The 71,072-nt window shown below is 44.9% G+C and overlaps 2 protein-coding genes across 3 annotated transcripts; both read left to right on the top strand.

The window, feature by feature from the left end:
* Window positions 1-13,278: 13,278 nt before the first annotated feature.
* On the top strand, window positions 13,279-38,819 carry LMAN1 (lectin, mannose binding 1). 2 transcript variants are annotated; one of them, XM_059409761.1, is made up of 14 exons: window positions 13,279-13,566; window positions 17,057-17,211; window positions 17,335-17,442; window positions 18,454-18,515; window positions 19,533-19,632; window positions 21,780-21,903; window positions 23,439-23,497; window positions 23,940-24,072; window positions 25,453-25,646; window positions 25,770-25,840; window positions 30,795-30,948; window positions 35,055-35,176; window positions 35,462-35,526; window positions 37,123-38,819. In XM_059409761.1, exons 1-13 carry the CDS (start codon window positions 13,329-13,331, stop codon window positions 35,496-35,498), a joined length of 1,557 nt encoding a protein of 518 aa, XP_059265744.1. In that variant the 5' UTR covers window positions 13,279-13,328; the 3' UTR covers window positions 35,499-35,526; window positions 37,123-38,819. The 2 variants fall into 2 exon arrangements, with proteins under 2 accessions (XP_059265744.1, XP_059265743.1); XM_059409760.1 differs by having other exon boundaries at window positions 13,280-13,566; window positions 35,462-38,819.
* Window positions 38,820-41,756: 2,937 nt separating this feature from the next.
* Window positions 41,757-63,505, top strand: CPLX4 (complexin 4). The gene is made up of 3 exons (XM_059410069.1): window positions 41,757-42,069; window positions 48,265-48,352; window positions 62,907-63,505. The coding sequence occupies exons 1-3, from the start codon at window positions 41,903-41,905 to the stop codon at window positions 63,132-63,134; spliced, it is 483 nt and encodes a 160-aa protein (XP_059266052.1). The 5' UTR covers window positions 41,757-41,902; the 3' UTR covers window positions 63,135-63,505.
* Window positions 63,506-71,072: the final 7,567 nt, after the last annotated feature.

Below are 71,072 nucleotides of genomic sequence, written 5' to 3'. Positions count from 1 at the left end.
ATCTCCATCAGATTGACGCATTCGGTCGCTCACGAAGCCAACAAGTCCTGGGATGCCGGCCAAGGGCCACCTGAGCTGAGTGTGGGGGACATGAAGGTGAGCAAAATCCCACATAACCTGCCCTCACGGAACTTCTTGTCCAGGGCGGGAGTCAGGTGTCACACAAAGATTTACACAAGAGATGCTCTGATTCCTGATGCTGTCATAAATGCTATGGGGGAAAAGCAGTGTGTGAGGCCAGAGTGTGGGCGTTGAGGACACGTTCACCGAGGCTTCCGGGTGACATCGAGGCAGGTGCTTTGAGCTCCAACCAGCAGACAGCAAAGCCTCCCCTCAGGTGCTATTAAAGCAGCTTCTAATGAGTTAAGGAGCAGCCTGAGGATAGAAAATGACGAGGTGGGGGAGGGGGTGCAGAGGGAGGTGGAAAGGGAGAGGGAGGAAGTACACACCAGGGTCTGCAGATCCTCAGCAGGTGCTTTAGCAGGAGGCCGGGGAAGCTGTTGGCCAGCTGACAGGCAGCTTCTGAAAGAGCAAGCAGCGGGGTCCATCAATGTGGCCTCTATCGGTTCAGTGGCTGTGTTTTTTAATATTAAAAAATAAAAAAGAACAAGTCATCTGACAATGTTTTTGTTTTACAGATTAATTTGATAAAATAATTTGCACAGATAGAAAGTGAACTGAACTTAGTTAGACAATGATTCAATTGACATCTATAGGAAAATACCTTTATATGAACTGAGACACATGAGAGCCAGAAATTAAGATCTCCACATTTTTTAAAAGATTTTCTTTTTTTTAATTAGGGAGAGAGAGAGAGCACTAGCAGGGGGAGCAGCAAGCAGAGGGAGAGGGGGACACAGGCTCCCCACTGAGCAGGGAGTCCAACTCTGGGCTTGATCCCAGACCCTGGGATCATGGCCTGAGCTGAAGGCAGAAGCCTAACTGACTGAGCCACCCAGGCGCCCCCAAGATCTCAGCATTTTAGTGTGAGAGGGGAATTTGAAGATCGCAGAGACACGTCTCCCAATTGGACAAGGAAGAGTGGAAGATCGGGAAAGGTAAGTGACTTCCTCGCAGATCATGCCAATGGCAAGATTAGAGAATGGGGCTCCTGGATCATAAATGCAATGGATTAAAATGCATCAAATACATCAAAAACCATGAGTTCAAAGTGATACCACCAAACAGAAAAACAATGAAAGCAAGCAACAGAAACAGAGAGGTCACTTCCGGATGATGCCTGGAAACTAACTCTTTGGTTTGGAACCGTTTAACTGTATTGTCCCTGCTTTTCAAGCCTCTTTGGAGTGTGGGCTGTGCTCTCTGACGTCAGAGGAGGAGAAAGATGTGATCTGACCAGCTCGTGTTCAGCAGGTTCTGAAGGGGGTTGGGGGGGGTACACGTTTGAAGGGCAAAGTCTGGTAGATGGCAGGTGACAGGTATCGGAGAGGTAATGACAGCCTGGAGGTAACACAGCAGCGGGAATGGAAGGGAGGAAGGAGCACGAGGCCTCCCATCTGGAATGGCTGGGAGGGCGCTTTCCGCCAAAAGGATTCTAGTGCTCAACGGGAATTTAGCCGAAGGAAGAGGACCTCAATGCCCAAGGCTCCACAGGGTGGTCTGTGGGCAGCAGTAGAAGGGACTAAAGCTGTTCTGGAGAAGAGAAGCTTTAAGGGCAGAGGGCAGAATTCGGGAGTTCAGAAGTGATCCTGGTGCACACTGGGAGTAATGGGGACCGCTTCCTGGAGAAGACAGAACTTGACTGAGTTCTAAAGGTTAATCTGTAAGTTCAGATTCATTGGTAAGTTCAGATAGACAGAGGGTCCTCCGTGACATGACCCTCTTACCTAGACATGGTTTTGTTGTTCTTTCTTTTAGTTTGTCATATTTTATTTTGCTTCTAGATCATTTTGGTAGCATTTACTTACCATATATTTGGTTTTTACCTTAGTTTAATTTTGATCCGAATATTTATTAAACATATTTCATTTGCCAAAAAAAAAAAAGAATGTCATCATCTTATCAAACCCAGTGAAATAATGGATGGAGGAAAGAATCATCAGTGGCTGCTTCAAACCAGACATGACGTGTCTCTTCATAGACATACACTTTCCTCACTGCCTATGAACTATTCTTGTCAAAAATCCTAACAAGTTTGGTGGTGCTTCTGATGGCTCCACGTTCTCCAAGATAACCTCTGTCCAGGGCTCAGAGGTGCTCACTGTTTTGCAATAACCATATCCCTAACTGGTCCTCTAGCATCTTGTGGTCCTCCAGACGCCTCATCTCAAAGCCCCAGAACAATCCAGGTAAAATATGTATTTATGTGCGTCTCTCCCCTGGTGTAATGGACCAGGCTGTGGGTTGGAAGCACAATTTGAGAATGTGTCTGGATGACGTTGCATATGGCACAGCAAAGGGAACCCGGTGGTTTCTGCGTGATCTGCGGTTCATCCATACATGAACCCAGTTGTGGAAATTGACTTTCTGTCCACAGAGCTCCCTCTGGCCATGGCCTCTAACTCCTTGATTTCTTTTCTCTCTCGTACCTATTGTGGCTATCCCACCCTCATCGACTCTACCTTCCCTTGCTTGACCTTGCTGAACCGCATGTGACTTGGTTCATATCTCAGTTAGCCAAGCACATTCTCATTTTAGCTTTCAACGAGGTACTACAGAGGTCCATGAGCTTGTTTTCTCAAAACAATGTAGGTGCATTTCAAGGTTTTACTATGCTGCTCATCAATGAAATGCTACAAAATGAAAACACCACTTAGCAACCAGAGACCACACCCACAAGTGGCCTAGAAGAAGTACCATCTGATGTGTTTTCCACTCTTGTTCTTTTTTTAAAATTTTATTTATTTGAAACAGTGGAGGGGGGAGCAAGCACAAGCAAGGGGAGCAGCAGGCAGAGGCATGTGCAGGCTCCCTGTTGAGCAGAGAGCCCGATGTGGGGCTCAATCCCAAGACCCCGGGATCACAACCCAAGCCAAAAAGGCGGTTGCTTAACCCATTGAGCCACGAGGTGCCCCCCACTTTTGTTCTTTACAGTCCATTTTTAAAATGACAGTACAATACACATAACATAAAATTTACCGTTAGTAACAGTTAGTACACTTACAGAGTTGTCCAAGCACCACCACTGTCTAGCTCCTGAACATTTCCATCACCCTTAGCGGGAATGCTATGCTCTGGAAGCAGACCCTCTCCATCCTCCTTCCCCCGTGCCCCCGGGAACCACCAGGCTGCTTTTTGTCCTCATAGATTTGCCTATTTTGAATACTTCTTATAAACGGAACCATGGAGTAAGTGACCTATGGTGTCTGGCTTCTTTCACTTAGCATACATGTTTTCAAGGGTCGTGTGTATTGTAACACACATGCGCTCTGTGTGCCATTTAGGGCTGAATTATACACCGTTAGCCGAATACTTGACCATTTGTTTACCTGCAGCCGCTAATGGACCTTTGAGCGGTCTCCAACTTTCAGCTATTGCAAATAGTGCTGTTATGAACGTGCACTGACAAGTTTCTCTTTGAACACCTGTTTGCAACTTTTTTGGAGACGTAACCTCGGGAGTGGGATTGCGGGGTCACGAGATAACTTACGTTGGCCCCGTTGAGCAATAGGCAGGCTGGTTCCCAAAACGCCACACTGTTTCACATTCTTATCAGCAATGCATGAGCGTTCCGGCTTCTCCACAACCTTACCAATACCTTCCTTCTTTTCTTTTCTTTTCTTTTTTTTTTTTTTAATTGTAGCCATCTTACTAGGTGTGCTTAGAGTCCTTTTAAAGCATGAATATGTTGATAGCAGTGGTTCTCCACGTTTTATGCACATGCGCAGACCTGCTGATCTTGTTACAATACAGATTCTGATTCCCTTGGTCTGGGGTGGGATCTGAGATCTACATTTCTTTCTTTTTAGAGATTTTATTTATTTATTTTTGCACCCATGCATGTATAAGAGAGGAAGAGGGAAAGAGAATACGAGCACATGAGTGTGTGGGGGGCCGTGCAGAGGGAGAAGCAGACGCCCCGCTGAGCAGGGAGCCCAAAGGGGGACTCGATTCGGGGACCCTGGGATCATTACCTGAGCCAAAGGCAGACATCTAACCAACTGAGCCACCCAGGCGCCTTGAGATCGGCATTTCTCTCTTTTCTTTTTAAAGATTCTATTTATTTATTCGACAAAGAGAGATCACAAGTAGGCAGAGAGGCAGGCAGAGAGAAAGAGGAGGAAGCAGGCTCCCTGCTGAGCAGAGAGGCCCATGCAGGGCTTAATCCCAGGACCCTGAGATCATGACCTGAGCTGAAGGCAAAGGCCTAACCCACTGAGCCACCCAGGCGCCCTGAGAACTGCATTTCTAACAAACTTCTGGATGAGGCTGGGACCACTGGTTCATGAGATTCATTTAATGCAGCACAGATCACAGAGGAAGATTATAGTAGTCACTTGCTGAAAACACTCCAACACTCTTCATCTGTAATTCGAATAAGATTCAAACTCCTCACCATGTTTAGAATGAACCAGCCATCTCCCAGCATCGTCTCCAACCCCTTTCCAACTTTGGACCACACTCCAGTCATTCTGCGTTTCTGTTTTGCCACAAGCCACAGCTTTCCTGCCCCAGGGACTTTGCACTTTCTGTCCCTTCTGCCTGGGACACTCTGTCCCCTGATCCTCACTTGGCTGCCTGTATATGCTTCAGTCCTCAGATCAAATGTCTCCCCATTGTGAGGCCTTCCCAGAGCCCTCCAGCTGCCCACCCAGCCCCACCAGTCACTCTCAATCCCATTTCTGTTGGCTTTTGGTATTGTTGTTGGGTTTTACAGCATTTATCGATACCACAGTTTGAAATTTTCTTTAAAAAAAAATCTGTTGATAGTTTTACTGTCTGTTTCCTGTTTGGAGCATGTAACACACCATGAGAACAAGGTCTCCTCTGTCTGGCTCATTGCTATACCCCTAAGGCTTGGAGCAGCACACGACACACAGAGGAATATAATAAATGGTAATCAGCTGAGTTAATCAGTTGATTGCAGTTTTAGGCCCTGGTTATGGTTTTTAGATGTGGTGACGCATATCTGAAATTTAACCCAGAGAAGGTTATAAATCATGACCATAATTATAGGCGCAGAGCACCTTCCTGCATACTTCCAGACCATTTAAATAGTCATTGGTCAAAAGGCTTCCGTTTACTTCTACCTCCCAACTGGCTTGTGTGTTGTATCTGCTCCCAGATCTACTCCCCTCCCCTCCCTACCCCAGTGCTTTTTGCAGCTGTTTACAAATACGGAAGGGAAAGTGAGAAGCCCCCTTACCTCCATGTCCCATTTCTCTTTACAGTGCACATGGGTGGGTGGAGTGAGCATCTCACCCTGGTGTCCTCGACCCCTACTAAAAGCCTTCCCCAGCCCCATCTGACACAGCAGCAGGTTTTCCCCCATTTGAGTATCTTCACTATACCACGAAATGTTTTCAGTTTCCCTCCGTGGAGCTGGTATCTCTTTCTTCTCCTTTGCCTTTAGGCTAAAGACTGAATTTCTTTGGCCCTTCCTTGGGGCCCTGCTTCTCTCTGGAGCAATCTTATCTGGGTCTCAACTCCCCAGAGCCTTGTAAGTTTTGCTGTATCAGGTTTCCTTTTGTCTTTCTCGGTTGTTTGCCACCCCCCCCCCACCCCGCTGCCCCCAAACACTGGGCATTCATTCCTTTATCATGAAAACAGCTTCCTAGAGAAACACACAACGTTCATAAATCCCATCAGCTTGTATATCTCTGTTTTGTGGAATCATAAGACTTGTTCCCCCAAACCGTGAAATCTGTCCATTTCCAATTTGGTGTCACCTTAAAGTGAACTGTCTCTTTCCAGTTCCTGTCATCTAAACCTGGTAAGTTTCAGATCATTTTTGGATCATTTTCATCTCTCACATACTCAAATCTGTCCTGAAATGCTCAAAAATGTGGTAGTCTACCTCGGTGGATGGGGAAAACACAGCATACTAGGCTGATTTTCCTGGGAAGGAGGTTGTAGTAAATCTTTGCTAAAATATCTTCCTTGCTCTTTACTCTTTTCTGCCTTAACCCAGAAGTTCATCACCCTCTGCTTCTCGTCTGTCTCTTCATTTAGTGATCACGAGCTGAAATTTTTGATGCCAAGGTTTCCCTGAGCGCTGTGTTTTATTCTACCATGCCATTGGCCTTCGCGATAAACCATCTTAAATGCTACTAGCTTTCTTTCTTATTACTAAATATCCAAGAACGTTCGGCATCCCCTGTAAAAGCAACATCCGGCAGCTTTTCCCTCTTCGGGGTTTATGGTGTATTCCTGCTTGCTCAGCGGTCTTCTTCACCAGTCTGGGGATTCCCGCTGTCAGAGACCATATCTCATTTATCTTGCTACCTCCAGCATAGAACACAGTGCACACCTCGCGACTGATTCTTTGTAACTGTTCATAGAATATGGATAAAATATGCATGATCACAAGCAAAGAGTCCCAAAACCAAGGGCAGGCAAGACAGAGCATACGGTTGAGTGTGAAATGCATTTCAGTAAGCTTCTAAAAGAGCGAAGTGAACAGGGTTCACGGAGTTGTAGAAAGCTTTGTGAAATGAACACAAGACCCAAGCTCGGCCGCTGGGGAAAATGAGGCTCCGTAAGGAGTCCGCGAGGTGCCGTAGGTCTCCAATCTGTCCCGCTTATGTTTCCTCCTGGGGCTGCCTCTTCGTCCCCACCTTCCCAAAGCACTTCCTCATTAGGTCCTCGGCACCCTTCCCTTCCACCTTTACCAACCTGGTCAGAAATCCTCTTACAGTGCTTATCTGTGCAACCTTATCTTATTTTTTTAGCTCAGCAAGAGATTTGAAAGCCTCTGATGCACAATGCTACCTTTGTCTCCTCTTCCAAAGGTCCCTTGGGCCAATCTCACAGCCTGGTATAGTTACTGAGGCTGCCCCTCTGGAGAAACTAGGCTGTGGGGTAATTAGGTCATAGGAAGCCCTGGACCCAGAGGATTCAGCTGGAGACAAGTCTAAAATTCATAAATAAAGATTGGCGTAGCCTGGATTCAAGAGAAGCTAATTTTACATCTGTAGACTGGATCTAGCAGAATAGTGGCAATTACATCCTTTCTCTAAAGGTGTAGCCTGCTATGGCTTTTGAAGCATTTATTTTCTATCACCGAATCATTCAGTAGCAAATAATTGTTATTTCTATTTCCCCGGGCTCTAACGGGTCTGGGAGCCAGTTACCATTCCCAGTTCATTAACCGACTGGTCTTTGCATTAGCAGCCTCTCCACCGGGGGTTGCCTTGGAGACAAAGCTTCCTGTGGGTAATCCAAGATTATCTAGCTCTTTATCCTGCATGTGACCCTTAATTACTTGCTAAATTAGAACGGTTTTCTGAAAATCACAAGCGGAGGTTAATATGTTCTTCCAGAGCTGGTCGAGCTAAGATGACACTGAATTCACAGGGAATTCAAGTTACGTGATCCCTGAAGGCGTCTCTTTGAGTAAGAAGATGAACTCTCCCCCTGGGAGGCATCGCCCCCCCATAAAGCCCCTGTCACTCACGGTTCCTCCGCCTGCTTTTCTAGTTGCGGTTTAATCTCCTCGGGACAATTCACTATGTCAATATTGAGCAGACTCATTCTGGTGCAGGATCCTGCCTCCATTTATCTTTGGTAACTAACTGCTTTAAATTTAAGTACGTATTTTTACCATAATTGCAGGGTTTTACTCTATGCATTTCATCTATGCAATCATCAAGCTTCATGTACCAATTTGGGACGAGCAAGGGAACGGGAGAAACTATTTTTAAAAACAGAAGTGAACACTTTGGGGAAAAAAGTTGGGGCACTAGCGTGTCCTCCCTTATATTATGCAGGCCTCAAAGGGAGATTAGTGGAAGGAGGGACCTTCAGAACGCACCTAATAAGATGCCTCTTCAGATGGGTTTTGGAAGTAAAATATGAGTAAATGCAGGTATTGAATGAGAATATCATGACAGCATGCCGTTCAGCATTACTGGTGGTTTATTCTTCTAGACTATACCGAAACCATCGAGTGTAGTTCTCAAAGTTAAAAAAAGAAACTGTCTTAACATTTAAAATATTATAAGTAGTTCTCAACATAAAAGTAACAAACTAGAAATAGTGGAGACCCTAGAATCTCATAGGCATTCATTCTGGAAGTGTTTAGGAAACAACTGAATTGAATGTGTTAGAAATAAACACATTAAGAAAGAAAGAAGGAAGGAAAGAAAGAAAGAAAGACCATTGGTGAATGAACACTTCATATTATTCATGCAGATTTTGAAGTTGTCAAATTGCTAAAGTCCTATTCAACCAGAATGTTCCCTGATGACATATAAGGCTTTGTGTGTTCATGATTACATTCCTCAGCGGTATGACACCTTTAAAAATATTTAAGTATCTGTTATGTATAAGGCATCAGAAGCCCTCATTTAGTCTGTATGTAGTGGTCAAAGGAGGAATTGGCAGCGAAGTCCTATGAAAATCATTTTATTAGATTTGATCATAGCTTAATCATGGCATGGGTGAAATGCCCAGAATTGATGATGGTACATTCAGATTAGGTATCAATGAATTTGTTTTTAGAGAGAAGTTTGGCAAATCTTGGAGTGGTTCCTAATGGGAAGAGAATTTCTTTGATAACGTTTTTAAGTAGTTTCGTTCACCATTTCCAAAAGTGTATTCCACAAGACAGGAGTCCTGCCGTATGTGAACAGCAAAAGGCTCCTGTGACCAAATAGCTTTGGGAAATGTATTAAAACAAAATCATTTGGGCTTCACCACTAGGGAATTTCTATGAGCTTTTAACATTTCAATGTGCATAGGCAAGCTCAAGTCTCCTACACTCATTTGTTTATAAAACTTCTATCCTCTTAGTATCTCATAGCATCTCCTGGCGCTGGGGAGTTTTAAGCAGCACACTCTGGGAAACACTTGTTTCTCTTACTGTGATTGGACGAATGGGGGCAGATACAAATGATACAAAGATTGACCAATCAATCTTTTTTACACCTTCACCTATAAAAGGTACCCTAGTTAAAAACCATCCTGACAAGGATTTAAGCAAATTGCTTATGGCTCTGCCCTAGCAGTTACACACCAGGCTTGCAGAGACAATAAGACTCCAAAAGCCAGGAGAGGCCATCCAGAGAGGGAACATGACTGTTCTGTCTAGAGACTCAGTCCAATTCCGTGCTTGCCTTCCTTAGACATTTTACATCTGGCATCCCTGTTGATTAAAAAGATCTGATCATTTGAACTATGGTGTAATCTTGAACGGAAAATTCTTTGTCCTTATAATCATGTTATCATGTCCTCCTAATTTAGATCACTCTTTGATTTTGCATCCTTAATAGCGTATAAAATCTATGACATTATCATGTTCTTGCTTAAATAAGTGTAGGAGATGCTGTTCGTTGTCTTCTGATCTTCCATTTCAACCCTCTTCTTTCTAAACTGGACCTCAACTTTGGTCAGATACTCACATAGCCCATGTGGCTCAAGGGAGCCAACTCCATCCCCAGTTCCTGAGTTAGATCATGATTTGCCTAAACCAATGATTCTCAAAGTGTGATCTCCAAGCAAGTAGCATTAGCATCACTGGAACTTGCCAGCAAGGCAAATCCGTAAGCCCCATCCTCAACCTACTCAATTAGGAACGTTGCAGGTGGAGTTCCACAGATAATTCTGAACCACGCTAAGATATGAGGACCACCGTTCTTAACCAAATCTAGTAATCCCATGCTCTTATTGGTAATTGATTCAGTGTGTGGTCTTCCCTTGGCTGCTGTTAATGTTCCAAAGATGGGCATATAACCTAAGCTGAATAAAGAACAGAAGCTTTGGGGCACCTGGGTGGCTCAGTTGTTTAAGTGCCTGACTCTTGATTTCAGCTCAGGTCATGGTCCTGGGATCAGCCCAGCATCACGCTCCACATTCAGTGCAATATCTGCTTGGGATTCTCTCCCTCTCCCTCCCGCTCTGCCCCTTCCCCTGCTGTGCAAGCTCTCTCTCTCTCTTTCTCTCTCTCTCTCGCAAATAAATAAATAAAATCTTTACCCCCCCCCCAAAAGAATAGAAGAACAAATTCCAAGGCTGGAAGAGATTTTTTTTCTCTCTCCCATGGAATATGAAGAGGGAACTCCCATCTTAGAGGTTGGAGAGAAGACTGAGGACAAAGTGAATACAAGTTAGAGCCAAGGAAATTTCAAAGACGTCCAGCAGAGCCTTGTACCCAGTCCTATCTGTAATTTACAGTTCTGGGGAAAGCTTACAGTTTATGTTCTTGTTTCAGATACTTTAAATTGAGTTGGTGTTTTTTGTTGTTGTTTTGTTTTTGTAGCCCCAAGCATCCCATTTATTTATACCAATTTTCTCATTGTTTAAGATTAAATGTGAATTCTCTATACAGGTTGTATTCTTACTGCCTTGCCTCTAGTAAATGGCAAGTGCAGTATTCAATTGTGCTTAATGAGTGATACAAGCGGACACACGCATGAATGAATGATCAGGCGCTGAAGGATCAAGCAGATAACATCATCATTGTTATTTCTCTTATTAAATATGATTGATTTAGAGTCATGAGGAGGTCCCTGAAATAGTTAATCCATTAATGCAAATAATGAACATTCATGTAGCCTTAGTTTTATTTATTTTTTTAAAAAGATTTTGTGTATTCATTTGACAGAGAGAGGGAACACAAGCAGGGGGAGTGAGAAGCAGGTTTCTCCCTGAGCAGGGAGTCCAACCTGGGGCTGGATCCCAGGATCCTGGGATCATGACCCGAGTTGGAGGCAGATGTTTAACGACTGAGCCACCCAGGTGCCCCTGTTGCCTTAGTTTTAATGCAATATTTGCTGCAACTAAGTGAAAATTTTTCCAGCCAATTCAAATGAAAATGAGGGTCTATTATAAGGTTACTGAAGTGTCTCATGGACCACAGAGTTTTATCCCTGACTCTAGCCAACAAGAATGAGTAACACTGGTAAGGGTAATGTAGATAGGTTTAAAAAAAATTTTTTTTTAATTGATCAGCAATTATGGAAAAACAAGACATTGATCCACAGAAAAGATGCCTCACACTCTGCTCCTGGTCTTTTTACTCATTTAAGAGCAAAGCAACATCATAGATTTGTTGAGTGGGACAGTCCAGTCAGTCTTCTGGCATCTAAGACACTAAAACCAGGAGAGGCACACAATGAGTCACTGCTCTTACCAAGAAGGACTCACAAGGAATCAGTTACCAAAGTGAGCTACGGTGCTGCTACTTCATGTCTTATCTCTGTGCTGGGCTCAGTAGGATGGGGAGAGACTTCCATAATTTATTTGGAATTTCTGGCTTAAAATTTGGAGCTTAATTTTTTGGAAAATTGACTCAGTCACTAGAGGGTGGTAGAAAATCCCTTCTTGCTGTATTTTACAAAACTTAGATATTAAAGACAAAAGACAAACAAACAAAAATACCAACCTTATGGTATTGACCCAAAGGTAAAACGTCATCCTGTTGTAAAGAAGTGAAGGGAAGCCATTCATGACTGGTTTATAATTGGGAAAAACTTGGAGAAGGGCTTTTAAGATGTTCAATGTGTTATTTTAGGGAAGATAGACATATAGTTTGAGAAAGAGGACTGTTTCTTATAAATGAAATAGCTAGGGCAAAGCCTTGATGTCAAATGAAAATACTGGGTTAATTTCCTCCTAAATGAGTAAATGTATGTGAATCACCCTGAATGGGGCCTGATATATAGTAGCTCTCAATACATGGGAGCTATGATATCGGTTAGGATTGCAGGGTAACAAAACCTGGAAATAATAGCTTAAATGAGTGAGAGTCTTATCTCAGAAAACAGAAGTCTGGAGATAGGCAGACTTGGCCTGCCAGAGAGCTCAAGGGAATCATTAAAGATCGGGGCTCCTCTGGCTTCTTGGTCACAAGATGGCTGCTGTTCTCTAGGCATTGCATACACTTTCAGGCAGGAAGCCCTACAAAGAGGGAAAAGGAAAAGTCTTCACCCAGTGCGGTTTTACCTATTTGGTATCTGACTCTCTCCTCAGGCATTTCTGCTGACCTCTCATTAATTGTCCTGCAGCCTTGAGAAACGAGCATTTCGGCTGTACACCTTGCTACCCTGAACAAAATGGTGTTCTGAACAGAACGAAAGGAGGAATGGATAGTGTGTGGGTGTTTAGTAATATCCACCTAGGCAATCATGACTTCAACTGAAAGGCAAACCTAAGGAAATACAAAGTGGCCGGTGTGATGACGTGGGATTAGGAGAGAAATAGGTAAAGCATTCTGTTTTGAATTTATTTACTGTGGCAAGTTCTCTTGTGTCTTTTGTTTCGATTGCCCTACTCTGGTCTCAGACACTAGTCATCTCTCCTCTAGGGGTTCTCTCTCAACAAGAACCTGCCCCTGTTTTTCTGCTCCTTTAAGACCACTACAGATACTTCCCATTTTCAAGGGGGAATAGGCAAACTCCCTAGCTTGATATTCCTGGCTCTCTGAAATGCCTGAACACAGGTTGATGGAACTAAGTAGGGTGGGATCATCCTATCACCAAACTATGCCTTGTTTCTGGAAAGACTTGTTTCGAAAAGAAAACCAGCTACTGAACAATCGTTATCACATCAGACTTTTTTCTAATACTGGAATGGTTTATTATAGCCAGACAGGACAGATGTGGCGAATAGGTCCACAGATGTTAGGGCTCAGGGATTCCATCTCTCTCTCTTTCTCTCTCTCTTTTTTTTTTTTTTTTTTTTTTTTTTTTTTAATTCATGAGCGACAGAGAGAGAGAAGCAGGCACCGCAGGGACCAAGGGAGTCCTATGAGGGACTCTATGGCAGGACCCTGAACGCAGATGCTTAACCCACTGAGCCATCCAGGCACTCTCCAGAATTCCATCTCTAAGGCATGTCATGAGGCAGGAAAAAAGATTGTTACTTTTTTTTTTTTTTAAGGAAAAAGATTCTTGCAGGTAGGAACGTGGTCCACTCCTCCTACACTCCCAATCACGTGGGAAGGGAATGTTGCAATATTGGAGACCCTTTCCCGCCCCAAAGAGGACGGGAGGAGCTCGCGGACAGCACCGCCTCCATGCCCCGCCCCCTCCCTTGGGGCTCCGCCCACTGATGCCCCGAGTCCGCCGTGGGCTAGCCGAGTCCGGGGGCGGGGCTCACCCTTGCCCCCGGGGTCTCTCGAGCTCCGCCAATCAGCGAGCGCCCTGTTGGCCGTCCGCGGCTCCCGCGCCCCTCCTCCTCCCGCCGGCCTCCGCTTCCTCGAATCCAAGATGGCGGGATCCAGGCAAAGGGGTCCCCAGGCCAGAGTTCGGCCTCTTTTCTGCGCCCTACTGCTGTCGCTCAGTCGCTTCGCCGGGAGCGACGGCATGGGAGGCGACCCTGCGGCTCCTGGTGCCGCGGGCATCGCAGCCGGGTCGCCACACCGGCGTTTCGAGTACAAATACAGCTTCAAGGGACCGCACCTGGTGCAGAGCGACGGGACAGTGCCCTTCTGGGCCCACGCGGGGAGTAAGCCGGGAAGGAGGGCGGGGGGCCAGGGTCCCTTCCCCGCCTTGGGTCTCCTCTTCTCTACCCTCTCCCTGCTGCACGGCCCTGGCGCGGCGGACCCTTCTCAGCAGCCCCTCCTGCAGGTCGGCTCTGGTCCGCAGGGCTCTCCGCCTGCGCCCGGCTCTTCCCCCCGTTCTGCCCACCCCTCGTCCTCCTGTCCTCCTTTCTTGGATCTCGCCCCTTCTTTCCGTTCGGTCACGAGGTGTTTTGTTACTTTCCTCTACTTCAGGCATTCAGACTCTCTTCTAAGCATCACGTTTCACCCTAAACGCCACGTCTCAACGCGAGCACCCCGCAGCCCCACCTCCGGCCATCCCCACCGGAGACCTGTTCGCGGAGCTTCCCTACCTCCTTTCCCGCTCGGTCCTCCGCTGCTGTCTCGTCTCCGGTGCTAGCAATGGCTAATGCGCCAGGGTGTACCCCCGATGACTCTAGAGGTGGCATATGTTGGTTTTAAAGTAGTTTTTAAGTCTTCTTATGTCCGAGGACATTGCTACACTGCTGGAACTACTACACCTTGAATTTGCCTCTTTCAGGGGCTTGGTGTGGTCTTTGATCTTTTCAGTTGTATTAACACGTTATGGAACATGAGTCGCACTCATCCGTTTATTTACAAGAAGGGATATATTTTTTGGTATTGTTTCTGCACTTAATACATGAAAATAACATTACATATACAGCCTCTTCAGAGTTATAGTTGTTGTTTTTTTTTTATTGAAAGTAATCTGTGCTCCTTGTTTTATTCCCTTTGTGTATTTGTCCCTGTTAGTAGATAAGAGAGCCTTGCTAGCCATTTACATACGTGAAAGAAAACGTATCTGTACTTTCTAGTGCTGATGTGTCACTGCTGACTAAGGAATCAGCCCTCACACTTGGCATGCTGTAAGCTCTGTTCAGTGACCATCAGATGCATCCTTTGAAACAAGTGGCAAATGCCTTTTTATGGGGTGAGAAGTTCTCATTTTGAGTTCCATTCATTATGTGTAATTAACAGTCATTTATAAAAGGTTTGTATACCTCCTTTTAGAATGTCAGGGGCTTGAAACAAAATATTCCATTAAGTATTTACTGAGTAGTAATTACTGAGTAGGAAACACACTCTAAGGAAGGACCATTTCACTGAAATTAATATATAATTTGAAGGTAAAAATTTCAATTTGACTTAATGACCAAGTCATTAAGTATTCGAAGTAGAGTACAATTATTTTGTTTCTCAGCAGGCATTTTCTGTGTGTCTGCTCATTAAGGATATATTGCTGGGCTTTTGTTATCAAGGTAACAAAGATGCTGCAGGTGTACCAAACACAAGTTTTGGGGGTTTTTGGTTTTTTTTCTGGAATGATGCTGAAGTTTTCAATAGTGGTGATGAATTTGCTCACACTTTTTTTCACTTCTGCATCTCTCCCTTACCTGCTTTTTCTTCTTTCACACTTATGCCATGTACATCAGCCAATTAATAATGCTAACTACTCAAATTAGCTAACTTGACTTTCTCTACAGAGCCTATACCCAACTAAGCTTGTCTGCTGCAAAAATGTCAGGTAGTATCCCTGGGTGAATTAAAGTTGTATGGCTAGACGGAACTTGAAATAAAGGGATTCGTGTTTTAGTCCTGACTTTTCTGGATACTGACTCTGGAAATCTCTGCTGTGAATACCCCTTGCTTTCATTATCGCTGTAACTTTTACAGTCTCACTGTTTTCTTAACTCCATTGATCATTTTTTCCCTTCTCATTTACCCTGAGATCCAGTATTTACAGCAGTTTTTATAAATAGAGAAATTTGAGATTCAGTTTAAACATGGCCCATTACATTCATCCCTAAATGAAGACCAAATCGATGGTGTTTCATTTCTTAACTAATGGCCTTTTGTACTGTTAGTACACATCCTGGGTTCATAAGGGCACAAAACTGATCACAGCAGTTTGTAACCCTTGGTAGCTCTCAGAGCTCTTTCACCTTCATTTTCTGATTTGATCATTTATAGGCAAGGCAAGTGTTCTCTGTCTTAGAGATGAAAAAACTGCTGCTCAGAAAAGTAAGGTTCTTGGAAGGTACATAACTGGTGTCAGTAGACTAGAACCCCTATCCAGTTCTTCTGAATCTGTGTCTGCTACTCTTCCCATGAGGCTTGCCCCAGTGTTTAAGTGCTTGAAAGTGTTAGTGACAGTGGCTGATCTTAATAAAGTACCTCAGCTTGTCTTTTGTTAGTTTTTCCTAGGTATAAAGACATAATACAGTTATTTCCCAGAATGGATGTCAGAGCTCGTTAATATAATAATATAATAATCTGAGAGGATGTGTTAGAATTGTTCAAACTTAGGCCTAATAGGTGCTGTAATAGTATATAGTTCTGTAACAGGACTAGCTAACATTTTCTGAAATATTTCTGTACATTATATGCCTGTGAGGTTATTAGAGAAACGGAATCCCTTGCCTGTAATCAAACAGCTAGTAAGTGGTAGAGCTGGGATTTGAACCTAGCTTGGAGATGCAAACCACCATTTTGGGGATCACAGTTCTCTTTGAGAATCTGCTAACACTGAAGAACTGTTTATTGACTTGAAATTCAGTTGACCCTCTCCCTAGAAGAATGCATATATGCACAACATTTTGCATATAACTTTTGGGATTTTCATGGAAGTGATTGAGCCCAGCCCCTTCATTTTACAGGTGAACATATGGTGAACCCAAGACAGTAAGAATTATTTGCTCAGAGTCACACAGCTGAACTGAGACTAGGAATAAGTCTCTTGATTCCTAGTGGTATGTTCTTTTCACACTGTTTGAGCTTTCTGACATTTGTAAACTGCTAAAATAGTTCACAGTTAAAAAAAAAATAATATGCAAGTTTTTGAGATACTTGAAAAAGAATATAATGGGAATCAAATAGTTGATTTGCTTTTTAAGTCATAATTTCCTTCCTCCTGCTCCTTGAATTTTTAATGTATTGCAGTATTAATTTTTTCCCCCAGAAGTATTTCACTATTCAAAAGATGGTGGGAAGGCTGTTAGAAAGCTCTAAATTTTTATTTTATTTTATTATTATTTTTAAAATTTTTTTTATTCCTTAAAATTTTTATTTATTTATTTATTTATTTATTTGAGAGAGAGAGAGAGAGAGAGCAAGCACAGCTGGGTAAGGGACAGAGGGAGAAGCAGTCTCTCTGCTGATAAGGGACCCGGCCACAAGGCCGAGACTCTCCTAAGACTCTGGGATCATGACCCGAGCTGAAGGCAGACACTTAACCAACTGAGCCATCCAGGTGCCCCCAAAGCTCTAAAGTTTTAAAGTTGAAACTACCAATGTGTAATTTTTTCCTACCAAAATTATTGTACAGGTTACCAAGTTAAAATTAGATCTCTCTAGGCATATGGAACAGTTTGGTGATGGTTCGTTGAGTTTTACCTAATTATAACTTAAAGCTCTTCTTCCTGATTTTTGTTCCAGATGCTATTCCAAGTTCAGATCAAATTCGAATAGCACCATCTTTAAAAAGCCAAAGAGGATCAGTGTGGACAAAGACGAAAGCAGCCTTTGAGAACTGGGAAGTTGAGGTGACATTTCGAGTGACTGGAAGAGGTCGAATTGGAGCTGATGGCCTGGTACGATCATTTCTTTACCTGTGTATCAGTGCATACATATATCGATGCATATGTGTATCAGTGCATATGTGCATCAGTGCATATACCACTAGCCTCTGAAAGTCCCTTGTTATATATTTACAGGCAATTTGGTATACAGAAAATCAAGGCTTGGAGGGTCCTGTGTTTGGATCAGCTGATATGTGGAATGGTGTTGGAATATTTTTTGATTCTTTCGACAATGATGGGAAGGTATATTTGTTGTCAGAACTATTACCTACTTGAATACATCTGTTAACAAAGTTAGGCTGCGAGAAATACAGCTTATTTAACACTTTTGTCTGGTTAGTAGTTTGAGAAATCTCCAAACTCTGTTTTAAGTATGATGATTAGTCTTGTATATAACCAGGACTTTGGAAATTTTAAAGCTCTTTGTTCCTGATTTGTCATGCACCAATTGAGGTCAGAATGGAGTTCTAACTCTGAGAACTTTGCAGTGACCTCCCTCCGCAGCACCTGTATGTGTGTAGTAATTTTGATGCACAAGCCTGAGTCATTTAGAGGGAGGCAGTGAAACCAGCAGTGTTCAGGATTATAGTCTGTTTTCATGAAAATACCCTGTGCATTACTATTACTAGTTCACATATTAATACCTTTTTATATGTTAATCACTCTTTTGATCCACCAGTTTCTCTGATGATGTCTTTAGGAGAGCCTAAAACAGTTCCGAACAAAATGTACTTGCGATTTAGTGACATTAACTTGTGCTGTGTTAGCCTTAGGATTGATGATCTTTGTTTCAGCTGGTAGTTTCTCTGTTGATTGTCATGGGTTATTATTAGCAATTTAAAAGAGAACTTTAGGGACACCTGGGTGGCTCAGTTGGTTAAAAGAGAGCTTTAATAACTTCTTAAATGCTGACGCATACTAGTGCTCCTGTTACTAAGTTCCCTTGGGTCTCACACTTGTCTCACATAGTCCTCAAATATATGTTGTAGTTGATCATTCTCCTCTCTCTCTCTCTCTCTCTCTCTCTCACACACACACACACGTCTTTATTGAGGTGTTTAAAGACTGTTTTTGAATAATTATAATAGGGTTTACTAAATTTTTTCTAAATAAATAGAATCTTTTCTATTAATTACTTAAAAATTTTTAGTCCTAGAATTTTAGAGAAATAAGAGACTTTACAGCATTTCTAGAATGATCTAGAATTCTTTGACCTAAGGACTTTAAAACGAAATACATTCTTTTTATTTTTAGAAAAATAATCCTGCTATAGTAATTATAGGCAACAATGGACAAATCCATTATGACCATCAAAAGTAAGTGTGTGCTTTTTATATTACTTGCTTGCAACAACTTTTTAGAACCCTTGTAAAAAGAGATTATTTCAAATCTGAATATTTTTCAGATGAAATAAGATTATTCTTTTTCTTGAGATGTATTTTGTAACTTGGTAGAAAGGTCTTTTTTAAATTTGGTCCTGGATGAAAGTTCATTCTATGGACCACCTCAGATTTCAAACATAAAAAAGACTTGTTTTGTTGAACCGAAAACTATGTAATATTTTGAAAGATTTATAAGATGTTCCTGGTTCTTAGTGATGCCCTTAGTCATGTTTCTTTCATCTTTCAAAAATAAAGTTGAAACCCTTGACCAAACTGACGGCTGAGCAGTTTATACCACCTCATACTTCCTACATGTTGATTTATTTAAAGATTCCCAGTAGGCTACAAAATTTCTAAGTGTTTGGTATATTTATACTGTATATGAATTAGGTATGTATGTTTTTAATTTTTACATGTTTGTTGTGGCAGGAATTACCTTTGAGCCAGTCAGGAGCTGTAAGAAAAGTTACTCATCTGCGTTTCCATGTACTGTTTCCTCCTAGTTGATCAGGACCCACTGTGGAGCTATTTAGACCAGAGGTGCCAGGGCCACCTCCTCCTGAGTCTCCTTCCCTTGACTTGGGGTAGAATCTAGGCATCCGCATTTTGAAAGCTCTAATGTAAAATAAATAAAAAATAAAAGCTCCAGTGTATTTCGATTCTGCCCTGACATAAAGGAGGATTTTGCCCTCATCTCAGAAGAGTAAAACATTCTTCTTGCTGTCAGCACATTGGCTTCTGATACTATCCATAGTTCTGACAGGAATCAACAGGGAAAAACTTGTGCATTAACTTTGTGTCTTCTGAGTAAGTAACTTCAAATGTCCTAAGACTGTCCTAACTTAATAATATATTATCTTTCTGGACGCTGATCATTTTAAGTAGTGAATTTTTAAGTACTGGGAAGCTTTCTGACGTTTCTTGTTTGTTTTTCCTTTCTTCATACTCTAGCGATGGTGCTAGTCAAGCTTTAGCAAGTTGCCAGAGGGACTTTCGTAATAAACCCTATCCTGTCCGGGCAAAGATTACGTATTACCAGAAAACACTGATGGTAAGTAAGACGCACTTAAGAGATGCTCAAATGAACATTCTAGTAGGACTTTTCATTCTGAATCTTTGATGAAAATTAAAGGCATGTAAATTTGGGTATCAGTTTATGTACTCGGTGTTTCTGTGAGAGAACAGAAGTGTCTTCAGAGCTTGGCCTAAGTAGTCATGTGGTGTTAAAACTAGCCCATAGGCTTGCATTCATCAGTACATGTTTAAGCATCGAACTTGCTAGATGCCACACATTACATACACATCCGAGCCATCCAAATACGGATCTGACTAAGAGAAAGGTCATTCTCTCCAAAGAGCTTGTAGTCTAGTGGAGGGAAGACACTTGTGTAACATCACTGTGCTAGATGGGAGGTGTGTCACAGCACACTTACCATTCAGGAATCAAGGGGTTAGCATCTTGTAACTGCAGCTGGGAGCGGAGAAGGTCAGGAACAGTTTCTCAGCGTTGAGCTGCACTGGGAAGGGGAAGGGGAAATTTCTGAGTTGGGGTGCGTGTTCCAGGCAGAGAAAACAGGCACAGGGACTGGTGAAAGATTGGGGAAAGGCACGTGATTTGGAACAGCGGGGGATGGAGGAGACTCTGGGGAGGGGTTGAAAGGTCCTTGGTGGCAAGTCACGCAGGCCTTGGGTAGTTTATCCTGTAAGGAAGTGCTGAAAGTTTTAAGCAGGAAAGTGAAATGATCCAATTTGTGACTTGGGCAGCAGTGTTCTTAAAATGGCATCTGTGAAAGGAGGCGCTACACTTAGTGGGCCACACCCCGTGCTCTGTCCTTTTAAGTGCAGTGTCTAACTTATTTTTTCCGACATCCCTATGGGGCAGGCATCCCCATCTTATACACAGGGAAATGGGATGTGGAACATTTTTAAGTAACTTATTGTTACTTAACATACCATATTAAGTAACGTACCATGTAAGTAACACAACTGTGGTTTGAACCGAGTGCCTTCTTCCCCGCGAGACTCCACTTGCTGTCTTTGCCAGGGGAAAGGGAAGAAGAGAGGAGAGTGACAGGAGGGAGAGACTGTGCTGGGGGTGGGCGGGGGTGTGCGGTGGGGGCTCGGAGATCGTTCCTGGGTTTCTGACCAGGTGTGCAACTAAGCCAGGAAGCGGCACTTCGGAGTTTGAGTGAGGAGTGGGAGGGCAGAGGGTTGGTAATGAGTTTAGTTGTAGACAGATTGAATTCAGGGCAATATTTATGTAAAGTGGGTATATCCTGCGGCACCTGGGTGGCTCAGTCAGTTAAGCGGCTGTCTTTGTCTCAGGTCCTGATCCCAGGGTCCTAGAATTGAGCCCCTCAGCGGGGAGTCTGCCTCTCCTCCTCCTTTTGCTGCTTCCCCTACTTTTGCTCTCTCACTCTGTCTCAAATTAAATAAATAAATTAATTAATTAAATCTCTTTAAAAATAAATAAAGTGGGTTTATCCAGCTAGCAGTTCTATTATCATGGGAACTTTACTTGTTAAAGGTACCATCAGTGCCATCATTACTAATAAATAAGAAACATCTTGTTTAAATTTTTCTTTCTCTTATCTCAATTTTTTGGAAGACTTTATATTGGCTCAGTCTTTTTTTTTTTTTTTTTTTTTTAAGATTTTACTTATTTATTTGACAGAGAGACACGACGAGAGAGGGAACACAAGTAGTCACACCCCCTCCCCAACTGAACGAAGAGAAGCTCACTCCTTGCATGGCAGTCTATTTAATCTAATATAATTATATTTAATTCCCAACTAGCTGTGGTAAAAATTATAAATTCATCCTATTTGAGCTCTGACACTGGGGTTTTTGATCAAATCTGGTCCTTCTTCTGTATGAACCATTCAAAGGAAGTCATCATGGTTCCCTGAGTCTTCTACTTTAGAAAGATTTTCATGGAACATTATCAAATATTTCTCTTTAAGCCTTTGACACATTGTAGGATTAAAAACTTCGAAGTGAAATATCTCATATGATGATGCTAAATAAGTGAGATTATTCATGGACAGGGGATTATCCTTTATAATAGAGAAAACTGATCCCTTTTTGACAGTTGGTTAGGAGACCAAATATAAAGATCAGTTAGTCATAAATTGACTATTTGAAATTCATTTGATAATGCCTGTTGTAAAAGCTATAGCTGTAGTATGTCTTTTTTAGGTAATGATCAATAATGGCTTCACACCAGATAAAAATGACTATGAATTTTGCGCCAGAGCGGACAATCTGGCTCTCCCTTCTCAAGGGCATTTTGGAGTATCCGCTGCAACTGGAGGTCTTGCAGGTAAATCTTGACATCTTTTAATGTTACAAGGTCGTGAATTGGGTTTCCGTGGGAACAGTCTACTGGGAGATTTCTAGACTTGTCTCCTCTCAGCCTTTCAAGACGAGCCGTACTGCAGAGCCAGTCTTTTGGTATCTTGAATCTGCTCGTTTTCTGCTGATAATCTGTAGGTATACAGTTGGCTGGGGCTGTAGACAACTGATGGTTGATATTTAAAGTCAAGGCTGAAATAGGTTAATTGCCAAGTGGTTTAGGATCCTGAAAGTTGTCACAGCACATTTAAGTGAATTTGGTAGCCTAAGGAAATATTACTGGGACTGAAGCTTAAACAAGACATATTTACCATTTTTGCCCCACATTTGGTAATAAATGAACTTCTCACATCAGTACCATCTTGTGTTTAAAAAGTATATATATCATGTATTATTATTTTCAAATATGTAATTGTTCTTACAACATCACAAGGAGGGAGAGAGAGGATAGATGGTATTTATCCTATTTTTAGTTAAGTTTGCCAAATCTTACATTAAAGTACGTTATAAATATTACATAGCCAGTAATGGTCAGACCAAGGCAGGACTTAGTTTGAATTTCTGACTCCTGAGTCCAGTGCTCTATCACACTGAACATCTTCTCCTGAGGTTAGGTAGCTTACACACCTAGAGTGTTAGGGTTTTCTCTTTCATCTGGTTGCATATGTCAGTCTTCATAACAGTGGCAGAAAGCATAGAGATCGCCGGTTGGAATTAATTGCGCTTGCTTTGCAGATGGGACTCACCAGGATTGGTATTTTAGGTCAGCATTATGAGGTTTGATCTGCTAAGTGTGTTTCCAGCTTAAGCAGCCTGAAATTAATTTGATTTTAGATTAAGTAAAATTGTTAATATCTGCTATGTGAGGGAAACAGAGATGAATGTTGTATAGAGAGAATCATCGTATTATCTAATTGGAATGCTTGGAGAATAAAAGAGGATGCTGTTAGGAATGCCAGGGCAGCATGGATAAATCAGGACTGTCCCAGTAAGCCAGGACAAAGCAATGTCACGTTTATAACAAGAAAGTAAGGCAAGTAGTGGTAAGTACTGTAAGAAAGGTTGAGAGGTCCAGAAATACATGAAGAACAGGATTTTGTCTCATTTGTCTGGGACACTGCCTATAAAGGAGATTTGTGGGACGATATGGGAAGATCTTGGTGTCAGGTTTAGGGATTTAGGCTTTCTTTTGATTCCTAATTTGTTTCTTTATTCCTTTATCCCTTATTTATTATTAACCTTTTACCCTTACTTATTAATCACTATTAATATTCTGGTTTAAGATAAAATAAAGTGAATTTTAGTTTATTTCTGATGTAAACCTTTCTGGTGAATTTTCATCTCTAAGCTCACAGAGCTCCATTGCCTTTACCGGATGAGAGCTGATTTTTGTTATTTTTCACAGATTATTTTTAAAGCTCTGGATCTCTCTAAAGTAACTTCACAACCATAAAAATAATCTATTGTGTAACTTTTTCAGATTTTTTTTTTTTTAATTTGTAGATGACCATGATGTCCTTTCTTTTCTGACCTTCCAGCTGACCGAGCCTGGGAAAGAGCTGGTAAGTATACACATCTTTTTTTTTTTCCCCAAAAAAGTTTATTTCCAGTTTATTGGTATCTCCCTGTAGCTGAAAACTTGGGAGGCCCAACTTAGATTTGGTTCTTGTTTCTGCCTGTTATTGCTGTTTAATCTCGTAAAAGTGGCTTAACCTCTGTACCGCTCTGTTCCTTCACTGGTAAAACTGAGACATTGGTACCGGCCACCTCTCGGTGTCATGGGCATTAAATAAGACCGCGAACTCAGTAAGTGATCATGGCTAGTGCTACTGTTTTGTTGTAATTATTAGTAGCAAGAGTGAAATGGTTAATATTTTTATGTTAACCTTTCAACTAGTGGTTGAGTAGTTAAAATGAAGGAGGAAAAAAAAGTATACTGAGGTTTAATATTTTCTTACCTTTTAAATTTTTTTTTAATGATCTATCCCTAAATTCCAAAAAAAGCCTACACCAGATAAAGAAATCTCAGAAAAAGAAAAAGAAAAGTATCAGGAGGAATTTGAGCACTTTCAACAAGAATTGGATAAAAAAAAGGAGGAATTCCAGAAGGGCCACCCTGACCTTCAGGGGCATCCTGGTGAGTTGGAGGAAGTTGTGCTCAGAGCCACATGGGGGTCACGGCACGCACATTCATCCCATTCTTGAGCTCTTGTCTGGCACATCCAGGCAGTTTCCAGAAGCAATCTATAAGCAAATCTTCTGTCATAAGGCTTGGAGATTGATGTTTCTATCAGTAAGGGTGTGGCTTAGGAAAGCCTTTGGGGGGCAATACTGGGTAAAATGGATGAACAGTGTAGGCTCTGTGAGAACAGGGATTTTGTTTTTCTGTTGACTACCCTGACTGCCCCCCCCAAAAAAATGTGACCTCGTAGTTGAGACTCTAAATATTTGTGGAATGAAATCATGTAAAGTTTATGTCTTTCCTTTGAGTGGCACGTTAGCTTATTAATATAGAGATAATACTGGGAAAATAACAAAAATCTTGTGAAAGTAGTATGAAATGATCTCTAGTTCTCCTTCCCTTACTGCTCAGCAGAACTCGATTTGAAGATTTTGCAAATTTTAAAATAATTAGTCTAAGCCATTGTTGAACTTAAAAGTGTGCTGTGTGGGTCAAAAATAAAACATGAGAGATCCAAGTAGAGTGGCTTTATATTACCTGCTAAGTTTTATCTGGATTGTTCCACCAGCACAGATGATCGAAGCTGTATTTAATAAAGCCATAGCTAGCTTTTGTAGTCCCTATAGTATGTGGTTCTCTGAATGATCAGTAATATAAATCAGACTTAATGATGATAAAAATGAAAAATGAATTTAATTCTCTTCTTGGATTTGTTTTAAATATCACACATGATTCGTGAGTATATCCTGAAGCTTATTGTAGTAAATGTTTGAATGAAATGATTTTCAGCACAGTCAGTTTTACAAGGGAAATCCGCTGTTCTCAACTCCATTATTAAATTTATTACCTAAGTGAAAGGCACAGATTTTAAAAGTATAGTTTGATGAGTTATGACATACTTGTATACCCACTTAATTGTCATTCAGTCAACACACAGAATATTTTTACCACCCCAGGGTGTTCACTCATGCGTCTTCAAAGTCAGTCCCGCTCCACAGGGACAACCACTATTCCTGATTCTAGTGGCTTAGATTAGTTTTTGCCTTTTCATATAAATAAAATCATAGATTTGAAAGAAAATTATTTTTAGGTGAAAACGTTTTTTAATTTATAATAGGTGTTCAGCCACCAGACGTGGCAAAAAGCTTATAGTAATTTTGTCATGACTGAATTGACTACCTGCATGTTTACTACTGAGGAGTTCATACCACTGGAGTAGGTCATATTGGTGATGCCCTAATTTTAGTATATACTGATACTTCAGTCACTTACGGTATTGCAAAAGCTACACATGTCGGTGATTTTGATCATTTTAATTTGCAATTTCCATTTCAGCGGATGAAATATTTGAGAGTGTAGGAGACCGCGAGCTGAGACAGATCTTCGAAGGACAGAATCGTATCCATCTTGAGATCAAGCAGCTGAACCGACAGTTAGATATGATTCTTGATGAACAGAGAAGATACGTCTCTTCGTTGACAGAGGAGATCGCTAAAAGAGGAGCAGGAATCCCAGCCCAGCAGGGACAGGTGAGCTTTCCAGACAGGCGTGTGTGCCTTAGGTAGCCTCTGATGGAGGAGGAGGCACAGAGGAAAGAAAGGGTACTCTGCCTTGTGCTCCTACGGAACTGGGTTCTTCTGTTTTCCCTCTAGATCACCCAGCAAGAGCTGGATACCATTGTGAACACTCAGCACGAGATCCTGAGACAAGTAAACGAAATGAAGTAAGTGTGCAGAAATCATGTCTGAGTGTTAGGTGATACATTTATCCAAAATTCATGACTTCTGTCTTCCTCTGTACAAGCACATTATTATTGTAAGAATTCCACAAAAGGGTAAGAATCACATTCTAGATTCAGTTTATAAATCAGGGAGTGGAAAGTATGGGAACTTTTGAAGTTCAGAAACTGCCAGTAGGCCTAAATGTTTGAGTTGTTCTAGATCAGAAGAGAAAAAATGCTTTAGCATCTTTAAAAAAAAGACATTTGTCATAGCTACTTGAGACGAGTATTCATGCATTTCTAAAATAAAAAGAGTATGTGTAGGGGCACCTGGGTGGCTCAGTGGGTTAAGCCTCTGCCTTCGGCTCAGGTCATGATCTCGGGGTCCTGGGATCCAGCCCTGCGTTGGGCTCTCTGCTCAGCGGGGATCCTGCATCCCCCCTCTTTCTGCCTGCCTCTCTGCCTACTTGTGATCTCTTTTTGTCTGTCAAAAAAAAAAAAGAAAGAAAAAAGATTATGCGTAGTAGTATCTGTGAAAAATTCTAGAAGGGTAATCATGCATAGCATTGTAGAACTGTGATACAAGCACAGGAACTTCTTTGTGATGGAATGGAACCATTTCCAAGGAAACGTGCCATGTGTGACTGCCTCTCTTCCATTCCTTCTTGTACCCTAAGAGACTGGACGAGTTGGAACAGAGAGGAGTTACTGTGTCCTTGGAACTTTGAAGAAGTTGCTAAAAAGTACTCACTTACACAGATAATTTAACAGCTTTCAATGCCTAGAGTAGAGAAACAGCCAAAGTGTTACATTTTATAAGCTCACTTTTTAGAGCATTGCACCAACCAGTACAACCCTTGACAAAGAAGAATGTCAAGGTGAGTTCTTTAGCACTAGAAAATTAAACAGTATGGGGTTAAACAGAAGGTGATAATATCCGCACCTAGAGATTAAAGGCAGCCCCACTTGTAACTGCAAATTTGGACTTCTTTTCAGTTGTACTATCTGACATTTTAAAAAATCTTTAAGTTGTAAACTCATGATTAAAATACTTACAATCCTAAATGAATGAATTCTTTCAGAAATAGGGGCACTTAGTGGCTCAGTCAGTTAAGGGTCTGCCTTCGGCTCAGGTCATGATCCCAGGACGCTGGGATCGAGCCCCGCGTTGGACTCCGCTGACTGGGGAGTCCGCTTCTCCCTCTCCCTCCACCTACTGCTCCCCCTGCTTGTGTTGTCTTGCTTTCTCTGTCAAATAAATAAAGTCTTTAAAAAAAATTTTTTTTCATAAATTTCATAAATGGATCATTTGATATTATTTTTTGAAATCTTTATTTTGATCTAATTTTAAACTTTAGACATTGCAAAAATAGTACAATTTTCATATATTCATCGCCACCTTCCCCTAATGTTCACAATTTACGTAACCGTAGCACAAGTTGTCAGAGCCAGGAAATGAAGAGCGGTGCAGTACTATTAACTAAACTAATGATCTTACCCAAATTTCACCCATTTTCCATGCATGCCCTTTTTTCTGTTCCAGGATCGTGTCCAGCAACACACATTGCATCTAGTTCTATCTCTTCATACTTCTGCAGTCTGAAGTAGTTCATCTCCTCTTGTCTTTCACGACCGTGACAGTTTCTGTCAGTTCTTTGGTCCACTGGCTCCTGATTTGGGGTCTGGCTGGTGCTGACTCATGATTGGATGGACGTTCTGTGTTCTTGACAAGAATACAACACTGTGTCATGTTCACGATGTCAGTATGTCTTACTGCTGTTGACACTGGCTGGTGTCACTTGGTTAAGGTGGTTCCTTTCTGCTTTCTGTACTTTAAAGTTACTGTCCTTCCCTTACTGCTTAAATACATTTTGGAAAAGGAACTTTGGGACTATGTAAATAATGTAAATATCCTGTTTCAGTTTAAACTTTTGCGTGCTAATTGTAGCATCCATTGATGTTTTGTCTGAAACAAGAATGAGGTGTTTCCCAAGTGCTGAATTTTTTTTTTTTTCTATTTTCATCATTCCTTCCCATGCGCTCATTGGAATTCTGCAAGGACTGGGTATCTTCTGCCCCATTTACTTATTTTAATCAATTATTTATGTCGTACGGGCTCATGGGTATGTATTCTGTGGGCTGTAGTCCCATACTGTCATTATTTACTGCGCAGACAGTTCTGCTCTGGTGATTAAGAACTCCTCCAGCTTGACTTCTGTGTTCTTTCAAAAAGCTCCCATCTTTTTTTAAAGCATTTCTTAACTTTCTGGTGCTACACTGTGTTTCAGGCTCATTTTGTGTTTTCTCTGCCCCAGCTCTAGAATCAGCCACTTCTCTGGTGAGCCCTGGATTCTTTTATTAAAGAAAAGTATTTAGAAACCCAAGATCTGGACAGTAGGTGTGCTCACTGTCCCTGCGGTGCCACTGCTCCTAGGCCCTCTCAGTGGACAGAGCTGGGGAATATGTGAATGTCTACTAATCCATTCCGACACGTGTATCTTTATTTTTGTGCCCATCACTCTTACTTGTATTAAAAAGACCCTGAGATTATCCAGACACTTTGGATTCTGGTTGGACTAGACTAGGCTGAACATTATAAGTTGATTTTCACCTTCTTCTTTCCTTCTTTGAAAATTCTTTCTCCAGGAGGGAGAAACCTATTCTTTCTTCTCTAAAATGTATTTACTTGTTTTTTTTTTTAGATTTTATTTATTTATTTGACAGCACAAGCACAGGGAGCGGCAGGCAGAGGCAGAGGGAGAAGCAGGGAGCCCAATATGGGACTCAATCCCAGGTCTCTGGGATCATGACCTGAGCCAAAGGCAGACACTTAAAACTGACTGAGCCCCCAAGCGCCCCCGTTTGCTTGCTTTAGTGTGCACATAATATACCCATAAAGTGGCTTTGAATTGTTAACTCACATCCCTCGGAGAAACGTACTCACTGATGGGCTTCCATAAAGGTCCTTTTGCATCTAACCTTACAGTTTGTGATGCAGACGCTGTCTTCCAGGCAGGTGCTTAGTTCAGTTCTCTCCCCACTCTGTTCAGTACGGTTATGATCTGCATTTATAGTACAGCTCGGTTCTTTGTTGGCATTTGTATTTTTCCTACATCCTGGCCGCTTTTAATTGTGTATATTTGGGATATATGAAGGTTTTATGAACGCGATGGTTCTGAGGAGTTCTGAGTCAAAATGTATGTGTTCACTAAAGTGTCTGTCACTCCTTCCTCAACACTAACTACCACACCATTCCCATCTCCCCCCTTTCTAGCCTGTTCCCACCCTCCCCCCACTAACCTATCCCATTCATTTCTGGTTTGTTCTTCCTGTGCTTTGTCTGCACGTGTGTATTTTCTTACATCCCCTTCTTTCTTACGTGAATATTACTGTATTCCAGATATTCCTTTGTTCTTTGCTATTTTCACATACCAGTGGTACAGAACGTCTGAAGAGTCAGTGAGTGGTTAGTAAACCCTAGCCATCTGGCTGTGTAATGCGTGAAAGCACTTACTTAGAGTAGTTAGCAGTCCTCATAAGCTCCCACTTGCTAACTGAGAATGAATGTCGCACGCACTGTACGTGAAGGTGAAAACTGAGCGCCGATGTCTAAATTTGTCTTCTAGAACTTTTTTCCTTCTGGATTAGGCTTTAGGAAAAAAACTGTAAAGAAATGAATTATTTGTCTTTGGAGTGGTTGGTTTGTTTCTGTGGATATTCATATTCTTAGAGAATCGTAGAGTTTTTTTTTTTTTTTTTTTTTTTAAACCAGAAGCATGTAGTACAACCCCCTTCAGTTTACAGAGAGAGATAAAAAGGCCCTGACTGGTAAAAGGTCCCAAAATAAAAACAGTCAGAAGTAGTTTCATCATCTGCTCACTTTCAGCTGCAGTTTGTAGCAGACTAGAAAGAAGGTCTTACCAGTTTTTATTTTCATTTTAGACATTTTCAGACATACGAAGAAGTTGAGCATAAAAGCCATCCTCATCCCCCATCCCACAGGTGCAACAGTTATTAATAACTGGATGTTGTCGGCCTGCACTGTTCAGGATGAAGTACCCGCATTAGCCCCTCCAAAATTTTAGTGGCGGTCAGCCAGAATCCCTCATTTCCAGAGAGAGTAATGGGTGGTACTCTCACTCTAAACTTCCATCTCTGTTGTTTGTTTGTTTGAAGATTTTATTTATTTGAGAGAGAGAAAGCACAGGCAGGGTAATGGGCAGAGGGAAAAGCAGGCTTCCCACTGAGTAGGGAGCCCAATGTGGGGCTCTATCCCAAGACTCTGGGATCATGACCTGAGCAGGAGGCAGACGCTTAACTGACCGAGCCACCCAGGTGCCCCTTAAGCTGTAGTTTTATAAATTATTTTCCAGAGGCACCTGGGTGGCTCGTCAGTTGAGTGTCTGCCTTTAGATCAGGTCCTGATCCTGGAGTCGCAGGAATGAGTCCCTCATCTGCTCAGTCGTGGGGGGTCTGCTTCTCCCTCTGCCCCTCGCCCCAACTTGTGCTCGCTCGCTGTCTCTCTCTCTTGTTGTCTCTGTTTCTCACGTAAATAAAATCTTTTTTTAAAAAATCTTTTTTTTAAAGGATTTTATTTATTTATTTGACAGAGAGAGAGAGATCACAAGTAGGCAGAGTAGCAGGTAGAGAGAGGGGGGGAAGCAGGCTCCCTGCTGAGCAGAGAGCCTGATTTGGGGCTCGATCCCAGGACCCTGACATCATGATCTGAGCTGAAAGCAGAGGCTTAACCCACTGAGCCACCCAGCCTTCCCTAAATAAATAAAATCTTTAAAAATATTATTTTCCAGTCCTGAATATGATTCAATATTTCTAAATACTGATTTTTTTTTAAATAACCTAACATTGGGCTTTGAAGTGTATCTAACCTTTTGAAAAATGTGACTAAAAAAATCATTTTTCTAGCAACGCCCTTGTCTAAAGAGATTTTCTGTTTCAGGAATTCCATGAGTGAAACCGTCAGACTGGTCAGCGGCATCCAGCATCCCGGGTCCGCCGGGGGCGTTTATGAGTCAACCCAGCACTTCAATGACATCAAAGAGCACCTGCACATCGTGAAGCGGGACATAGACAACTTGGTGCAGCGAAACATGGTAAGCTCTTGACTTCTGCTGCTGTCACCGTCAGTCTCCCTTGGTCAGAAAAGAATGAACACATATTTACTGGAAAATACTTTTTACTTAATACTAATGTTCATTTCTCATATTCAAGGTAGAATTATTCCATGTAATCCTGATGTCTTTATATTCCTTGTTTCCATACCCTATTGAATAGAACTTTTTTAAGGAGTTTATTTATTTGAGAGAGTGAGTGAGTGGCGGGGGGAGGGGCAGAGGAAGAGGGAGAAGTCGATTCCCCGCTGAGCAGGGAGCCCGATGTGGGGCTCGATCCCAGGACTGTGGAATCGTGACCTGAGCCGAAGAGGCAGATGCTTAACAGACTGAGCCACCCAGGCGCCCCTCCATACCCTGCTGAATAAAATCTTTTAAAAATAAATTGCTGTTCCTCTCATTGGAGCTGTCAGTCCCAGACTTTTGTTTTCTAGGTTTTTTCTGTAAATTTTCTTTTTTTAAAAAATGGCTCTTGTTATCAGTAGTGATGTCTTTAAAGAGCTTTAGAAAGGTAAACGTCTCTTGACGCTTCACTAAGACAGGCGCTGGGTAGCTCCACTTCTCTGTCTGGGCTGTGAGGACGCGCAGGTCTGACACTGGCTGACTGGTAGCCTCTTTCTTTAAGCAAGATTCATCTTTTTTCCAGCAGCTCTTCCTCTCTTACTTGGTTCACTTTTTTAAAGTTTTTATGTTTGGTTGGTTTGGGTTTTGGTTTACTTTATCAGGCCTTTTTTTTTTTTTTTTTTTTTTTAAGTTAAAGCCCCATCTACATTTTTAGAGATTGGCCATAAATATTAAAGATAGATGACATGTTCTCAGAGTTAATTATGCATAAGAGACAATATTAGACAATAGACCTTTGGTACATGTAAGTTTTTCAGTTTTAAGTTTTTCTTAACTTACTTACTGGTTTCTAAAACCCTTACAAAATTCACAAATGCTTGTAGCATTTGCCTCTCCCCTTCCAGTCCAATCTCCTTGAAATGGCCAACGCTAAAAATCTGATGTGGAACAACCCAATCAGAAATGCGAGAGAGGGCGCCTGGGTGGCTCAATTGGTTAAGCGTCTTCCTTTGGCTCAGGTCCTGATCTCAGGGTCCTGCGATCGAGCCCTGCATCGGATTCCCTGCTCAGGAAGGAGCCTGCTTCTCCCTCTCTCCTTCTGCCTGCCTCCCCCTGCTTGTGCTCTGTCAAATAAATAAAAATCTTAAAAAAAAAAAAAAAAAAGTGCTAGAGAAATGAATGGAATGTTCATGAGAAAAGCTTGTACCATGTATGAAAAGATGCTGAGCAGCTTAAATAATAAGAGAAATAAAAAATAAAACTCGCCTGTGATACCACACCTGTTTGACAAAAAGCCAAAGTTTGACAACACACTCCATTGCCAAGGCTTGAGAAGAACTCAGTAAGCACATGGCTGGAGGGAGTACAAGCTGGCCTAATCCTTAGGAAGGAGAATTTAATAATGTATAAAAAATACACATTCGTTTGCCTATTTAACCTAGCATTTTTCACAGATACACTAGCCAAAAAAAACACCATACCTACAGGCGCCTGGGTGGTTCAGTTGGTTAAGCATCCAACTCTTGATTTCGCCTCACATAATGATCTTGGGGTCATGGGATCGAGCCCCTAATTTGGCTCCATTCTGAGCGGGGAGTCTGCTAGGGATTCTCTCCCTCTTCCTCTCCTGACTCCAACGTGTACACTCTCTCTGTCCCTTTCAAATAAATACATCTTTAAAAACCAGCATACATACTGGTAAACCTACATACTGGTAAACCTACATACTGGTAAACATACATACTGATGTGCTCAAGGCCGTTCTTGCAGGGCTCGAGGGAATAGCTCTAAGACTGGGGACAGATTGGATTGGTAATTCTGAAGCCGGCCGTTTGCATAATTACACTCAGTATAAATTTCCTATAAATTTGTATCTAGATTAAAGCTCAGATGATTCCAAGAAGGCTAACTTTTACACTTGTGCTTTTCATTTCTACCTCATTATGGAGCAGTTTGGGGGGACTGTAGTTTCTCAGTCCACTGTTTCTTGCTTTTCTTAATATAAACCGAAACTGTGATGAAATCTTCCCCTTTTTTCTAGTGGCAGCCTGCACACATTTATCTACTCCCTGCTTTCTTTGACCTACCCGTCTGGCCGTGGTGGGGCACAGATACTCCTCATTCGTCTTACAGCTGCATGCACCCCATTATGTAACTGTATCATGGTTTTATTATTTCTCATGAGAAGTCAGTCTTTTGTTTCTCTGCACTCTTTTTTTCTCTGCTTTTAAGATTTTCTCTCTGATACTGATTTTAAACAGTTTGATAATTATATGCTTTGCTTTTGTTTTCTTTCTCCTCTGCTTGGGGTTTAATATCTTGGTTCTGTGAGTTTATAGTTGTCATTAAATTTGGGAAATCTTTAGCCAGCCTGAGCACAGCCTTCCGCAGGGCTTGATCCCACAACCCTGAGATCATGACCTGAGCCAAAACCAAGAGTCCCACGCTCAACTGACTGAACCACCCAGGCGCTCTTTCTAATTTCCGTTTCAGTTTCTTCTCTGATCCATGGATTTGAAGTTGTCTTTCTTTGGTCTTCCCCCTGCCCCCCACCGCCCAAAAAAATGCTGATCCCATCACTTCTTGCCATCTTGTTCATTGCCTTTGCCTTCAGACGGGTGTTGTTTTAGATTGGATTTGTTTCCAGCTCTGCTAGTTGTCTTCTACTAGGAGGCTAGTCCGTATTACCCAGTGTACCTTCCCGGAAGCCCTAATACCTTATATGTTATGTGGAGCTTTCTATCTTTAAAAGTTTTTAAAAAATAACTATTATCTTTCAGGAAAGAAAGTTAATGTGTTGTTAACTAACTTTCCTGAGGTCCTTAACTATTCAGTAGGAAGAACTTAGGTCTTTAACATGCAATCTTGTTTCCTTTCTATTTTTGGATACTGCTTTTCTTACCTATATTTTTATGTATGTTTTGGATATTCCTATTTTTCAAATAGGAGTTAAGAGTTTTCTTAATGACCATTACCTGTCATCCAGAGTGTCGTGGTCTCTTCCCTGAGTTCTGTTTGAGGCCCGTTTCCCCCAGCTATGCGCAGCGGGGCGCAGGCTGGTTCTGGGGCAGATGCTCGCGCAGTGCGGAGTGCCGTCCCGCAGGTACAGACGTGCCGGGAACAGCTGACCCGACAAGCCGTTCTGTCGGGATACCGTGATTGAGTCGTTGCCCCGGTATTTAATTGCCCCCTTAAAACAGAAAGAATACCCATGGAAATGGGAAAAGAAACTTTTTTTTCTTTTAAGATTTTATTTATTGACAGCGAGCACAAGCAGGGGGAGCAGCAGGCAGAGGGAGAGGGAGAAACAGGCTCCCCCACTGAGCAGGGAGCGCAATGTGGGGCTCCATCCCTAGGACCCTGGGATTATGACCTGAGCGGAAGGCAGATGTTTAACTAACTGAGCCATCCAGGCACTCCAAAAGAAACATTTTTCAAAATTCTGATTAGTAATGTTGACTGCTGGGAGGTTGGGGAGGATGGGGGCTAAGAAAAAGCCATTGTATTTGTCAGGCAGTTCCTTGAGAATAAAGGGGATACTATTAATAATAATAATTAATAATCAGTGTAGTACAGCAAGGATAAACTGAGTGTGTCCAGGGAATTTGTGGTCTGTGACCATCAAGAACACAGTCATTATCACTGTGCTGAAGATTCGAGCCAGACAGCAGTGTGTTAGTGACTGGGCCATGAAGGTGGAGGCCTTCCTGTGTCAGCTACTCTTCCAGAAAGTTCGGTGGTAAGGGCGCCTGGTGGGCTCATTCAGCACAACATGCGGTTCTTGATCTCAGGGTCATGAGTTTGAGTCCCATGGTGGACACAGATATTACTAAAAAAGTAAACAAGTAAGCTTTATTTTAAGAAAAAAAAGTGGTAAAAGTTAAGGGGATGGAAGATATTTATGGGACAAATAAATTAAAAATCTTGAGTTTATTTAGTTAACCATGAATTTTATGAAGGCTTTATATTTATCTCTTTTTCTAAAATACCGGTTTGACTAATTGTAATAGTTTTTTGCCTTATAGCCATCAAATGAAAGACCAAAATGCCCAGAGCTGCCACCATTTCCATCATGTTTATCTACAATGCACTTCGTTATATTTGTAGTGGTACAAACGGTGTTATTCATTGGTTACATCATGTATAGGTAAGTCTCTGAAATTTGACTCAATATCTTTCTGTATTTAATTTTTAAACACTTCAAGTAACCTACATGTGTAACAACTTCCACTACTTGTAAAATTCAGTTTAACACAAAGCAAGTAGTATTTCTAGTCTATTTCAGTCATGTGGGAGTGCATCTGTAGAAGTATGCTTATCTTAATGGGATGTGTACTTCACAAGGCAATGTATATTTCAGTTCTAAGCAATCCTGAGTCTTACCGAAGTAAAATGTATAGAACTTTCAGGGTTTTTTCTTCTTTTTCCTTAGGACTCAGCAAGAAGCCGCTGCCAAAAAATTCTTTTGACCACCTTTTTTTCATATGTGTACATCATGTATGTATATACAAAATGTTGTCTTTTTGAGGGAATTGAAGTATTTAAATTGCTTCATAGTCTAAATTATTAAATTTTGTATAAAATGACTGTTTAAACATTGATTTGCAGTAAGAATAAACCTTAAAACAAAGACAACCACATGTAAATTTGTGCATAGTACATAAATCTATTTAAATTTCAGTGAATTTCTGGCCAGTAGAATACAGCCACTGAACAGAATATTGATAAATAAGATGGTAAATAATAGAAACTAGGGGCAACCCCAAGATGTGAAATTTACCCCTTAGTCTCCAGCGTTGGAGGTTTCTTTATTTAACATAAATACACTTGCCTTCCTAACCCCCAAACTACGTCGTCTAACTTAGAGCTCCCCATCACGTTTATCTTATAACCCAGAGTCTTTTTTTAGAGGTCAGAGTTTCCTACTCTAAGACCCAGTCCAGCAGTCCTTTTATCCAATACAGTTCCCTTTGAAATCAAAGAATATTTTGTCTGAGAGCTTTAGGATCTAGGTAACAGGCTTCAGAATGTTGAAGTATCTTTCCCTCTGATTATCAATGATACATTTCACTTTTTAAAGGAAATTTTGGGGGAAAATTAATAGCTGCTCTTTGCCTGAAAACCATTTAGGTGAAAATGTTCCTCTGATCATGGTTTTCATAGTTTTGCGTGGTAATGTGCTCAGCTCATGCCCACTCATATTCGTGAACGTCTCCATGCCAACAGCATCAGTTCAACAGTATGAACATCATTTTGGGATTTAGTTTGTAACTTAAGGAGCATTTCCCATTTTGTATAGCGTGTAAATGCAGCCCAGATTGCACGTCCTGGGGAGAGTTTTAAGTTCACCAAAAAAAACCCCACCACTGAGTTTTGGTTACATCACTTCATATAATCTGGTGTCATTTAAATCAATGAGACTGGAGTAGAAGCAGTGTAGACGTTTGAAGACCAAATTTGAAAAACAGAATTAACACTTCTGATTTCTTCTTCTTCTTCTTCTTCTTCTTTTTTTTTTTTTTAATGCCAGAACTAAGGATATTGTGAAGCACTTGTTAGGCAGCTTAACTTTGAAATGTCAGACTGCAAGGGGTCGCTGTAGTGTTTGTGCATACTGGTCCTCAGTGTTACAGAATCAGTCCGGAAAGGACATTTGAACATGCAGACTTCATGTTTTCACGGCTGATGTAGACCTATGTTTTTGCTGACTTCAAAATACTTTATCTCTTTTAGCTAAGTTGTTATCTTTCATTTGTCATAGAACCCAGAGTAAGAAGTTACAGTGTTGTATAAAACAATACCATTTCATTCTTCTAAACCTTCATAAATTTGTTCTCAAACGTCATTTACAGACTGGGCTAACCGCCTAAAATCTATACAGAGACTCTGAGGAACTCTGCATTGTAGCAGTACCTACTTCGTACTATGTACGCAGACAGCCCTAGCATTGCTTTTCGTGTTAGCGTTGATCCCGGAATGCTGAGTAAGAATATTCTAAGACTGCTCGCTCTGCTTCAGTCACTTTAACAGAGAAAATGCTTCTCTGGTGTTTCTCTCCTTTGTGGTATTCACATTTTGAAATTCATGTTCCAGAGACGTCATCACAGAATTTGCTCTTAATCTGTGGAAAAACAAAACAAAACAAAAAAACCTTCAGAAGAATATTTAAGTTTTGGGCTGTGAAAGTTGGGAAATCCTCTTGATAAAAGACTGCAAAATATCCAGTGTTACGAAATCCATTGTCATGTGTGCCTGAACGGGCTAAGGGGACACCCGACGTATGAATGCGGTGGACATTGTTCAGGCTACGGTTGGGAGAGGAATTGTGCTGACCGTTACTAATTCAAGCGGAGAGAGCTATTATGAAAATGCATGAATCTTTATCTTTTTTACATAGTAATTTAATTTACTAGAAGATCACTCATAAAGCAGTTTGCACAGGCTGTTCATTGTATTATTTGAAATTCGGTTTATTTTCCTCAAAATCATTCGCTTTAAGTAGCTCATTTCTGAAGAAAAATGTCTGCTCTGTGGAAAAATCAATCACTGCCAGGATTCTTTCATTTCTGTACTATTTTGTATAATTAAATTTGTTACCTTCTCTCACACCAGCAAGTATTTTACAGGTGCCTTGGACTAAAAATTGATTTTAAAATTTTAGTGTTGAGTCATCGTGCCTGCGATGCCACTTTTAAAAAAAAATCCAATGCCATAATGGCTAATACTTTTTTTTTTAATGTACCTGTTTGTGTTCTAATTGTTTAAATGTTTTATTCAGCTTAAAACTTTACTAAGAAGATATGAACCATCAACAATGTTTTGTTCTGTATTAAAGGGACATCAGTGTTTCTCAGAGTGTGGTTCGTGGACCGTGTGGGTCATACTGTGCTTGTGAAGATTAGGATTCTGGGCCTCCGTTCTAAAGCACCTCAATCAAAATTCAGAGACGGGGCTTCAGAATATCACTTCTCAGCAAGCACGTCAGGTGGTTCTGAGCATAGTAGTGTCTGAGAACCATTAACATGGGGAGTGGAAAAAAAGTATTGTGTTCTGTTGGTTTAAAGCTGAGCAGAGAGCATAATATATCATTTTCATTGTCGGTGACGTTAGCACATGTGCACGGATCCTTTTCTTCTTGCAGTGTTCTTCCTCCTAAAATTCTTGGTTTCTTAACAAGAACCAACCACAAACTAAACCCAGATTGTTGCCTGTAGCTCTTGGTACTTTGGTTGATGGCTTTTAAACTTACAGAATCATCGTCAGATCATGACTAAGCCATGAAGACTCCCATCTCAAAGTCTGCCTGCTAAAGCTTTTTGCTTTCTTGATTGCGATTTCTGTGACATTTTATCTCAGACAATTGTACTTTTTTGATAACTTAGGGAAAACAAATTACTTGAATAAGGGATCGCCTGACCCAATGAGTTGCAGAGATACAATCTTTGTAAAGAACTTAAATAACAGTTGTGAATATTAAGATGTGATTATCTTTTCCTGTCCATGTGCTTATTGCAGGGAGATCGTGAATAAATAATTATACGGGGGATTTTTTTATTTATAAGATCTAATGTAAAATCACCACTTGCAACTTTTTAGATCTGTACGTTGCCTATTTAATATATTTCTTTTAAAGTTAAGGGTTTTCTATCCACTGTTAATTTCAATTGGATAACATTTTGTCAAGTGTTTTTTTTCTGATTGTTATTTGATGCTAGCTGGAATTCAAGAAATGACATTGACCTTATTCAAATAAAGAAATATTTTAGTAAATTTACTTTTTCCTTCATTGATCTCGGGTAGTAAGTAGTCCTTTATTTTCCAAGTGGGCCCAGGTTGTGATCCTGTCTGGTTTGTCATTTGCTACATGCTGTGCCCTGGGTGGCCTCCCACATGCAGCAGAACACGTGGAAGCAGAAAAAGAGAAGTTGGAATGATAAATAGGTACGGCTTACCCTTGCTGGTAATGACAGACACCAACTAATTAAGGTGGTGCATTTGATGTTTTCACCTCTGATAAACCAAATGCTGGTAAAAGTGTGGTTCAGCAGGAACTCTTCATCATGCTGATGGCAGTTTTAAAAAGTTCTTTAATCTTCTTGGCAAGCATCATTTATTTAACCAAGTAATTCCAATTTTGAGAGTCCATGCAGTATAAAAAGGAAAGAAGGGGGCTTGGTGTCAGACAGAACTGGGTTTTAATCTTGGATCTGCCACTTGCTAAACATGATCTTGAGTGTCTTTATAACATTTCTCTCCCAGGCTGGGTAGCATGGTCAAAGAGTCTTTCAAAGTGGTTTCAGAAGATGGTAATGGGCTCTCTTCTGCTGTAACACAGAGAACAACCAGACAGAATAAAAGAAAACATTTCAATAAATTAGATGGGTTTGAAAGAACTCAGAGGAAATGCTGTAATGCCTGATCAAGCCTGGGGAGAGAGCGAGGCGCGGCGGACGCTAGACTGTGCGTAGATGAACTCTAGACATTGGGCAGAGGTCGTGCGGTTCACTTCGGGCTTTGCCGATACGCCTCGCCTGCCTTGCCGTAGCAAAAAAAAGTCTGGGGACTTTATTCAGGTATGACGAGAAGCCTTTGGAGGGGTTACACCTGCTTGCCCCATGTCACAAGTCGTGGGATATTTATTTTCCTTTTCTGGAGGAATACAAGATTCTACACATAGCAGATAGTTTATGGGATATCCAAGGGAAAGGCCCTTGTAATAAATTGAGGAATAAAGAGATTTTAAAGACATGATCCCACTTTCAGTGGAATTATCTACTGGGGAGACCGTGAGAGATTTGGGTTCATGAAACAGTAATACCCAGGGGCATCCAGCTGCCACACCCACGTGGCGGCCCCCTGAGCATCTCTGGAATGCTAGCTTACCCCTCCCCACCGACACTGGTACCAAAAGGTGTAGGGGTTTCATTTTCCGGCCAACACTATGACATAGGTCAGATCTTCAGCACATCCTCTTTTTCTTTGGGAAATAAAAGTGCTTTTTAGGGCACCTGGGTGGCTCAGTCAGTTAAGCGTCTGCCTTCTGCTCCGGTCATGATCCCAGGGGCCTGGGATGGAGCCCCCCATCGGGCTCCCTGCTCACCAGGGAGTCTGCTTGTCCCTCTGCCTGCTGCTCCCTCTGCCTATGCTCTGTCTCTCTCTGACAAATAAAATCTTAAAAAAAAAAAAAAAAAGTTTTTAATCTCATGAAACAGTGTAGTGTTTTCTAAAGGAGAGTCGGGCTGACCTGAGCAGACAACACAATCCCAGGCTGTGGCTTTCACCCCATCCGCTAAAGGGCTCTGTAATCCCCCTCAGTACGATGAGAGGAGACACGGTGGGTTAGAAATGGCAGTGTAGTGACAATGGTCCAGATAGATTGAGTTCCAGGCAGTGCCCCCGAAAGTGAAAGTGGAGCCAGTATGAACGCGCGCGCTCTCACGCTCTCGGTCGGAGCACGCGGCTCGGCTCCTGTCTCCTGAAACTTGGCAGTCTTTCACGGTAAGATGATTTTAGCAACATCCTTAAATAGGTTTAATAAAGGGAATTTTTTAAAAAAAGATTTTATTTATTCGGCAAAGAGAGCGAGAGAGGGAACACAAGCAGGGGAAGTGGGAGAGGGAGAAGCAGGCTTCCCGCTGAGCAGGGAGCCCAGTGCGGGGCTCCATCCCAGCACCCCAGGATCATGACATGAGCCCAAGGCGGACACTTAACGACTGAGCCACCGAGGCGCCCAATAAAGGGAATTCTTAACCGTTACACAGTTATGTGCAATCTGAGGGACCCGTTTCCTGAGAGGGCTCACGCCTACAGCCTAAATAACAGCGCAGGTTACCAGCGTGCATCTTTCTCCGCCCCACCCCCTCTTGGAGCGCTTTAATTGGAAAGATACTAACAGATTAAAGTCTTAGCCATACGCAGTTCCTCCCTTGACCTGCAAAAGACCGTGGCCATTGGAAATGTGTTGCGCGTTAGAAAACATCGTAGGAGTACGCCGCTGATGAACAGAGCCCCCAGGAAATGGACCCATGTAAGGGGGAAAGATGACCCCATGCCATGTGGATGATTTAGCTCAGGTCGTGCTTACCTTGTGGGTTCGAGCACTGAAGTGTCTGGTGCTTCATTTCCAAGCAGAGATGTAACATGTCAGTGCGGGAGAGAAGCCCAAGGTGATCTTCCGGATCTAAACGGAGGGACCGCATGGCTCGCCCTTTAGATTTGCCTCAGGTGGCGACTGATGTATGGGCCATGGGGGCCACGGGAGCAGAGCAGAACTCCAGCACGCAATAAGGCAAATCCTCGCACGGTACTTAAGGGTCCAATCTGATAAAATGACGGATCAAAGGATTATTTTTGCTTGATGAAGCATTCTGGGTTTTGAGTCTGGTTGGACTCCATTTTTAACGGGATCTTGTCCTCCAGGGGCTGCACTTTGGACATTCCGGGACAGGCATGTGGGCAGTCGGCTCCAGTTAATTGAAACGGAGCTCTTGATGAAGCTCTGCTGCGCTTATAATTTCAAATTTAGAAATGGGTAGTGAGACGAGTAGATAATGTGAGGGGATTTTTTTTTTGCCTCAAATTAGCTTAGTGTATTAATTCAGAAAGCAGTCGTTTGCATCTGATTGTATGCCTTAGTAATCACAACCATCTGCCTCCCTATATTAAGGAGTTGGTCTCTTTAATCCAGCTTACAGCCCGCAAACCACTCTTCTCCATCATCATGCCCTTGAGCAGATGAGGCCGTGCAAAGTCCTCGGCTCTTAAGCGTGTTGCTATCGTTGAGGATTTTGGGAGATTTTGTCTTCTTTTTTTTTTTTTTCTGTCCTTCACGTTTCGTCTGAGTTTTGGTTTAATTTTTCTGGGGGCAGAAACCATGGCTTTCTTTATGAAAACTATGATTAGCAATCAGGTCAAGAGCTTCGGATTCGGTGGCGGGTCAGAAGAAAAGAAAGAAGAAGGAGGAACGTCGGATCCCGCGGCAGCCCAAGGGATGACTCGAGAGGAGTACGAGGAGTATCAGAAGCAAGTGATCGAGGAGAAGTGAGTACCCGCGGCTCCCCTCCCTCTCGGAGCCGAACGAAACCAGTTCTGGCCGTACCTGCTTCTGCTCCCCGACCTCTTTGGCTTTGCTCTCTAGATGTGCCTTCTTGTGCTGTTTGCCTCTGACCTTAGGAAGAGAGAGTCCTGCTCCTCCAACCCTCTCCTCGCCGCAGCAGGTACCATGTCCCGCCTGGAGGGACGGCGGCCACACAGAATGCAGAATCTGTCTGTCGTTCTGAAAGCCGCTTAGCACTTTTTCTGATCGAGGTTCATTTCAATTAACCCCAGTTGGAATGTTCAAATGGACAATGGTGAGCCTGTCTCCCCGGCCTTCCCCAAACCCGCCCTTCTAGCACATCGAAAGCTTTCAGATCGAAGAATTCAGATTTTGCACCTGGAAGATGGCCTCGGAGCCCATCTTTTTTCCCTTACGTGTGCAAAAACCCTAGAAAGCACAAGAGGATTAGGTCATAAGACTCAGCTTTGCAAAAACTGTCAATAAATTTGTGGGAGGTTTATTGTGGCCATTTTATTTTATTTTATATTTTTTAAATGCCAGGAGAAATAGGCAGGTCACTTTTTTTTTTTTTTTAAGATTTTTATTTATTTGACACAGAGAGAGAGATCACAAGTAGACAGAGAGGCAGGCAGAGAGAGAGAGAGGGAAGCAGGCTTCCCACTGAGCAGAGAGCCCGATGTGGGGCTCGATCCCAGGACCCAAGTGGAAGGCATAGACTTTAATCCACTGAGTCACCCAGGCACCCCTATTATGGCAATTTTAAAGGTACAGAAAAGTAAAAGAGTATAATGAACATCCATACAAACTTATGAATAAAGTCACAGTTTAACATTTGGTTATAATTGCTTATAGATGATTAGTTGGATAGATGATTGGCTAGATAGATAGACAGAAGCGTTTAAAAAAAAAAAAAAGAATTTATTTATTTATTTGACAGGAAGAGAGACGGTGAGAGAAGGAACACAAGCAGGGGTAGTGGGAGAGGGAGAAACAGGCTTCCCACCGAGCAGGGAGCCTGATGCAGGGCCAGATCCCAGGACCCTGGGATCATGATCTGAGCTGAAGGCAGACACTTAACCACTGAGCCACCCGGGCACCCTAGATAGAAGGATTTTTAAAATAAATTGTAAAGTGAAAGTAAAGACCTCATGTTACGTGACCCCTAACACCTTCAAAAAATAAGGACATTCTCCCGACTGTGTAAAATAAAAATAAAACATGAGTAACATTTTCGTTGAGCATCATAGAATGTGAATAGAACCCTCAATTTTTCACTGCTGCAGACCGATCTTTAAGTATAATCTATATATAATTTTTTAGACTTTAAGGTAGAATAACTTAAGAGTCTTTTAATAACAGTGAAGAATTGAAGCCTCAATCTTGAGGTTAAGTGTTCATCGTTTTTTTTTAAGTATTAATTAAAAATATTTCTCTGGGCACCTGGATGACTCAGTGTGTGACTCTTGATCTCGGCGTTTTGAGTTCAAGCCCCACTTTGGGCATGGAGCCTACTTAAAAAAAAAAAAAAGTATGTCTCATTTAATAAGAGTTTTTCTTTTCCCATCATGGCTCTTTTGCTAATGATCAATTACACTAGAGTGGCCGAAGTCCTATCGCTAAGATGATTATAGGTGAAAGGTTAATGACCTGGAGGAAACTAAGAAAGTACAAAGGCTTACATTTAATGGAAACTTTGTCTATTGTATTTTTTCTGAAAAAAATCGTAGCTTATAAACTACCTAGAATGTATTATGCTTGGCTGGGCAGTCAATTAAAGTCAGTTAAAAAAGTAAACGCCAAAGCAAAACTGATGTCCGTGCTCGAGCAAAGCTCAGGCAAAAGAAACAACACCCCTTGCATTTGGCTAGTTTCACCTACGGCTTGTAAATAAACAAACAAACAAAAAACCAAGCATAATGAAGTAACAGAAGCAGAATGAGAGCACCCAGTGCTCTCAGCTCAGTGAGAGAAGAAACCGGCCAGAAATTTCGACTCTCCATCTGATTGTGTAAAACATCACGTAAGAGGTCCAAGCAATACAGCTGGTCACAGATACGGCATCTGTTTGATTAACTAATGTCCTAGTTTTCCCTAAGTTTGTATCCAGATAGATCAAAGGCCAGAAGGCCCAAATGGTGTGGCCAATCAGTGAATTGGGTTATTTGCCAGCTACTTGGCTGTGTGTGTGTTTGTGTGTGTGTGTGTGACCAATTTATGTAGTCACCCAATTTAAGGAATAGTAACAGGGCCCTGGGGCCAGGCTCCTTCCCTCGGGCAAGAGGCATGCCCTCCAGGTTGTTGCTTGGGTTTCCAATAGCTTCACCACCCAGAACGCAACAAAACAGTCTGTTTAACCCTCCATTTCTCTCAATAACAGTAAAATGTCCCTTTACCTTACTTACGGTATGGTAATTGTTAGGATGCCATTTGTTTCTTGAACTTTGATATGCGTCAGAGAACTGAACATAAAAGCAAATATGATAAAGCATTTAGAAGAAAACAGTATCTCTGCAACTTGAAAGTAAGGCAAAGAGTTTTTTGGGTTTTTTTTTAGATTTTATTTATTAATCTGACAGAGATCACAAGTAGGCAGAGAGGCAGGCAGAGAGAGAGGGAGAAGACTCCCTGCTCAGCAGAGAGCCCAATGCAGGGCTTGACCCCAGGACCCTGGGATCATGACCTGAGCCGAAGGCAGAGGCTTGAACCCACTGAGTCACCCAGGCGCCCCAAGCCAAAGAGTTCTTAAACATGACTCTGAAAGCAATAACCATAAAATTTTTAAATAATGTAGACTTTATCAACGTTGAAAATTCTTGTACATCAAAGGCACCATTAAGAGAATGTTTATAGGCAAGTCCCAGACTGAGAGAAAATCTTTGCAAAACATGCCTGACACACAACTGGAATCTAGAATATATAAAGAATTTCTACAACTCAATAATAAAAGCAAAAATAAATAAACAAATGGGCAAAAAGAGTTGAGCAAATACTTTCTAAAGCTACACAAATGGCCAATCAGTACATGAAAAGAACCCATCCGCTCTCATTAGTCATCATGGAAAGGAAAACTGAAATCCTACTAAGTTACCACTACATACTCCAGAATGGCTAAAATTAAAAAGACACCGTACCAAATGTGGGCCAGAATGTGGAACAACATAGAACTTCTATTCCATTTCACGAGACGTGAGATGGTACACCCACTTGGGCAAAACTCAGGCATTTTCTTACAAAACTCAACTCACTCGACCAAGTTACCCTGTCACTCTGGTGCATGCCTAGATTATTTACCTCAGAGAAATGAACATGTAGGTCCACAAAAAGACATGGACAGAAGTGTTCATAGCAACTGCATCAGGAGTGGCCCTGAATGGGAAATAGTCCGAGTCCATCGCAGAATGGAGTAAACAAGCATGACCTCTTCATACAGAACAAGGCACTCAGTAGGAAAAAGGAACAAACCATGGGTGAGTAACACCACCTGGATAAATCTCAGAGGTTCGTCATACTGAGTAAAAGAAGCCTTATACAAACGAATGTATAGTATATGGTTCCATTTATAGAAAGTTCTAGAACAGGCACAACCAATCTATGGTGGATAAAGGACAGTGACTGGGAAACAGGTGTTAACTGGGCACGGAAATGAGAGAAATTTCTCAGGTGATGGTAATCTTTTTCATATCTTAATAGGGGTTCGGGTTATACACAGAAACAGAACCAGTAGGAGAAACAGACTTACGCATACGTGAATGTGTAATATGTGCGCGGGAGATTGAGTGTAAGGATTGGCTCACGTGATGATGGAGACTGAGAAGTCCCACCATCTGCTGTCTGCAAGCTGGAGGCCCAGGAAAATTATTGCTGGGTCTTTCTCGGCTGGAAGGCTGATGGTGTAAGTTCTAGTTGAGGGCAGGAGAAGACTGAGATCTTGGCTCTAGCCGACGGGCAAAGGCAGAGAGAATTCCCCCTTCCTCTTGGCCTTTTCTTTTCAGTCAAGCCCTTGACGGATTGGGTGCTGTCCACCCACACAGGGAAGGGAAATCTGTTTTGTTCAGTCCTTTGATTCAAGTGCTAATCCCATTTGGAAACACCCTCCGAGATACACCCGGAAATCATATTTAAATCTGGGCACCCCTCAGCCCAGTCAAATCACCATGCAAAGTTACCCAGCCCAGTACCTGGAAGCTCTGTGCACTGAATTGTACCCAGGATTTTACTTAAAAAGAAAAAAAAAAAAAAACTGCAAACAAGTGTGTCACTATAGCAAATGGCATTTGTGTTGAAGTGTTTGGGGGAGGGAGGACGGGTGTCTACCACTTTGAAATGCTTCAGAAGATCAGATGGTAAATGAATGCAGAGAGAGGTGTGTGATAACACACGGATAGTAAGATGCTGATTGTAGAATCTAGATGGTGAGTATGTGGGTTTCACTGTAAATTTCTTCCAACTTTTCTGCACGTTAAGAAATGTTCACAGTAAATTATTGGGAAGGGTAGATGTGCTTCTACCCCAGCCCTGGGTCACTGATGTCTTAGGCAAGTCGCTTATTCTGTTTCTCTCTCCAAAGCCGGAAGATGGACCGGCATCGTCTTATGCCCGTTCTGGGCCTGACCTTTGGTTGCAGGGGGTGGGGGGCAGTGTGCTCGGGGAGGGCCTGTGTCAGGGCCCTCATGGGCAGTAGTTTGATCTGATCTCTTCGGATCCGCCCCTCCTGCAGGCAGCCTTCTGTGTGCTGGGGAAGAGGATTTCAAAACGTGAAGTGAAGAAATAGAAACCAATCAACCCCCTGAAAACGAAAATGGAATTTATTTTAATGCAAATAATGCTTCATGCAATGATGCTTCATGAAACCCCTCAGCAGAAACCCCACCAGGCCGGACACCTGGGGGTGGCTCAGTCCTTTAAGGGTCCGGCTCTTGATTTCAGCTCAGGTCCTGATTTCAGGATCATGAGATCGAGCCCTGTGTCAGGCTCCGTGCTCAGCACAGAGCTTGCTTGAGATTCTCTCTCACTCTCCCTCTGCCCCTCCCCTCCACATCAGCTCTCACTCTCTCTCAATATAAATAATAAGTATTAAAAAATAAAAAAAAGAAACCCCACAAGGACTCACAGGGGCCTAACCTAGGAACCGGAATCATGTGGGAAGCCAGCCGTGAGCTCCTTCTTGGCTCTTGCCACCGCTTCTGTCCCCAGTATGGCTGCTTTTTTTCCTGCCTGTCAGCCATCACCTCACCTTGCCGTGCCACCCTAGACCCTGTGGCCCAGGGAACATGGCAGCCCACGGCCTCCAAGTCCACCTGTTCCAGCAAATGTCTGTCTTTCTCGGTCCCCGTCCCAACCTCCCAGAGGAAAGATTTCACTTACCCAGCTGGGGCCAGTCCAATAGAACTAGAGGGCAGGACCCTGTGTATAAACGTAGCTCCTCGCAATGCACCTTGGTGGACAGCTGGGAGGGAGGCAGTCCCTGTGAGCTTCGCAGACATCCCCAAAGATCGTCTGCTCCTGCCTCAGTCAGCGTGGCCAAGGGAGTCCGTTTCAACCCAGACTAATCCTGAGGCCAATTAGATCATCCCAGAGCATTATGGGAATCGACCCTACCTTGTTTGGGGATGCCTCCTTCCCAACAGGGAACGGAACACTGTACCCAAGTTGGGGCCCAGAGGGGGTGACAATGAAGGGAAACAGCTGTCTCTACATCCCTAAATACCATGCGCCTCTAAAGACCCCCCAGCCCTGGATACTGTGACCGCATTTTCACTTGACTAAGAATCACTCAGGAGGCGGCTTCAAATCAGAGCTTCCGTTCACGCACCCCCAGGGGTTCTGATGAGTCAGTCCAAGGTCACACCCAGGAAGCTTCGTTCTTACCCGGAGCCCAGGTGATTCTGGTGTTTGTGGTCGCAAGTTCTATTTAGAGCAACCCTGCAAGGTCATCGAGATATTAGGAAAAACCACTGTGCCCTCCCCTGGGCTGCATCTTAAGGAGATTCCCAGAACCAAGCTGTCTCTGGTATTCAAGGGTCTGCCTTGAGTTACGACTGGAGAATGACAGAAAGAGAGGCAGGTGTTTGGGACACAGGAAGGTTTATCCCAGCGTCTGGCTTCTCTGTGCAGGGTTGGGACTGTCCTCAGCCCTCTATGTCCTTTGAACCTTGTTTCTATTCTTTTCCTTTTAGGATGGAAAGAGATGCTGCATTTACACAAAAAAAAGCAGAGAGGGCGTGCCTCAGAGTTCATCTCCGAGAAAAGTACAGACTCCCGAAGGTGAGACGCTCTTAACACAGTAAACATCCTATTTAATTTCTTAAATAATAGAAAATGGGGAATGTTTGATGATCAGCAAAGGGTCCCACTCATGAATACACACACACCCCACATGCACACACATACACACATGCGCACACGTACACACAAGTGTCTTAATCCTAATCGAGGCATTTGGTGTAGTGAAAAGGCCCTTGAACTAGTTCATAAAAACTAGATTCCAGTCATTTAACCTCTGTAAACTTCCATTTTCTCTCAACAAAATGGAGCTAATACCTCTAAGTGACAGTTTATTGTAAGTTTCTGTCAAGCCACTAAAACCTCCATGGGTAACTACACAAGGAGGAAGTCATCAGAGCTGGCCTTTAGTGGGACACCCCAGGCACTGTTCGGAGGGCTTCTGTTGTAGCAGTTCATTGAATCCTTCCCGAGGGGTATCATGTGGTAACTTCCACTTGGTGGTAGAGGAAGCAGAAGAAAGTAACTCCCTCCTGCCAAAGGCCAGGAAGGGCAGAGTCCAAGGTCTTAACTCCCCCCATACTCTGCCTGTATTTCAAAGAAGCAACCCGCTCCTTCAATGTGGGGACGCTGTTGTGGTGATGGCCATCCCCTGACGTCATCCCTCGGTCCATCTTGGTGCTGGCAGACAGAACGAGCACCTGTGGGCTCTGGCCGGGCAGCTGGTTTACCGATGGGAAAAGGAGGTATTGACCTGTGACAGCGGGCTCAGAAGCTCTGCTCCTGTGGGTCCGCTTCTGGACTTCAGAAGCTACCAGCCCTAAACAAAGGGAGACAGCCCCACTGTCCCCTGCAAGGTCAATGCTGAAGTCACCGAAGAGTTCAAGAACCTCAACTTGTGGGAGAGACTCCCCGCTAAGATGCCCCAGGAAGCGGGTTCTGCTTTCAGAGAGGAGGGGAAAACTCACAGAGAAGGTTAAACATTTTCATTGCGACCCAGGAATTTTGAAAAGAAGGGCTTTGCTTTTTGCCTCCCTTATTCTGGTTTAATGCTTTTTCCCATTGGGCACTTGCAACACGGTCCCCTCCACTCCCATGGTCTGGTGGATTCCCCGAAGCTGCCTGGGATGGGTCCAGCTGTCTTTAGGAAAACGGGTTTCAATTCCAGGGCTACTTCAGCTGGCTCTTCAATATATCTGAGCCTCGGTTTCCTCATCTGTAAAACGGAGACAGTGACACCTGCGTCACCAAGACACGTGTGTCTTTGTCTGAGGTAACAGAACTTAGTTACCTTTAACTGATGTAAAGAATCTAATACAGGGATGCCTGAGTGGCTCAGTGGGTTAAAGCCTCTGCCTTTGGCTCAGGTCATGATCCCAGGGTCCTGGGATCGAGTCCCGAGTTGGGTTCTCTGCTCAGCAGGGAGCCTGCTACCCCCCCACCCCCGCCACCTGTCTCTCTGCCCACTTGTGATCTCTGTCAAATAAATAGATAAAATCTTAAAAAGAAAAGAAAAGAGCCTAGTACAGTGCCCGACCAATGGGAGAAACTCAATAGATAACCCCTTCTTATTTTTCCCATGGTTCTTCTCTCTGTGCCCAGAAATCTTTCCTCATAATAACAGCCAGGGGTCTCAAAGACCTTGGGTAAACACATCAATCTGTGTCAACTGAAGTTTTGATGGTTTTCTCCCTAATAAGGGTCCCACTGTCTTGCTCCTTTCCAGAGCCTCAGCAGTGAACCCCTCAAGGCTCAGCAATGGGGCTTCGATGGTCTTCAGAGAAAAAAGAACCCCCAAATCTTTGAGTCAAGCTACCCTTTAAGACTAGAGCGTTTCCAACAGAAACTATAAGAAGAGGAAAGAATTATCACCAGGAAATGTGCACATTCAGAATGTCGGGACAGGGACTATGTCAGCACAGGTTAAGGCTCCCTAAAGCCAGTGGGAGGTGCAGTGGGGGGAGTGTGAAAAAGTCATCAGATTGTCAACAGTGGAGCCCCATTGTGATGTCCCAGTGCTCATCAGCCCCTTTCCCCTGTCTAAGGCATGTGAGACCTCACCTGAGTTTTCCTTGGACCCTGAAAAAGAACTTTGAGTTCATCTAAGAACTGAACTCCACTGCCTCTTTTTAGACAGGAGGGCACTGCAGCCAGAAGGGTTGGGGACCTTTGCAAACATTCACAGCCACTGACTGATAGAACCGGGCTGGGAATGTAAGCTCCTCAATCGTGAAAGCACGTTGACTGCCTCACAAAAGGGTTTGAATGCTGCTCCTTCCGACCCTGAGGTCTTCCGCAATTTCTACTCAGCGTTCAAGGTGTCCCAAAGCCTGAGAGCAGCTTTGAGCTTTTTGCGGCTTCAACCTGCAGGTAGACTTTGGGGACAACCCGCAAAGCTGGGGATTTCAGTGATGTGCGGAATCCCACCCGGGAACCCAGCAGGTGCACGCGGCTTCTCCCGCTCCGGGGTAGTGTGACTCCTAGCCCTGGGAGCCGCTGCGACCTTCCAAACACAAGCGAAATAGATGAGAATATCACTTGAAAGCATTCTGCCCTTGACCCCTCAGTGCAGTTGGCTTTCAGGCAGAGGCCTCCCTGGCGTTCTTTTATATTATGGCTGCATTTGGTAAAAATGGATCGATTCTACACAATGCTTCCAGGATTGGCCTGTGGTGGGAACAGCAAAAATACTAACAGTACCATTACCCACTCTGCCTACAGCATGGAGGAACTGGAGAGATTCTAACTCAATTACACAATCCACGAAACGGTTATTAATAGAAAGTGTATCCTAAAAAACCAACGGGCTCCCATTGCTCTTGTCCTCCTGTCGCCAGATGTGGCTCTGGCCCAGCCTCACCGCAGCTCCTTGCCGGTGAAGTCCAGTTCCCCGCTTGGGCACCCCGTCGGCCTCCCGAAGGCTCAGGCCTAGAAGGGAGCGCTGGGGGACAGGCCCATTTCCCAGGCCAAGAACTGCCCCTACTTTTGTCCTGGCTTCTGAGCGCAGTCGCCAGGCCGGGGAGTGGGGAGGAGGGACGGGGGAGGGGGGCGGCGGTGCGGGCCGGGGATAGGCTCTGCTCCCTCGCGCCGCCTGCTGTCCCTAGACGCAGCGCGCACCGCAGCCTCAGGGAAGTAGTGGGGGCGCCGCTGCTCTCAGCGCCGTGGGGACTGGGGGTTGCAGCAGGGACCGTGATGGTGGGAACAGAAATAAATGTCCAGACTTTTTTTTTTTTTTTTTTTTTGAAGTCTATTCGTTGGCTACTAGGGACCAGATTGTGCATTGTATTGGAAAGCAGTGTCCGTGCTGGCGAGCGGGAAGGGCCTGGTGGGCCCTCCTAGGAGCAGCTGTCACAGAACAGGAGGTGGCCCGCCCAAGAGGGGCGGACCGGGTGGGGACCGGCTGGGAGCGGAGCGTCAGAGCAGCAGGACCCTTCCACGCTGTGCCAAGATGGAGAGCTAGAAAACCAACCCGGGTGAGCTGAGTTGTCTCCCCAGCTCGCTGGATGGAGGGGGATTTTGAACCCCCAGGAACTGAGGAGAAGATAAAGCACTGGAATATTGGGCAGGACCCGAGCGGGGATGACTTTGGGGAAATGGCCACTATGGGGCCAGTCATTCCCTGGGCTTTGAAAGCCATGCTTCGATTCTCCTACGAAGCCAGCTTACCCGGAGGGGCCGAGCTGCTGGCTACACAGACGTGTATGTAATTCTTAGGGGTTTCTCTGATGAGGCAGACGGACTCCTCACAGCCGAATCCCTAGAAGGCCTTCTGAAAACCACAATAGGACTTGAGCCTGTAGGTCTTCATTTCCTCCATGCTCCCCTCAGGAGCAAGGAGGCCCTGGAGGGTCAGGCCGGGCCTAGAGGCCTCGCTGTGACTGGAAAAGCCTCAAGGCCATGGCCACATGTCCAGTGAACCCGGGAAGGGAATGAAGGGTTTGGGGCCAGTGCTACACCCGTGGCGCGGGGTGGGTTCAGAGGCTGCTGACAGAGGCCCAGGCCAGCCAGGAACTGCAAAGCCAGAGATGTGGCCACAGATCCCCAAATTATGACATATATCCTCTTCGTGGGGCTCAGCGTCTTGACTTCGCTTATTTGATTACTTATTTGATTACTGCCTTTGAACATGGCAATCCTGGGGGGATGGTGTGTGTGTGTGTGTCTGTGTCTGTGTGCATGTGTGAGCGTGTGTGTGTGTTATTCCTTAAATATGTCTGTATGCCATAAAAAGAGGAAATTCTGCCATTTGCAACAACATAGATAGACCTTGAGGGTATCATCCTAAGTGAAATAGGTCAGACAGAGAAAGACAATAGTGTATGATTTGACTTGTATGTGGAATCTTAAGAAGTCAGACGCGAAGAGCCTGGTGGTTGCCAGAGGTGGGTGGGGGGTGGGGAAGATGAAATGGGTGAAAGGGGTCAAAGGGAACAAACTTCCAGATATAAGATAAATAAGTCCTAAAAAAAAAAAAAAAAAAAAGATAACTCCTGGGGATAATGTAAGGCATGGCGACTATTAAAAAAAGATCATCAGAAGACATCAGTAGGAGCAAACCGTATAGTATAGTCGTTAACAAGCAGCCAGAACCTGGGGTGGGCGGGGCCATCCGAGGAGCACGCCCACGGCCCCTCCCCCTGCCTGTCCAAGCCTGTCCAAGCTCTCCTCCTGCGGCAGGTGTGGGTTCCGGGGCTGTCCCAGTACTTTGGCTCCCTGGGTCTGAATGGTCTTTCAACTTTTATTAAACTTAATTTTTTTTATATATAAAAAAGTACACCAATGCATAATCCTAAAACTCACAGAAATCAAGGGACCTGGCCAAGGTCACAAAACTCACTGAGGCCAATGGGGCCTCCAGCCTCCTGATTCTTCACCTAGGACTTTCTGGGTTCCACTGTCCCTACACCCCCTCTCAACTGTATCTCCATCCAGGCTGGTAGACTCGAGAGCAAACACAACCGTCTAACAAGAAAACAGTGCTGGGCAGAAAGCAAAGCCCTTCCTGGGCTCCTCATAACCACCGTTCCCTCCCCTCAAGGTCTGCAGACCGCTAAGCCCTCTGTTGTCTTATCAAGTGCCTATTGGGTAAGCAGCCGTATTAATGGTATTAGCAGTCCACGGGGAGTTGGACACATTCACCGTGTCCTCCCGCTAACGAGGGATGACCCCCCGGGTGCCTCATTCACAATTCCCTGGGGTCACCGGCCAGCAGCCACACAACCAGCAGGAGGCGGTTCTGGGCCCTTCCCCTTACCGAGGCCCAACGGAGAGCAGACTTGAGGAAAATGTCTTCCCGGGAGCTGTCAGGTCTAATGAGGATAGCTATGTCACATTTTGGAATTAGAACCGTATTTTCTAAAGAAATTATTTGGCTGGTGTCCCCCGTGAAAGCATTTCACTGATTGCTGACCGGGGGAAGGAAATTTGGACTCGGGAAAGGAACAATTTGGGCCCAGCCCCCTAGGGAACAGTAAAAGCCTCCTCTCCCAGCTCATCCTTCCCTGTCCGTGACAACACAATTTATTGTACCCGTGTCTTTGGATGACCCCTTTTAATAGCAGTAATCACGTAAGGCGTCCACGAAGGGTGGCGATCGAATACCATCATCCACAGGATCTAGGAAACTGTGCGCATGTCCACGCAGCGTGGCTTTCCTCCCGCTTTGGGGTCGCAGGTAGTCGGTCGATTTCTGGCAACTGAAGGAATCCTGGATGCTCGTGTTAGGCTGGGGTCTCACTCCGCTGATCTGCCCCTGTCCTGTGTCTCCCCTGTTCCCTCTCCGCCGTCTCTCCTTTATAAAGGTCAAATCTCTCTCCCACGAAAACAAGCAGATCGCACTTTGGGAGAAGACAGGCCTTTCCAGGTACCTTCCCGAAGTGAAGTCCGGGTAGTCCTGCTAAACACCATGACCGTGACTGTCACCTCCTCCCGCAGCCCTCTCTCTCTGTCCTCGGTTTCCAGGTCTCATTCACCCTGAGTGTCTTCTTCATGGCCTACCCTCCCCTGTGTGCTACCCCCAGATTTTGGAACATTGCAGGTGTACACTCTCCCACTAAACCTGCACACTCTCCCCCAAGGGGAAGTGGGGGGACATGTTGCAGTCGCTCTCAGCGGCTATCCACATGTGGGTGACTCTCGGACCTCCACCTGCAGCCCCCCTTCTCCCCACGGTTCCTGCTGCGTCTGCCTCCGCTTCAGCACCTCCTAGCTCTTCTCCAGAACAGATTGGCTCGTTTTCCCCCAAACCTGCTCCTCCTGTAGGCCCCATTGCCAGGGGTGCCCACCCCCACCCCAGCCCACCCTCCCCACACCCAAGGCCGGTGACCGGAAGTCACCCTTGACTCTCCCCTCCTCCTCCAGCCTCACATCCAATAAATCAGGTGACTCTCACGTCACCTCCTACATAATTCTCAATTCATCCCCCACTCTGCATCCCCAAGGGCTCCTGAGGTCTGTCTCCCCACAGCAGCTCATCAGCGGCTTTTCCACGTGGAGTCTTGCTCCTCTCAAAGTGGCAGTGCGAGGTTTCCAAAATGCAAGTCTGATCCTGTTTCTCCCCTGTTTCAAAAAAAAAAAAAAAAAAAAGGCTTATCATAATTTCTGAGAATCAAGTCCCAATCCCTTGGCCTGGAGGCGGTGATGGGGCTCTGATCTTTCCAGTCTCTGCTCTTGCTAACTTCCTGCTTGGACTGAAATGTCCTCCTGCTTTGTTCCCTACACTCTGCCCTCCAAGGCTCTTCTCTTCCCAGAAGACTTCCCGGCCAGTGCCACTTCTTCTTCTTCTTCTTTTTTTTTTTTTTTTAAGATCTTATTTATTTATTTGACAGACAGAGATCACAAGTAGGCAGAGAGGCAGGCAGAGGGAGAGGAGGAAGCAGGCTCCCCACTGAGCAGAGAGCCTGATGAGGGGCTTGATCCCAGGACCCTGAGATCATGACCTGAACCCAAAGTAGAGGCTTAACCCACTGAGTCACCCAGGCACCCCCCAGTGCCACTTCTTACAGAACCTTCTGTGACCCTCTCCTCCCCACCACCCCTCATGCTCCCATAATCCTGGGTGCATGTCTCATGTCATCTCACTCACCCCCGTGAATATTCTCGACTGCTGGACTCAGCACTCTTTAACAAAGGGGCTGAGTTGTTCGTCTTTGTCTTCAGTGACTTGCCCAGGGCCCAACAAGTAGAAAGTGTGCATGTGTGTGTGCCCATACACACACACACACACACACACACTCACACACACACACGAGAAATGGTTGCTGAATGTTGGATGTGACTGGGAAAAAGGGGGAAAAAAATACACCCAAAGAGCAAAGTACCAAAAACAGCAGAAAGAATTTATCTGCTGTAAGAGTTATATTAAAATAACTTTTCGTGAAGAGAACAAGTCTGGATTAGACATCATAACTGTGTACACAAGGTCCAAAGGTGACTTTATATTATAGCTAAAATGTCGTATTTCTTCAAATAGAAGAAGTAATGTGTTTTAAGTCAAGCCTCAAGTTTCTCTAAAAACAAATGTGCCTTTCTCCCAAGCCAACTCAAAATGTATATGTAAGTCAAGCCAAATTAATAAGAGAAAACAGTTCCACAATGAACCCTAATCCTATTAACGGAATTGTCAATCTAGGTTAGTCATTGAAAAATAATGTTGTGCCCCCTGCCGCGCTATGATTTAGTTACACCTGGTGTTTGTCTGCTGTATTAAGGGCATCGTTCGTGCTGAATCAAGACGAAGGTAGAAGAAAATCTACCACTGGGGTCGACGTTGAAGGTATCACATTGAAAACTCCCTTAGAACAGGATTGATAAGTTGCCTCTTAAAGAAAGATACGACTCTGTGGCCGTTTCTTCGCCTCCTCCTTCAGATTCGGAGCTCTGGGGCTGCCCAGCAGGGTCCCAGACACTGAATCCTCCCGCCCTGGGAACAGCTGTTTCTGGTGGCAGAGCTGGAGGCCATGGAAGGGGGGGGGGGGGCGTCGGGGGTCTTCCCTTCCCCCTCACTTCCCCATCCTGTCCCCCTTCAGTTTGCTCCTTCTACTCCCCTGTCCCTGAAAGAGCCGTGGACTGAATGTCCTGAGGGGACTTGGGGAAGGGGCGAGAGCGCCCTGGGAACTGGTGTGGTGGTCCTTAGCCACGTGGGCAATCTCACTGAATCCTCTCGACCACCCCGACCACCCCGCTGCGCGTGAGGTAGGTCGGTCTTATTTCCTCTTCCCAGATACGAACACGGGCTGGGAGGGGGCGAGGAAGAGCGGCTTCCCAAGGTCACGGCTTGCCCATGGCAAAGCAGGATGAGACCCCAGGCCCATCTGACCCCACTGGCCATGTTTTCCTGCTAGCCCCCGCGGCGGGGCTGGCTGCGCACCCCAAACAAGCTGAGTGATACTTATGCCAGTCTTGGGACCTCAACTTCTTCCTCTGTAAAAAGAGAGGCTTGGATAGTGACCCCCACGGGCTTCTCGAGAGCCTTTGCAAAGGAAAGAAGTGGGAGATGTACACAATCGGTATCTAGAGACCCCATTCCTCCCTAGTCTTATCGGTGTGCACGCTCTCAGCTGAAGAAGTCAGACCCACACCCTCTGTCCCATAGCTGATGGGGGAGAGGACAGCATGGTGTAGGGGACAATGCAGGCACCAAGCCCCAGACAAGGGTCCTTGTCCTGCTCGACATTAGAATCACCTGGAAAACTTTTAAAAAATCGTATTGCCCAGGACCCTGCCCCAGAGCCTCGCTCCTGCTCTGGCCTGAAGACCCCTTTACCTCTGGCAAAGCAGGCTCTGCCCACTTCGATTTGCCGCGGAGGGGTTTGCTGACTGGCTGTGTTCTTTTATCTCTCCCCCTCCCCCTTCCACGTCTCCTAGGTTCCTGCAGGACAGGAGCCAGGGGTGGCTGTCACCCTCCCTGGCAGCCAGTGCAGCCCCCCCTTGCATAAGTGGTTGTGAAGACCAGTGGTCCTCACAAACACAGAAACAGCTGGTGTTAGATCTGCGCGTCCAAGTCGAATAAATCCGTCAATCTAGCTGTTTGGTATCACATAGCCCAACATCAAATAAACAAACCAAAACCCAAATAGAATCTTTCTAGAAGCCGATATGCCGGTATTTGCAACGTGCCCAGTTTGGTTGTCTAGGTAGGACCTTAACCGGTGGTGAATGCTCAGCTTTTTGACAAAACAGCCATCTGAGATAGGACTGTTTTTCAACTTGGCTCAAGGTGGGTACAGGAGCCGGTTTGTCAAAATCTAGGGCTCAGACCGTGGGAATCCTGGGTCGTGCTTCCCCCTCAGTGAAAGGTCAGAAATCAGTCACAGGGAATGGCCGGAGCAGGGCGCCGGGCGATTTAAATAATGGGGCCTTGAGCGCTGGCAGGAAGATTATAAATCTGGTTAAAAACCAAGAGATTAAAACTGATTCTGGTCAGCCGGCATAAAAATAATTAGCTCTTAACTGCATTAAACAATATCCCAAATGGATACGATTTCTAGAAATGAGAAGACCTCCAAGACAGGAATAAAGGACAGCGTGTCGGGCCCCTAACTGTGTGCGGACTCGCCTCTCTCCTTCCCTCCCGATCACCTCCCTTCTTTCACACCGTGCTCCCCAATCTGTAACTATACTCGAATCGGGGGGTGGGGGGTGCGGAGGCAGTACTGCCTTCCTTGACGTGTGGACGGTGTCCAGACCTCCCTGGCCTCCCCCGTCTGACTCATCGGTGGGCAGCAGAAAGTATGCGCGAGACGTTCGCTGCGTGGACTGCAGACAAGGTCCTGTGGGCAGGGAGGCTGGGGAGGTCAAGGGGACAAGGCTGCTTCTATTCTTCGTGGCTTGCTCTGCTCTGGATCTTTCTCCCAAGGAGCCAATGCTCTTCCACCCTCTGTGTCCCTATCTGTGCCTTCTTAATCGCGGGGATCCTTTCCACAGGGATGGGGACGGCGAGCTGCCCTTTCTTCTCAAAAATGTGAGTAACCACAGTCCTGCTTGTCCAGGGCTTAAAAGCTTACAAGACCATCTCACATCCCAGCTCCCTCCATCTGCTGGGGAACCCTCTGAGAATCCATGGGCATGGGGAGTGTAAGGTGACTTGCCAAAGGTCACGCAGAGGGCGAGTGACAAAGCTGGGGCTCGAACCCGGGTCTTTGGCCGCATGCCACCCCTGCGGGGGAGCGGTCCCAGTCCGCTGCAGGAGGCTGTTAGAAGCCCAGACCCCTTTTTACAAACAGGACCCTCACCCTTGGCCTGTTCTGGACCTGGGGCCAGCCCACATTAGGCCCCAGTGCTAAGGAGGCTGGGGCCCAGATTTGGTCCCAAAATCATTTAGGGTTTCATTTAGTCCTCTTAATTACTAGCTCACTGGCGCCTTCTGGTTGTCCTACCCTCAGTCGTAAGGAACCCACAGCCCAGAGAAATGGGTCCCAGGGCTATAGGGTCATCGCTGGAAGCAATGGTGCTGCTGATAGAGGTCAGTAGCGTTGTCCTTCTAGGAGGGGGACTGTAGGACTCGGCCCCAAACCAATGACGATGCTGAACACTGCCTCTAGATGGGACAGTTGGAGCTACCTGCCTTGGGCCCCACGCTTTAGATGTGTGCCTTGGGCCACATTCCTTCACATGGGGTTGCAAAGTCTACAGGGCCACAGGGACAGGCCCGCCCAGAGCCCACATCCCTATTTTATTTTTATTTTTAATTTTTTTTAAGATTTTATTTATTTGATAGAGAGAGATCACAAGTAGGCAGAGAGGCAGGCAGAGATGGTGGGGGGAAGCAGGCTTCTTGCTGAGCAGAGAGCCCAATGCGGGGCTCGATTCCAGGACCTGAGATCATGACCTGGGCCAAAGGCAGAGGCTTAACCCACTGAGCCACCCAGGTGCCCCCCACATCCCTATTTTAGACAACTCCAGCTTCCCAGAGCTCCAAATTCCCTGCCTCAATGTACTTGGAGACTGCTTCAGGCCTCTTCAGGGCCAGAAGAGTTCAGTGAGCTGCTGGTCTTGTCCTGCTAAGCCTCCAGGGGTGGACAGGGGCTCTGCATACATAAAGTTCCCAGGGAGGGACAGACCCAGCGGTGGGGGGAGAAGGAGGGCTGGTCGTGAGTCTGGGCCATCCTCTGTGTCCCACAAACATGCACATGGGATGACAAAGGCTAAGGGAGTGCCGGTAGATGTCTCCCAGAATTGAGGACCTAGTGCCGAAAAGGAAATGAACTGCCCAGCCTGCCAGGAACTTGACTGTGGAGTGAAAGAAGCAGGGGGCGAAGAGGTGCATTTCTAGGCCAGAGAGCAAGGCCTCTGGTCCGGCTGACTGCCATGTGGAGGAGTCACGGTTGTCTGCCACAAATCCCTAGCCCAGCGCTGAGGGTTATTCTACTCCAGAGCAGCCCCTGGGGGTGACTGCTTCATGCGCTCCAAATAATGCAGGTGTCATTTAATTAATCCTCTACAACTCTAAGGCCAATAGTAGATACCCAATTCATAGGAAATAAAGCTCAGAGAGGTTATGTAAGGTGCCCAAGGTCACACAGCATGTAAGTGGTGGCGGTAACTTTTCCACTCAGGCAATCTGATTCTCAAGCCAACACTGACCTCCCAGGGCACTGGCCCAGCGGCAGTGGCCAGTAAGTCAGTAGCTGTGACATAGAGCTCTTTACAGCAAAGCGGACCTGCCCATTTAAGGATCATAAAGGCCTTTGCAGTCTCAGAAGAGAGGCTCATGGAATCGTTCAGTAAACGTTTACCGTCTGTGTCTGCAAGCCCGGCGCTCTGCTGGGTTCGGAACCTTGCAGAGAAGTAAGTTACGGTCCTGTCTTCAAGAAAAAGGGAGCAGGGCCTCTTAAATGCACCAGAATCACCAGGAGGTTTCGAGAAGTCGAGATTGCTGGGCCCGCCCTTCCAGCTTCTGAGTCAGCAGTTCGGGGTGAGGACGTGCCTTTGCAACAAGGTCCCAGCAGCTCATGCTGCTGGCCTGGGAGCCCTACTTTGAGACACAGTTTGGTAAAAGTCCCGATCAAGAGCCCCTCAGTGAATTGTAAGGCAAAATGGAACCCAATGCTCTCCCGTTCCCCAGGCAAGGGGAACGAGGAGAAAATACACCTGAAACTCCTCCCTGAAGGAGGGGCCCTTTGCAAAGCTTCCCCAGAGGCAGCAAGCCGCAGGGCCCCGCAAAGGCGAGCCAGGGGACCCCGGTCTTCCGAAGCAGCCCAGCTCTCTGAGCACCAGCCGCCTGGCCCCCGACCTTCCAGCGGCCTGTCCCGCCAGGCTACTCCTTCCAGTTTGGACTCCGGTGACTCCACAGAAATCTTATTCCCCACCAGAGGGGAGGGGAGGCAGTGCCAGAATTCCCAGGAATGCCTTTTCAAATCAGTATTTATTTTATTCCGGGATGCGTAAGAGAGGGGAGACGTCCTGCACCGACAGGAGCTGAGAATTGCCAGGCTGATGTTCTGCCTTTCCTTCCCTCCCTGCAAAACTGCCCAGAGGATGATCAGCAAGAAAGGCCACCGCTAGGCTAGGTAAATAAAAAATAAATAGAGATGGAAGATTGGCTGGGAGCCCTGAGGATTAACTAACTAATTAATCCCCACAACAGTTTGACGAGGAACTAATTAATCCATTAAGCGCTTTGAGGGGCCGAGGCCTGGCCAAGTGCAGGGAGAGGCTTCTCTCCCTCGGCGGGCTGCGGTGGAGGGTGGTTCTTCCCAGGGGCCTTTGTGGAGGGCCTGTGCGAGGATCGAGGATCGAGGATTGTACCCCCCAAAGGGGTATGTCCCCCCCCCCCCCGCATGGGAATCCTGCCTCCCACACAGGCTTGCTGTCACTCTGCCCAGAGAACCAGAGAACCAACCAAAAGAGGGAGCTCTGGGGGGGAACCACGGGGTTCTAGGGCTGGAGAAGGCCCGGGAGAGCCACTTTACAGATGGAGAATAGAGTGTCTCCCTTACCCTAACTCGCTCTTTGGACCCAGAGACAACCGATGTCTGTTTATAGCCATTTTTTTTTTTTGAAGATTTTGTTTATTTATTTGACAGAGAAAGAGAGAAAGCAGGGGGGGCTGGGAAAGGGAGAAGGAGGCTTCCCACTGAGCAGGGAGCCTGATGTGGGACTCAATCCCAGGACCCTGGGATCATGACCTGAGCTGAAGGCAGACGTTTAACAACTGAGCCACCCAGGCACCCCAGTTTATAGCCTTTTCTACTCAGCACCCGGGCAAGGGAAATTCATATTTTCCTCTGGATGTTGACTCTAGCACCCAAGGGGCGTTAAGATCTTTCTAAAATCAGATCAATGAGGGTCTGATTAAGACTAAGCGATCGCTTTATCTTGATGCGAGTTTTCACATGCTTTGGCTATAGCATGTGGAGGTGGGCGAGCCCCAAAGTCTGCTGAGATCTTCCGGACCCTTTGCTTTTCTGACGCTCTGTAATCTTCTGGGCCCCTGGAGCCCTGTGTGCCTCCTGTGACAGCCAGACCTCAGAAATCATCTGATAGGGCCACCTGGGGATATAAACTATCCCTACCTTTCCCAGAGAAACCTTTTCCTACAGAAAGGGAGTGGGGAGGGAGGAGCCAAGGAAGAGGGACAAGAGAGCTTAAGCTGGGTGTGCAGCCTAGTGTGGGGCTCGATCTCACAACCCTGAGATCATCGGGTCATGACCTGAGCCAAAAATCGAGAGTCGGATACTTAACCAGTGAGCTGCCCAGGTGCCCCTCCCAGAGAAACTTCTGTAGATTCTCCTCTCTCCTTAAGAAACAAAGGCTTGAAGCCAAAGGGGTAAAGGAATGTTTGAGACCAGACAGCGTGCACTATGAAATTCTGGAGCAGTCACTGGTGGGATCCCAGCATGAACTATGTGAGGGGGAGACTCACATAGTCTGGGACAGGCGCGGGGAAGGATGCTGGGAACAGCCACACCCCCGCGAGTCCCTTAATAAACAGGCACCTGTGCCAGACTCGCTTCCAGGTACGGAGCCTGTGGGGTTGAACTGGACCGGATTCTGTGCCCCACAAGGGGCCCCCTGTCCAAACGGAGGGAGGGAAGGGGCAACGGTCAAGCAGAAGTTGCCATGGTGACTGAGCGTGGTCTGGCCTGTGGTCTGGCCTGGCCTCTGGGAGCCAGACCCCACCCTCCAGGGCAGGACCCGCTCACGGGAGCCACTGAGTCACAGCCTGGGGCTAATAGACTGCAAAGCTTGCACAGCTGCCCTGAGGCGGAGCGTCCAGGGTTTTCTCAAGCTTTGCTGGCGGGCAGAAGGGGACGGATTCTTATAAGCCGTATCACTGAGCACCACCCAGGAGTTTCTGATTCCATCGGTCTGGGGCGGGACCTGAGGATCCATCTTTCTACCACGTTCCGCGGTGTCTAATGCTGCTGGGCCTGGGGACCACACTTTGAGAACCACTGTTGTAGAAAGTTCTGGTCGGCCCGAGGTGCAGTGGAAGAGGGCACGTGAACCATGACCGGTAGCCCCCGCCACCGGCCGGAGAGAGACGTCGTCCCCGTCATTCAGCCCCCACCGGTGCTCTGGCGGCTGCTCTGACTCTGTGGGTGGCTTGGTGTGGGACAGTGGCTCATCTCCTCCGTGTTTGTGTTTGGCACAGAGTGAAATGGACGAGAACCAGATCCAGATGGCTGGAGACGACGTGGACCTGCCCGAAGAGCTCCGGAAAATGGTGGATGAAGATCAAATCGAGGAGGAAGACAAGGATTCCATTCTTGGGCATTTACAGAACCTCCAGAACATGGACTTGGACACCATCAAAGAAAAGGCCCAGGCTACCTTCACGGAAATGAAGCAGACGGCGGGGCAGAAGTGCTCCGTGATGTGAGGGAGGACGCGGGGTCAAGGGCGAGGTGGCCGCTCTCCTGAGGAACACCGCCAGCAACGGATACTCACACATAGCAGACACAGAGAAACCGTGGTTAGAAAGCTCCACAAACTGGTAGACAACACCTTGATGATCTCAATGTTCCTGGTAGAGCTCTTAGCCAGCACCTTGCAGTAGGAAACAGACTCTCCTTTTAGTTACAAACGTGGCTCCGGGGGTGCCTGGGTGGCTCAGTGGGTTAAGCCTCTGCCTTTGGCTCAGGTCATGATCTCAGGGTCCTGGGATGGAGCCCTGCATTGAGCTCTCTGCTCAGCAGGGAGCCTGCTTCCCCCTCTCTGTCTCTCTCTGCCTGCCTGTCTGCCTACTTGTGATTTCTGTCAAATAAAGAAATAAAATCTTAAATAAATAAATAAATAAATGTGGCTCCTTGTGAAATTTCATCTGTGAGTGACATAGAACATGTATCTGCTTGGAGATCTTCAGGACAGCCTCGAAGAACCGAAAGCAAACAGCATTTCCTCTCTGGCTTCCTTCCTTAGAGGGCAGGGTCTCACCCTCTCCAACCATTAGCATGACTCCAAGTCCCTTGGAAAAAGATGTAGGAGGTCAGGGAGCCCACCGGGAACCCAGGCAGGTCCGATGGCAAGCAAAGATCACTCTGACTCTCTCTTCCAGGCACCTCAACAGGGCTGGTCCTCTCCCAACAAGGGTGGCTCTTGGACAGGTTCAAGGTCAAGGGGCGGTGGAGGGGATATGATGAGAAATGAAGGTGAGAAGTGAGGGCAGGGAACGGACTTCACCAGCCACTGCATCATTCTAGAGGCCATGTGAAGAATGGATTGTGTGTGTGTGTGTGGGGGGGGGGGGGTGACAGGAGAGGCAGGGGGCAAGTAGGAAGGCTGTGGCTCTTCCCACGTTCAGCAGCGTCATCACCTGACGTCAGGTGGTGATTGCAATCACAACAAAGCAGGGGACAAATAAAGAGCATTGAAAAGTTGAATCAGTCTCACTCTGTGTGTGTGTGTGTGTGTGTGTGTGTGTCTGTCTGTCTCTCTCTCTCTCTCCTCTTCTCCCCAGCTTGCCTCCCCTCCCTCTCCTTGGTTTTTCTCTCCCATCCCTCCGCATCCCTTGGCTGCCGATGAGATTCCAGTAAATCTTGCTGTCATTCTGTGCTGATCTTCCGCCGGTGCCGCATTTCCTTCTCTTAACACTTGCTCTCGGGGGAATTGCTCCAAAGACAGACTATTTACCTCGGACACATCTAGAGCTGGTTAACTAAAGCCAAACTCAAACCAAACCAAACCAAGACTCGCCTTTCAATGAATCTGTTCATTGAATATATAATGCTCAAAGACCGCTTTAAAAAAAAAATTTTTGTTGTTGATTGGAGAGAGAGAGGGCTCACCAGAGCAGGAGTGGGAGGGGCAGAGGGAGGAGAGAGAAAGTGACAAGCAGATGCTCCGCGACGGTGCAGCCCACCACAGGGTTCCATCTCCCAACCCTGAGATCATGACCTGAGCTGACCTCAAAGAGTTGGATGCTTCACCAGCTGAGGCAACCAGGCAGCCCCAAAGACAGCTTTTAACAAGAGGAACTGCTTGTTCCGAGGGAAGGAGAGGGAATCAGAGGGAAGGAGACCCAAGACCAAAAAGCTAGGGGCTAACCTGCTCTCTAACCAGAGTTCCTGAATGTACGCTAGAAGAGGAAACTGCGTGCTAGGAAAATAAGTAAATGAAACAAATCATCAGCGGTCCAGGACCTACGATCCTCAGAAAAGTTTAGCTCCTCTTGGAAGTCCCTGGGAGAATATTGGAGCCGTCTTGAAGTTCACTGTCATACTCCATCCCGGCTGCTATGATCAGATACAACAGTCTGGGTGACTTACAAACAATAAATGTTTCTTTCTCGTAATTTGGGAAACTGGAAGACTGCGATCAGGGTGCCAGTATGGCTGGGTGAGGACCCTCTTCAGGACTGTAGCATTCTCATTTTATCCTCACACCATGGAAGCGGCAAGGGAGCTCTGGGGGGGTCCCTTTAGTAAGAGCACTTACCCCATTCACAGGGCTCCGCTCTCATCACCTAATCACCTCCCAAAGACCCCACCTAACAACATCACCTTGAAGGTGAGAATTCAGCATATGAACCTTGAGGGGACACAAACTCAGGACACAGCCTCCACAGACCCCCGATACCATGGGAATATTTTTAAATCATGCTTGTCTTTTATCAGAACTGGCATGAGAGTGGTGATTGGTTTTATAGTAGAACATGTAAAATAGTCAACATTATTAAAGCTGTAAAATAACGGATAAAACTTATCTTCCTTCTGTGCCTGCCTCTGCCTCTTCCCCACGGATGGAAGGCATGGGACGGATGGGCGTGCACATGGGCCCTGGGTTTATATACTTTGTTGTGACATAAAATATTGTGGTTGTCAAGTTCACCCACAGACTAGCTGCAGAACGGCCCGGAAGACTTGCTTTCTTAGGAGATACCACCAACACAGTTAAGGAAACCACCACACTAGCAATTCATCTTGACAATCAACATTGCTCCGAGGGCCTTTGGGCGTTAACTACTAGAAGACTCTACCACAGTCGTCAGATTCCTCATATCACAACACATCACACCACGTGACACCACACAACCCTGGTTCCTAGTATCCCCAGCAAAGCCCATCACAGCACCCCAAATATCACCACATCCCGCGAATGTGTGGAGTTGGGCCCGAGAGGGCCTCTGTTCCGGCATCCAGAAAGCCTTTTTCCTTCTAGGTAGGTGGGCTCTGTACCCTGTGGTGGACACAAAGGGTCTCCTTTAACCACAACAGAGAATCCAACCATTGTCAAGCACAAGAGGGAGCCTGTTCTAAACTCCCACAAATAGGGGCGCCTGGGTGGCTCAGTCTGTTAAGCATCTGCCTTCAGTTCAGGTCATGATCTCAGGATCCTGGGGTCGAGCCCCTCATTGGACTATCTGTTCAGCAGGGGGTCTGCTTCCCCCTTTCCCTCTGCCCCACCAGCCCCCCCCTTTCATTTGCTCTCCTTCTCTCAAGTAAATAAATGGAATCTTTAAAAAAAAAAACGGACTTTCCAATTTTGCCTAGAAGTGCTCAGTCCTCAATTAGCTAGGAGCTCCTCTAGCAGAAGGAAACAGGAGTTCTTCTTTTGAAAGAATATTGACGGGGCACTTGAGTGGCTCAGTCATTAAGCATCTACCTTTGGCTCCAGTCATGATCCCCGGGTCCTGGGATCGAGCCTCTCATAGGGCTTTTTGCCTGGGGGGAAGCCTGCTTCTCCCTCTCCCACTCCCCCTGCTTGTGTTCCCTCTCTTGCTATGTCTCTCTCTGTCAAATAATAAAATCTTAAAAAAAAAAAAAAAGAATATTGACATAGCGAAGCTCCGTCATTCAGAGGCCAAGTAATCCAGCTCGTGAGTTATAGAAGCCCCCCAGTTTCGATCCTGACCCTAGAAATCTGGCCAAATCTCCTCCTACAAACAGAACGGGCTGAGACAGCGAGAGGAGTGAGATTATAACTAACCGACTGTGGTTTGCAGCTTCTGATAAGGGAGGATTAGCTCCCAGGGGATCCACACGCCTGCAGATAACAACTTTAAACTCTTGACCAAATACAAAGAAACAATAGCCCAAAGGCACCAGACAGCAGCCAAAAGCAGGTCCACACTGGAGGGGAATTGAATCTACACTTGGGAAAAGGAAGAAGGGCCAGTGAATTTTCCTTTGTTTACCGGTTTCATCTGAGGGCAGACCCCAGTCAAGCCAAGTAAGACCGCTAAAACTCAGATAGGAAACCTGCAGCCCTTTCGGCTTGCTCGAAGAACCGCGGTGACCCCAGGAGCCATAAAATGAAAGAGCAATTTCCAGAAGGGACAGAGCCCTGGGAGAATGGTCCTAATTCTGTGTATTAAGTCTGCTCCGGATACTGGCTAGTCCCTGACCTGTGTGTACCTCAGACAGACACCAAGCCCCCATCCACCCAGGGGAAAGAGTTGGGAGTTTCTATCTAGCCAAGTTTGCAGACTGCTAAACAAACCAACCAAAATACTCTTGGTAAAAACATAACACTTAGCAAATTAAGGAGAAGGGAGGAAACATTAAATACAGGAGCACCAATCAATGAAAAAGAAAGCAATTAATACATTTTAAGAAGCCCAAAAGTTAGTTCTTTAAGAGGAGCAACAAAATTAGTGTGTGCTCGATCAGTCAGTCCAGAAAAGAAAAGAATAAGAACATGAACTGGCAACATCAAAAACCAAAGCCAGCATTCCCTGCAGATTCTAGAGACATTATTAACATCTCAGTAAGGAACACTACAGAGAACTTTATGCCAATGCATTTGACAACTTAGTTGTCTCAATTTGAACTTGACAAATTCTTTGGAAAAAAATAAACCTTACAAATCCTGATACGAGGGTAGAATAACTCCATGTTTATTGAAGAAATAGAAGTAATTCTTAAACTCTTATCCCCAAGGAATAAAATATAAATATATACTTACATATATTCCAAATTCCAATCTTTTGTTAGATATAAATATATCTATAATTTACATGAATACAACCCAATGATAAAAATTTTTAAAAACAAATGCAAAAAGAAAGGGGAAAGTGTGAGCAGACCCTTAACAAAGGGAGATGAAGACGCAGCCAAGCATATGAAAAGGCGCCCAGTGTGATTGTTAAAAGAATGGCAAAAGTAAGTCAATCAGAGAACCGTAATTATCAAAGGATCTTGCTGATATGTAGAATTTGAGAAACAAGACAGGATCATAGGGAAAGGGAGGGAAAAATGAAATCAGAGGAAACCAGAGAGGGAGACAAACCCTAAGAGACTCTTAATGTCAGGAAACAAACTGAGGGTTGCTGGAGGGGAGGGGGGAGGGAGGGATGGGGTGGGCCCTGGGGAGGGTGTGCGATGGTGAGCGCTGTGAAGTGTGTAAGACGGATGCTTCACAGACCTGTTCCTCTGAAACAAATAATACATTCTATGTTAATGAAAAAATTATTTAAAAAAAATCACAAAATGACATCGTATCACAGACCCACTAGAATGTTTAACATTATAAAAACTGACAAGGTTTTTATAGGGTTGGGAAGGCCGTGGAGCAGTGGGAACTCTCCTGTGAAATGGTACCACCAGTTTGGGGAAACGTTCTGGCACTTTCATATGAAAGTAACGGACTAAACCACACCAGCCTCTGACCTGGCCACTGCATGCTTAGGATTTGAAGGCCCATGTCCTCAAAAAGATGAGTCCAAGAATGTTCCCAGCAGCTTTAATCGTAAGACCCAGGAACTGGAAGCAGTACAGGTGTCCATCAACAGGGGAATGGATAAACAATGATGGATGAGTCATTCAATGAAATACTAAATAGTAAAAGTGAATGCAGTGCAGAACAACAGTGGAGAATCTCGAAAGCATCAAACTGAATGAAAGGAGTCTGACCCAAAGTAGCCATATGATTCCATTTATAAGAAATTCTTGAATGGGGGCGGGGGAGCGGTGGTGCCTGGGTGTTTCAATTGGTTAAAAGTCTGCCTTTGGCTCAGGTCATGATCCTGGGCTGCTGAGATCAAGCCCCCCCCCCCAGGAATTCCCCCCACCCCACAAGAGCTCCCTGCTCAGCCGGGAATCTGCTTTTCCCTTTCCTTCTGCCTCTTCCCTCCTTGCTTGTGCTCTCTCACTCTCTCTCTCTCTCTCAAATAAATAAATAAAAACCTTAAAAAAAGAAAAGACATGGTGAATTACTATCATCTCAGAAAATTCATGCAGGCCCTTCCTGGCTAGTGCGTCACACTGTTCCCCTCAAAACAAATGCAGTTCTGGTATTTTTCACTATAGAATGGTTTACCTGTTCAAGAATTTCTTTTCTTTTTTCTTTTTTAAAGATTTTATTTATTGGGGCGCCTGGGTGGCTCAGTGGGTTAAAGCCTCTGCCTTCAGCTCAGATCATGATCCCAGGGTCTTGGGATTGAGCGGGGCATCGGGCTCTCTGCTCAGCAGGGAGCCTGCTTCCTCCTCTCTCTCTGCCTGCCTCTGCCTACTTGTGATCTCTCTCTCTCTCTCTGTCAAATAAATAAATAAAATTTTTTTTAAAAGATTTTATTTATTTATTTATTTGAGAGAGAGAGAGGGAGAGAGAGCACGAGCCAAGCCCGGGGAGGGGCAGGGAGAGAGGGGATAAGCAGAGTCCCCCACTGAGCACGGAGCCTGATGCAGGGCTCAATCCCAGGACCCTGAGATCATGACCTGAGCTGAAGGCAGTCGCTTAACTGACTGAGCCACCCAGGTGCCCCAAGATTTGCTTATTTATTTGAGAGAAAAAGTATGGGAGTGGGGGGAGGGGCAGAGGGAGAGGGAGACAGTCCTCAAGCAGACTCCCCGCTGAGCACAGAAGCCTATTCAGAACTCCACCCCACAACCCAGGAGATCAGGACCTGAGCCAACACTAACAGTTGGAAGCTCAAGTGACTGAGCCACCCAGACACCCCAACTGTCACCATTTTTAAGAGCATAGTTGGGTGACATGAAGCCCATTCATGTAGAACAACGATTACCACCTCCCATCTCCGGAACCTTTCCATCTTCCGCAGTTGAAGCTCTGAATCCATGAATGAAACAGGACCTTCCCATGCTCTCCTCACCCCTACCCTAGCCTGGCAACCACCTTTCTACTTTCAGTCTCTGTGCATTTGACAACTCTAGGGGCCTCGTAAGATTGAATCACACCATATGCCTCCTTTCATGACTGGCTTATTTCACTCAGCAGAATGTCCTCAGTTTTCTCCCATGCTGCAGCAGGTGTCTGAATTTGCTTTCCTTTTTAAGGCAGAGTAATATTCCACTGTACGTATAGACCACATTTTGTTTATCCATTCATCTGTCCATGGACACAGGTTGATTCTACTTTTTGGCTCCCTGCTCACTCCTACATTCCATTTTTTTCGATCAGATTGGATGCAGTTCCACCTAGAAACAGAATTTCTAGATTGCCCTTAGATTTCTGTCTACATTACAAATAGTGGTTTGCAGAACTACAAAAATGATGCTGGGAGAATGCAATAAAATTTAGGGCTATACAAATTAAATTCAGATCTAGAATTCTAGGATTTCCTTATTTTTTCCCCCTTAAAAAAAACAAACAAACACCTTTTATTATGAAAAAAATTTAAACCTAACCAAAAGTAGTGCTGCAAGTGTAGCAAATGAACTTGTATCCAAGTTCAGCTTCCTCACCTTCCTCCAAAATGCTGCTCTCCTGGGAGAACTATGTGTTGTCAACCCCACCTATATACTAAAGACATCACTCTTAGATGGTGTCTAAGTCCTAGAGCTAGAGAAAAATAGCATAAATGCACAAAGTGATGCTTGCTGGTTTTCTTGAGTCGTTTCAGAAAACTCTGAAGATTTCCAAGTTGCATTTCTTTAAAGCTGATTCCCTTTTTTTGAAAGCTGATTCCTTTTGACTCACAATACACGCACCCCTCCGTGTAAGTGCGGTAAGCTCCTGACATCTGAATGAAGACACTTCTGGGGGAACATCTTGAAAACCCTATTGAAAGCATCTGGTGATTAAAAGGGGCTAATTAGATTGGCCGAGGGGGGGTATATGAGATCAGCATTTTTAGGGCTTAAGGGGTCAAAGGAGAAAGTACAATAAAAATTGACAAACAAATGTCTATGAAATTGCAGTCAGCTGTAAAAGTAAGCTACGGCTTATGGTGCACAGGGGAGTTGCAGGACCCCTTTCGGATAAAGAATGGCATTTCTCAGACGGTGCACCCTACCAAGAGAGGAGCTGACCAGGGTGGGCTCTGAGTGTGGTGGCTGGGACATTGCACAAGGCCTGACTCCTCATTCGATGGACGATGAACGCTCACATCAAAGACCAGCAAGGAAACCCCAGAGAGCGC

The sequence above is a fragment of the Mustela nigripes genome, chromosome 8, assembly GCF_022355385.1.
Source record: "Mustela nigripes isolate SB6536 chromosome 8, MUSNIG.SB6536, whole genome shotgun sequence".
NCBI classification, from domain to species: domain Eukaryota; kingdom Metazoa; phylum Chordata; class Mammalia; order Carnivora; family Mustelidae; genus Mustela; species Mustela nigripes.
The sequence above is the reverse complement of the archived record's forward strand: the minus strand, read 5'-3'. Positions and strand labels throughout refer to the sequence as shown.

Coding starts and splice junctions, on each gene's coding strand:
- CPLX4 (XM_059410069.1), top strand. CDS start 41,903: ATGGCTTTCTTTATGAAAACTATGATTAGCAATCAGGTCAAGAGCTTC. Junction 42,070..48,264: donor AAGCAAGTGATCGAGGAGAA/GTGAGTACCCGC, acceptor TTTTCCTTTTAG/GATGGAAAGAGATGCTGCAT. Junction 48,353..62,906: donor AAAAGTACAGACTCCCGAAG/GTGAGACGCTCT, acceptor TGTTTGGCACAG/AGTGAAATGGACGAGAACCA.
- LMAN1 (XM_059409761.1), top strand. CDS start 13,329: ATGGCGGGATCCAGGCAAAGGGGTCCCCAGGCCAGAGTTCGGCCTCTT. Junction 17,212..17,334: donor GAATTGGAGCTGATGGCCTG/GTACGATCATTT, acceptor ATATATTTACAG/GCAATTTGGTATACAGAAAA. Junction 35,177..35,461: donor ATTGGTTACATCATGTATAG/GTAAGTCTCTGA, acceptor CTTTTTCCTTAG/GACTCAGCAAGAAGCCGCTG.